General features: G+C 51.6%; 2 protein-coding genes across 2 annotated transcripts; both read left to right on the top strand.

Moving 5' to 3' along the window:
• Window positions 1-12683: 12683 nt before the first annotated feature.
• DEFB1 (defensin beta 1) lies at window positions 12684-25239 on the top strand. The gene is made up of 2 exons (XM_043557597.1): window positions 12684-12819; window positions 24426-25239. The coding sequence occupies exons 1-2, from the start codon at window positions 12762-12764 to the stop codon at window positions 24572-24574; spliced, it is 207 nt and encodes a 68-aa protein (XP_043413532.1). The 5' UTR covers window positions 12684-12761; the 3' UTR covers window positions 24575-25239.
• Window positions 25240-36419: 11180 nt separating this feature from the next.
• Window positions 36420-62998, top strand: XKR5 (XK related 5). The gene is given in 8 exon segments (XM_043555106.1): window positions 36420-36477; window positions 38364-38547; window positions 47167-47351; window positions 48418-48627; window positions 50514-50683; window positions 56667-56778; window positions 59084-59296; window positions 59299-62998. Coding segments are annotated over 8 exon segments (2028 nt in total). The 3' UTR covers window positions 60195-62998.
• Window positions 62999-70962: the final 7964 nt, after the last annotated feature.

Below are 70962 nucleotides of genomic sequence, written 5' to 3'. Positions count from 1 at the left end.
GTTGCCAGGTGGACGCGTGCAAGAGCAAACCCGGAACCAGTTAAGGATGGATGCATTTCCAACCGCCGAGTGGCCACTGCGCTTTTATTACGTGCCAACTGTTGTCACGGGCTTAGTTTCTGTGAAACTCAAAGGCTAACTGTTCTAATACGAAGGGGATAAACAACTTTAATTCAAGGCAGAGAAAGAACAGTACTGTGGGGGAGGCCCCACGTGCAAAAAACAGCTTCAAAAGGAGGAAGGTGTTACAGCTATTGGGAGGTCGAGAAAGGTTCACGAGCCTCGAAGGATGCACAGAATTTTAGCCCATGTCACTAGGAAGGGTCTCCCAGGCCCAAGGGAAGCAGGGCGGGGAGGGGAGCAGTGACAGCGTAGCACGGATGGGAGTTCAGGGGAGAAATGAAAGATACTCCAGGGAAGCCTGCTTCAATCCAAAGAATGGATGTCTCCAAATATCTGCTAAGGATTGTAGACTTTCTCTTAGGACAGGAAAGAGGTTTTTCCAGGCATTGACCTGCTCAACTGGCTCCTTTTGCAGGAGGAGCAGTTAATTATGGCTTAAATTCACAATTCCTTGGGGCCCCTGGGTGGCTCAGTTGGTTAAGTGTCCAGCTCTTTGTTTCGGCTCAGGTCACGATCTCACAGTTCATGGGTTCGAGTCCCATACTGGGCTCTGTGCTGACAGTGCAGAGCCTGGTTGGGATTCTCTCTCTCCCTCTCTCTCAGCCCCTCCCATGCTCATCCTCTCTCTCTCTTCCTGTCTCTCTCTCAAAATAAATAAACTTAAAATAAATTCATGATTCCTTGCCCAAACCTAACTTACTGCTGCCTGTTATAGATGCTCTGTCTTCCACTCAAACAGGTCGTTGGCCTCTGAACCTATGCATCAGCATCTATTTGACGGGATTAACTGGGACCGTACATATGTTTTGGGAATTAACAGTGACAATAGCTATGTGAGTCCTTGGCTTGGAGACGCATCTTTTTTGTCCAAGGGATCACAGCAACCTTCCTTCTCTGGTAGGGACTTCTTTGCAATACAAACACACCTGCAGTGAGGAAATGCATTCCAGAATTATCTAACTGGAGAAGATGCCATCTGACAGACCAGGAACTCCAGAGGTGGGAGGCAGTGGCTTGCCAAGCCACACGGCCAGTCTCCCACAGACCCGAGACCAGAGTCAGGGTCTCCTCCCTCCTGCCACTGGCTCCCAAAAACTGAACACCAGATGGGGACTAAAAGTACTTGAGGTATTTGTCTGCATGCAGCAGAAGAGGCTGGCCCCCCATGTTAATCCTCAGTCTCCCGTCCCCTAAAAGTCCAGAGCACAAGTGTTGAGGATATTGGCCAACTCCTCAAGATTCCTGTTGTTCCTGTTGTTGGCTTGCAGGGAGAGCAGGGAGTCAGGCACAAGGTCAAGGAACTTACCTTGTGCCAACAGGACTTTGCCTCAACTCTGTTGACAGCTATGTCCCTTCAACCTACCACACCTGAATGCACAGCCGGGATGAGTTGTCGCATGGCTTTTGAGCATTGTGCAGATTTGGAAATAAAGACTCAGAGAACTCGAACAATTAGACCAAGGACACGTAGCCGGTCACCGCCCCTTAGCTCAGTTTCCTGTTTCTCCATCAGCCCTTGCCCGACGTATGCACCACACTCCTTGTACGTCGTCTTTACCAGTGTTAACTAGTTACTCCTGGGTTGCTGGAATCAACGGACACTCTTTCAGTCTTACCAAACACCTTCTTCCTGAAGGCGCTTCTTCCCTTGGCCTTCATGATACCACACTCCTCTGGTTTTGTCCTCTCTGAATGTTCTCTCTCATTGTTTTTGGCTGGCTGATCCAACTCTACTAGACCATAAACATGGAAGTCTCTCACGGATTTTTTTTTTTTTTTGACCCCTCTGCTTTCTCTCTGCACCCTTGCTCTGGGGAATTATGTGCACACCTTGGACCTCAATTATCAGTTCAGGGCTGATGACTTCTCCATGGGAGTGGCCAGCTTATACCTGAACTCTGGACTTAGAAATCCCTGCTTGGATGGCACCCATGCCTCTCAAACTCCACTTATTCGGAGCTTAAGTCTTCATCTGCATTTCATCCTTGCACATGGCAGCCCCATCCACCTGGGGTAATATCTGCCTGACTCTCTCTCTCCCTTGGTCCCCACACCCAAACAAACTTTTGATTCCTCCTCTTAAGTAGCTCTTAAGCCTTCCGTTTCTTACCATCCTCACCACCACCTGATCCTCTTATGCTGGATTCATACAACCAGTATGAGTAGGAGACCTCAGACCCAGCCTGAAGCCTCTCCTAGGGAAGATGCTGATTGTTAATATTGGTTAAATATGTAAATCAAATAATCTGTCTAGTCTACTCAAGCCCGCTTTTTCTATGAAAAGGGAACTGTTCATCCCCTCAAGGTCTACTTCATAAGGTTCCCATAAAAATGGAAATGAGATTAGGTGTTCCTCAACTTAAAAAATGCCACTACATGTAAGATTCACATTTCTTTACCTACTTTTCAGTGGAAGGCGGGAGACCACATTCCTTGTTATCATTATTATTTAATACCCTTTATAATTCCATAGAAATTTTATATCAACATAATTATTATTAACTCAAATAACTATATTACCTATAACTTCAAGATGCTAAAATGAAAAGGTATACATCGACAAATCTAAGAAATCCATTAAGATGTGTGACAACACAGAGCAAACAGCATTGCATGATTGGTGGTTATTGCGGGGAGCAGATTAAAAAGACAGATTCTAGACTTACTGTTGGCAATTCTAATTCAGGGGCTGTTTTGTAAATAAAGATGCTCCAGTTATTCAGAAGGGGTGTCCAGTTTGGAACTGGTCACTAAAAAAACCCCATAAAATCCACCCCGTTCTTTTACTAGAGAGGAAACTAAGAATGGTAGGTAGCCTATAATTTGTCCCAGGTCACACGGACAGTCAGTCGGTCGTACCTAAGCTCTGACTCAGGATTGGCCTCCTACCTCTTTATCCCCCGGCGCTTCCTACCAGACCATACTGCCTCCTTCTGGCTCCAGCTCCGGCTTTCCCAGATCCTGATGACTCTGACAGTTCCAGACTCCTGCATCATTATCTATTCTCAAGAAGGAAAGTCTGTGCACAAATCACCCATGGGAAGAGCTGGCTACAGCCGGAGATGGTCTAGGGGATTTCTGTTGGGGACTGACAGTTTGCACACACAAAACTGGTCTTACTTCCTTTAGGGTCTAGTAACTCTTTTGCTTCACATACCAAAATAAACTCCCCTTGAGTTTCCGGTATGCCTCCAATTGCCTCCACTTTCAAACAAGGCTAACGCTAAAAATCAGCCCGGCAGGCATTCAGCGACAGGGGGGTGTGGTTGGCTTTACTGTGAAACAGAGGCAAGTCCCCATAAACCGAGGATCTCTCCGTGTGCTCAGATTCGGAGATTCTGGAAACAAAGACCACCTGCAAAGGCGAACAGAGACTAGCTGGACCCTCTGGGCAGCACCAGCCACCCTAACCAGGCCAGAGGGGCCAGATCCCGGTGTCCAGACACAGACGCACGAGCGAAACCACCAACGGTCCCCATTTCACCAAAGTCTTAGGGTTCTGAACACACGCCTCCACTCGGCACTTAGTTTCTGCATGTGTGAAACATCGGATTGTGTTGAGCTGGATTCATTCGGTCCCTCCTTTCCTCCTTCCCCGAAACCCTTTTTCACACAGAAGCTCATTCCCCAGGCCTGACACAGAGAGTGGATATATCTGGGCTGTTCTGGCTGAAGTGGTCACAAGGCCCCGAGTGCAGGTCTTGGTTTCCGGGAGAGCCCTGAAGTCTCCATGGAACACCTGAACTCTGCGGAGGCGATGCCCTCGTTCCTTCCCCCTCAGCTGTCATGGGGCTACGATTCTCGCTGGCAGTACGTGGCGGTTCTGGGCAGAACTGTGAAAAGCTGGCATCCACGCAGGGCTCTGCCTTCAGTCCCATGCCCGAGCACAGGCTTCCAGCAGCCTGAGGGGAAGCAATTGGCCGTGACCATAAATGTTACCTTCATGAAGTGTGTTTACATTCTAGTGAGGGGCACTGCCCAACCTTCAGTTCTGACAGACGAGGTAACCCGTTCGGGGAGGGTTACTGGCAGCTGGGGGGCAGGTCAAGGACATTCCTTCGGAGGCTTGCCCTACTAAGTATGGGAAGAGAGTGTGAGTGGAGAGAAGAGAGGAAGGTCCTTAGTTAGAGATTTTCCTAGACTGTAGAACTGGTATTGATTTTATTTCTTCAGAGCGCACTGAAACTTCACTCAGCCTTACAAAGGAGACTCTGACACCCGCCATGGCATGGGTGAACCCTGAGGAGTTATAAACACCGTGTGGTTGCCCTCACATGTAGTACAGAGTGGTCTGACTCATAGAGACAGAACGTGGAATGGAGGTTTCCAGAGGCTGGGGTGGGGAGAAGGGGAAGGGAGTGTTTAACGGGCACAGAGTTCCACTTTGGAAAGATGGATAGTTCTGGGTACGGATGGTGGTGGTGGTTGCACAACAGTGCGAATACACTTAACGTGCTGTGCATTCAAAAATGGTTAAATTATTTGTACCTTACCACAACTTTCAGAAGTAAGTATTTTTTCAAAAGTATTCCACTGTAGGGGCGCCTGGCGGGGGTGGGGGGGCTCACTTGGTTGGGCATCCGACTCTTGATCTCAGCGTAGGTCATGATCTCACGGTTGCTGGGTTTGAGCACTGCATCAGGTTCTGTGCTGACAGTGTGGAGCCTGCTTGGGATTCTCTCCCTCCCTCTTTCCCTGTCCTCCCCCTGCTCACGTTCTCTCTCTCTCTCTCTCAAAAATAAATTTTTTTAAAAAAGTATTCCACTATCGATGGAACACAGATATATTATAAATGCATTATAAAAATGAAGTTGATCCAATGATATTGAAAAACGTCCCAGTGAAAATTGGAAATAAAGCAAGCCGCAAAGCAGTATCACAGCATGGTGCCTTTAAAAATACACGTGTGTCTGACGACGTGCGTGAATAGATGGCTGTACAGGTGCAGAGGAAAATGTCACAGACTGAGAGAAACCACACTGATGGCGAGCCATTCCAACATCTGTGGGAAGTAGAATTCAAGGTGACTTTCATTTTCTGCTGATACGTATCAATATTGTTTTAGCTTTTCACAGCACGTATATTGTTTGTGGAAAGGAAGCCAACAGCAGGGAAGACGGCTGTGCGAGCACCCCCCAAGCGGTCCACTCCGCCTGGGTTCAATCCTGGGCCCATCCCTCATGAACTGTCGATTATTCTGTGCCAGTCTGGGTGTCTCATCCAGGGTAATGGGGACAGCCATGTGCTCGTAACACAAAGAGCAGAAGCCAGAGCTGTGCTTAGGGTACTGCAGAATCGGACATCCAGCCAGATTTCCCTCGAAATGCCATTCTGAATTCTAGAGCATCTATCAATGCTCCCCTTCAAATGAGAGAGTGGCTGCTTAAATTGTACGTATTTTAAATAAGATTCTTCATAACAAATTTCAGTTACTACCATAGGTAGGTATATTTATTCTAAAGAACTTAAGTAAAACTGCTAAATGGAAAAAAAAAAAAAGAAAGAAAAAGCAAGAGCTGTCTGAAATATCACTTACCGAACATCGTCAGTTACTGAACACCCCCTCCCTGCCCTAATCTGTCCATTACTTTCTCACCTTGACTGTAGGAGGGTGCAGAGGGACAGCTAAATGCCACATCCACATCCACCTAGAGGCTCAGAATTGACATCCGGTCTGTCTAACTCGGGGGCTGATTCAACCCCCTTCGTGGCCTCTCGTGGCTCTGCAGACTAGACACTTGCTCGGGTGTGAAAGACCCCACCTGTACGTGGCCTGGGGCGGGGAGAGTTGCTCAGTCAGGCTCTCTCCTTCTTCCCCCACCCCGGACTCAGGAGCAGCCCCCACATACTCAGCCGAGACCCGACCTCGGAGGAGCGCTGAGCTGGGCCTGAATCAGTTCAACTCCACGATGAAAGGCCAAGTCTCATCTGATCTTGGCAGGTGAGCCCCAAGGCAGGTGCTACCCAGCACCGCCCCTCCCCACCTGCCTCCCCTCACCTCTGCACCCGGGTCTCAGGCCCCCAAGGTGTGACCAGCACCTGACACAAAGAGTCCTGCCTCTGGACAGTGGCCAGCAAGGCGGCCTAGGAGACACGTCCTAGAGACCAGCGGCCAAGGACGTGACCTCGGCAGACCACGGTCAAGGTCTGGTCCACGTGAGAGGGCCAGGGAAAGGGCTAGAAAGTGTGCCCGCTGCTTCTGGGACGCACACAGCCACAAAGCAGAAGGTAGCATACATTATCTGAATAATCACCGAGAATAAATATGCACAGAATGAATACAGGCAGGGTTGGCTCACGGCCTGGCCCTTCAAGCCTCCTTCTCCTCCCCACAGGTAAATACCATTAATGCTGGAGCTTTTTTTTTTTTTTAGGTCCTGGGCTTTTTGCTTTGCATTTAAATATGTGAGTGTGTGTGTGCAAGCATGCACGTGCACACACACGCGCACACACACACACGCCCACACACACACACACACACACACACACACACACACATAGATTTTTCTTTCTTCCCCACAGAAAGGTCCTTAAATCTGAGGCTCCTCCTTGAAAGTAACCTGACTCATGCTTCTCTGTCCTAAAATGCGTTACGATTACCATTCTCTAGAAAGCAAGAGCAATGGAGAGGGTGCCCTCCAGAAGAGGCCTGAGGCTGTCAACCTGAGGCCTTGAGTTTGTTTTGGGGACAGAGTAGAATGGAAAGGGACTGCCATTAGGATGCAGAGAGGGAACCTGATACAGGTGCCAGGAGGGAGCAAGCTGGGGGTGGGGACGGAAGGAATGGGGCCCTGGAGGAAATGAAGGTTAACCAAACAGCCATGGCTGGACGCTTAAAACAGCAAACATTCACCTGTCCTAGTTCTGGAGGCAGGACGTCCGAGATCAAGGTGCAGGCAGGTTCGGATGATCCCTTTCTTCTGTGCTCACCTGGCACTGAGAGAAGAGAGAGGTCTCCCTCCTCCCCTTCTCATAAGACCACCGGTCCCAGGGGATCGAGCCCCACCCTCATGACTTTATTAACCCTCATCACCTCCTTAAAGGCCCCTCTCCAAATACAGCCACATTGGAGTTAGGGCCTCGGCATAGGAATTTGGCGAGGACACAATTCAGTCCTTAGCAACACTACTATGTTCATTCATTTCTTCCAAACAGTGACTGGGTATCTATGGCAGATAGATAGCGGAGCCCCCCGGGAGGAGAAGCAATGGGGTTTCCACTCAGTCCCTCCCCCAGATTTCACTGAGTTGGGTGGGGGTAGTGACAAGTCTGTAAAGTACATCACGGGGAAGGAGGTGTGAGGGAGCAGCTCAGAGGCCCCCAGCCATGTTTAGAGCCAAGAGCAGAAGTCAGGGAGGGCTTCTAGGAGGAGGTGACGGGGAACATGAACACAGCTCACTGACGGGAGCCCCCAGAGAGCTGGGCACGATCTTCGCCCCTCCAGTGCCCAGCACATAGTTATGTAATAAATACTGTTGAAATGCAACCAAGTGTATCTTTGATGAGGAATGATCCAGACATCCACAGAAAGTGTGTGGATCAGCCCGGTGCCTGTGAGCTGTCAGTAAATGTAGCTGTTCTTACACTGCTTGCACCCTGTATGGGGCATCCCTCTGCCAGTGGAAACACCACAAGCACCAGCGCACCTGACCCCTAGGAGCCCTGTTCCCATCTCTCTAGCTCATGACTGGGGAAACACAAGCCAAGACAGAGTGTCCCGGCTGGCAGGTGCCAGGCCCACCTGGCTCTAAACACAGAGAACAGATGGGAGAGACACACGAAGGGCCGGACCTCACCAGGAAAGGTGGCCTTGCCCCCGGCCTGGAGCTTCCTGACGGCCACAGGAAAAGGGAAACAGGAAGGCAGAGACTCACTGCAAACACAGACACCTGCATCTCACCTGCACACACTCCGACATACCCCCAGCCAAACAGAGCCAGGGAGCCAGGTTCTCTCCCCATTTTGTCCTCTAACCCTAACCCTCATCCTTTCAAACAGATGGACCGCTCCAATTTCCTGCCTCTTCTTTCTTCTTCTTCTTCTTCTTCTTTTTCTTCTGCTGCTGCTGCTGCATTTTTTTAGCGCGGGCCAGGGCTGTGCGGCTGCTCGCCCATTTCCAACGCCCTCTCCCCTGACCTGAGGCTCTCTGGTGGCGGTGCCTTCTCATCGTGGCTACTTGGGACCCTGCCGCTGGGGGCTTCCCGCCGAACGGCAAACACCGTAAACACAAAAAAGGACCGAAAACATTAAAAGCCAGTGTTGACACAGGGCCAAGGGTAAAAGAACAGAGCTTCAACCCTCAGGTGCCAGAAATAAAGTAGAAACTGAGCCAGGGGTGAAGGAACACTGCTTCCGCGGGAAGCAGACAGATAACGGACGCAGATTGGACCCCGGGGGCTGGAGGAATGTCAGTGCCCACATCAGGCAGGACGGACATCGCAGATACCTACCTGGCCGCAGCCCCCTAGAACAAGTCTGGGGCTTGCTCTCACAGCCTCGCCGGATGGCAAACCCAGTGGACGCCCTGTGATGCTTGCTTCTCCTACGAAGTTTGCTGCATTAGGCAGCCCCTCCCTCCTCTGAAAGGATCCCTCCCCTGACCTCCACCCCGTCTCTCATGGTTTTCTTTCATACTCCCTTAAATGTCAGTCTTCTCCGGGATTTGTTAAAAGCCTTCTTTCCCTACAGGTTTCATTCACTACCACGGCCACCTTTACCATTTCCATGCAAATCACCCGCCTTCCAAAACCCCATACCCGCCTCTTTGCCACAAGGCACCACAGCCTACTCACCTCCGTGAATGCCTGGGAAATTGCTCCCTTGAACCCCTGGGTGAGGGAGCCGGGGTATGAACACCCCGGCTCCCACATCCCCTGGCCTGGGAACCCTGGGCCTTGTCCTCCCGAGACCGCCTACACAATCCAGCTCCGAGCATCCCCTGTGGCCTCAATATCACACATTTTAGAGGCTGTCCTGCCTCCTCTACATCATTTCTCCCCCACCTTACTAATATTCTTGACATTTCCCAGTCACTACGTTTGCTCATGCCTCCTGGAAAACCTCACACTCCAACATTTATTCAACCACCCTTTCCCCGAAGCAGCTGCACCTCCTGCACCTCCTGCTTACTCCATCTCGGGATATGACGCCACCTGTTATCTAAGTTTCTGTCCGTTCCTCTTCACGACCTCAGCGAAGACCTCAATTCCGCCACCAGCCTCTCGTCTTCCCAAGTCCAGTCCTGCCCTCCTCCACCCATCTCCCACACTTCCCTCGGGCTGTTTCTAGAATGCCAGCTCCTCCACTCATTTCCAGAGATTCAAATCTTCCAAAGCCTCCCTCTCGCTAAGGAGAAACCCCAAACTGTTCAGTGTGACATTTAAAAACCGAAATACGCGTCCGCACACCTCGAGCGCTGTCCTGGCCCATCCCACGCCTGAAACGCATCCCCAGCGGAGTACCTCTCCGGGGTTGTCACACCATCTGTCTGCTCCCCTGTCTTCCCAGCTGGGCTTATGCAGCAAGCCTCCACAAAACCTGTTCCTCCCTGTGCCCCAACCCCCTGAACATCGCCTGGTGCATCATGGGAACTGGGTTCATGCACCTGACTCAGCCAATGAAAGAATCAATAAACTTGAGTGTAACGAACACTTGCCTATATTTTTATTCACCCAACACCTTGGCCCGTCTGAGTGTTTAGGGAGCTCTAACTTCAGAGCTTAATAGGAGGCAAAAACACCCCTCGGCAGGTGCTGAGTGTGTGACGATCTTGCTTTCCCAGACTCCCTTGCGGCTGGCCCTGTGAGCAAGGCTCTCCCACCCAGACCTGGGGCAGCTGGGACACTGGGACCAAGGGTGGGGCTCAGGATGAGAAGGGCAGGGAAGGGGGCTCCTGCTGCCAAACCCTCATCTGCCCATCCTTCTGTTTCTGTGTGCCTCTCTGTTTCTCTCTTCTCTTTTTGTCTCTGTCTCTTTCTGACCTTTTTATTTACCTCTTTATGTTAACTCTCTATCATGGTTTCTCCCCTCCTTTTCTCTCTCTTAATTTCTCTGTCTCTCTCAGTCTCTGTCTCTGACAGCCGGTGCGTGCATGTATCTCTCTGTCCTTCTCTCTGGCAGGGCTGCCGTGGAAGTATCTGGAAGGTGGTGCTTAGGTACAGACTGTGCTCTGCGGTGGCAGCCACAGTGAAGGCCAGTTCCTGGTGTCTCATGCACAGCAGCCACAGCACAGGGCCCTCATTGACCGGCTGTGCAGCACAGTCTGGACAGTGTTCTGGAAGCTGAGCTGTAGGCTGGTTCTCCAGGACCCCCCATCGACGATCCTGTGACCTACCCAATATCCTCTTAAGAAACTCCTCTCTTATTTAGGGGTGCCTGGGTGGCTCAGTCGGTTGAGCATCCGACTTCGGCTCAGGTCATGATCTCACAGTTTGGGACTTCGAGCCCCGCTTTGGGTTCTGTGCTGACAGCTCAGAGCCTGGAGCCTGCTTGGGATTCTGTCTCCCTCTCTCTCTCTCTGCCCTTCCCCTCTCCCTCAAAAATAAACAAACATTAAAAAAAGAAGAAGAAACTCGTCTCTTGCTTAAACAGCCAAAGCTGATTGTGTTGCCCAGATAAGAACATTGACCAAGAGGAAAAGCTTTGACCATTAGGAAAGCTGCTTATAGAGTTATGAAAACTCCTAATAAATAAAACATGTAAAAAATCTTTACAATTGATGAGAACTCGAGAGAGCCTTCGATATTTGCTGACACAACACCCCCAGTGTGACAGCTGAAAGACTGGGTTTCCAATCCTTGCAGCTCAGGAAGACTCGGCCCAGTCTGGAAACCAGGCCTTCTGACCCCAAGCTGCCACACCACTTCCTCGGAAGCCGTGGTCGAGCACTTCCGGGCAACGTATGTCCAGTTGGAAAAAGGAAAGGCTGGACTTGATAAGACGCTCCACATCGTCTGTCATCAGGGAAATGCCAATCAAAACAAGGACACCCCACTGCACACTTGTGAGAACGGCCAGAATCTGCAAGCACTGAGAACACCAAATGCTGGGGACGACGTGGAGGAACACGAACTCTCGCTCACTGCCGGTGGGGATGCAAACTGCGCAGCCCCTTTGGAAGACAGTTTGGCAATTTCTCACACATTAAACATGCTCTTACCATGTGACCCGGCAACTGCACTCCTTGATATGCGCACAAAGGATTTGAGGACTTATCCCCACACGAAAACCTGACCCAGATGTTTACAGCAGTTTTGTGCCTAACTGCCAAAGCTTGGAAGCCATCAAGGTGTCCTCCAGTAAGTGAACGGATAAGGAAACCGTGGTTCATCCGGACAATGGGATATTATTCAGCGCTGAAAAGACATGCTCTGTGAAGTGACGAGAAGACACGGAGGAACCTTAAATGCCTATCACAAGTGAAAGAGGCCAATCGGAAAAGACTACAGACTGTTTCCACCTCTGTGACATTCTGGAAAAGGCAAAACTATGGAGACAGTAAAGAGACCAGTGGTTGCCAGAGGGGAGAGGGGGGAGGGAGGGATGAATAGATGGGGCACGGAGGACATTTAGGGCAGAGAGACTGCTCTACATGACACTGTAGTGGTGAATACATGTGTCCAAGCCCACAGAATGTATGACACCCACAGTGAACGTTAATGCTACGGGCCTGGGGAGATAATGATATGTAGATTTAAGCTCATCAATTGTAACATATGTTCCCTCTGGTGGAGGATGCTGATGGGGGGAGGTTGTGGGGAGCGGTCAGAGAGTATACGGGAAATCTCTGTGCCTTCTCCTAAATTTGGCTGTATACCTACATCTGCTCTAAAAAAAAATAAAGTCTTGATAAAAATATACTGTTTCAGTGATAGAAGAGGCCCATAGATTACAAAAGATTTGAGAGACACAAGGGGAGGGGAGGGGAGGGGAGGGGAGGGGAGGGGAGGGGAGGGGAGGGGAGGGGAGGGGAGGGGAGGGAAGGGAAGGGAAGGGAAGGGAAGGGAAGGGAAGGGAAGGGAGAAGGAAGGGAGACTGACATTGGTTACTTAAGGAGAACACTCACAGCAGAAGCAGAGAATTGAGAAAGCAGACTTGGCCTGTTGGAAAGTCCACCCCTGTAGGCTAAATGAAAAGCAACCAGCTCAGCTTTGATCAGGAAAGAGGGTGATGTCTGGGGCCGTCTGACAGGGAACACAGCTCAGCTACATACACTCGTCCCGACTGGTGGCTTAGTGTCCCCTGAGGCTGCTTGTTCGGGCCCTGGGAGCCGCTCCAGCGGGGCCGCTAGCCTGAGCTGCCTTCTCCGGGAACCCCATCAGCATTGTCCAGCCTCAAAACCAAACAGAACTGGCCGGAGGAGCCAACCCCAGGTTTCCAGGCTGGAGGCTGAATCCGGTCGCAGCTAGATGGAGAAAAGTGGGTCCACGTGACTCGCAGCCTACTCGGGGCAAATGGCACCAGGGGTTATTTATTAGAATTTCACTCTGTGGGTTGCGACACCACCCTTCAGATCACCCATGTGATTGTGCAACCCTCTGCCCTATAAATACAGACACTCCCGCCTCTGGAAGCCTCTGTCAGCTCGGCCTCCGAGGAGCCTCCTTGGCCAGGCATCCGGGCCCAACCTGCCGGCCGCCATGAAGGCTCTCTGCTTCCTGCTGCTGGCGCTGTGCCTCCTCTCCCGCCTGGCCCCAGGTGAGCTTTGGGACACCCTCGCCCTGGGCCAGGAAGCAGGGGCTGAGTTCGGAGGACAGCTGTCCTTGTGTCCCAGGGGACGGAGGGACGGAAAAGCATCCCCAAGGTTGAGCAGCCGGCTTGGGCAGGTGGCAACGGGCAGGCCTGCTGAGCCTGGGGCTGGGGGCCACCCCCGGGAGTGACAGACTCAGGTCTCCCCCAGTGACTGTGGCTTGGGGGCGGGGGGCTCTTTGCTGTCGGTGCTTGGCAGGGATGTGGGGCCGGTCTCGGGAAGCTGCAGCATCTCCCAGCCCCGTGTTTGCCTTGGACATCTAGGAAGTCTGCCGTGTGGAAGGGGACCACCCACTCCACCAGCAACATGGCTCCCCGCACTGAGGGGCCGGCTCCCTATCCAGCTGAGGGAGGGGCAGGCTGCCACCTCGGCTCACCCCGGTCACTGGGTAGGGCCTCCCAGATGCCATGGCCAGAAGCTGCCAGTTCCTCCGGGTCAAAACAGCAGTGCACCTGCTGTAAGAGGAGGCAGTGCAGCCAACTGGGGGACATGTTTTATCCTGGCCCCGCCACTCCCTCACTGAGTGGCCTTGAGCAACCCATGCATGCTGGGCCTCAGTGTCCCCATCTGCAAAATGAGTGGGCCACTGCAGGTGGCCCTTAGAGCACCAAAGCTCCGGAATTCTCTCAAAGATCAGATTGTGCTTCTCTGCAGGGCATCACATAGACGTGGCTTCTCCAAACGTGACTCAGTCCCCCATCTGAAAACTGGGTCCAAAATATTCTAAGGCAGACTTTGAGTATTTCCAGCCGGGATCTATCGGAGGGGTGGGGATATCAACCGAATGAGTTGCCACCACATTTTTTCAAAAGAACAGAAAATACTAGTGCACGCCACACAGCGCGCATCCGTGCCGTTTCGCTGTCCTCTTACTCCCGCGGGTGTGTGAATGTGTGTGTTTGTTCTCGGTGGCCGTGCAAAATCGCTTACTGTGGTTCAGTGCCAACGCAGAAAAGTTGGAAAGTCACTAGGTTAACCCGAAGAGTTATCAATCACTCCGTCACCTCTAAATACGATTTAAGCATGTCATTCAAAGCACAGAATATAAAAGTGTTTCCAAGGATGTGCAGGAACAACCGGACCTAGCAGTTAGACAAATGGTGGCGACCAGGATTGAACACCTGGCATATGCAGGATTCACTCAGACTCTCCCCGGGGGATCTACCCCGAGCTGCCCTCCCGACAGCACGTAAATCCCGTCTGCACAGCCCTGCCAGGAAATGGATTCTCAGTATGGGGACGGGACTAAGTTTACTGTCTGAAGGTTGCTCAGTGGAGCTCCTGGAACGTGCTGCTCGGGTCCCAGCCTCACACAGTGACTCACCCTGAGCCCTCACGTGGGATCGGTTCACTCCCTTTTCTGGGAAAGCCGGTAGGTTCATCTAGTCACACAGGGGGAAACCGAGGCCCACGTGCCCCGAGGCGAATGACAGTTGTGGAGTCACTGCAGGAAACCATGACTTGACAGTCTCTTTTAGCAGTTGTTTTTTTTTTTTTTAACGTTTATTTATTTTTGAGACAGAGAGACAGAGCATGAATGGGGGAGGGGCAGAGAGAGAGGGAGACACAGGATCTGAAACAGGCTCCAGGCTCTGAGCCATCAGCACAGAGCCCGACGCGGGGTTGGAAATCACGAACCGCGAGATCGTGACCTGAGCCAAAGTCGGACGCTTAACAGACTGCGCCACCCAGGCGCCCCTCTTTAAGCAGTTTTTAATCTCTATCAGAAAAAAAAAAAATCATTTCTTCCTCTTATCTTCTACAAATCTTAAGTCTTATTCCTGGGAGCACAGAATGATGTCAAAATGTCAAGGCAATCGGGTCCCTGATCAGCTGGACGAGAACCCAGCCAAGGGGTACAGAGATCAGGGGAGTCTGAGGCTGTCTGCTCACCAATTCAGTGGCTATTTAGTTAACAGCTACTGTGTGCCAGCATTGTCCCGGAAAACACAACCCTCGATGTCATGGCCTTACATCGTAGAAGCAGAACATGACAAGAAACCCGATTTTATAATTAATTGTCTGATTACCATTGTGTTGTGAAATGCCATTAAGTACAGGGTGGTAACAGAACACGTCACAATGGGAGCTGACTTGGTCTTGAGGGGCCAGGCAGGCTTTCTTGAGGAAGCAGAGATGGGAAGGAAAGACGGAGGTCACTTTGGTGTTCACGGTATTTAAAAAAATAAAATAAAATAAAATAAATAAAACAAAACAAAATAAAATAAAACAAAACAAAATAATATATATATATATATATATATATATATATATATAACTTCCTTCTAGACATTAAAAACGCAGGATGTGTTGCATAAAATTCAGACTTTTATCTTCTCTTAAAAACACACAAAAATGAGGGGCGCCTGAGTGGCTCAGTCAGTTAAGCATCCGACTTCGACTCAGGTCATGATCTCACGGTTTGTGAGTTCAAGCCCCGAGTGGGGTTCTGAGCTGACAGTGCAGAGCCTGCTTGGGATTCTCTCTCTCTCTGCCCTTCCCCACTCATGCTTGCTCTCTCTCTCTCTCTCTACAAATATGTATATAAGTAAACTTTAAACACACACACACAGAATGAGGCCACATTCCCACATAGCACCAGGGAGCTGCAGCCGTGGTGGCTGCTGTCCCAGATGGACACTTGTGTCCACATCACCACAGACCCTACTACTCCCTCTCGCCTCCCCTCAGATCACTGCACCGACATCTAGCAGCTCGCCTGGCTGCCGTGCGTGTCCGGGTCCGCAGTCCCGAGGGAAACACACTGGTAAAAGGTGAAAGGGCAGGTGGGACTAAGGACAAGCTGGACAGAAAGGAGATCAGGTGGGAAGGCCCACAGAGGAAGAGAAACAGAAACCCCAAAGCTGTCTTTTAACCTAGTGCTTCGCCCAGGCCCCTGTGGGGAAGGAAGAATCATTATCCTCGTTTTGTGGATACATGGCTTGGCTAGACTCACGCAGGGCTGGCGACAGGCCGAGGGAGGACTACAACCCAGGCCATCGGCACTGCCCGCCCTCGGGGCCCGGGGTGTCAGCACAGAGAGGAGTCACAGGGACAAGAGGCTCTGGGGCCTCATTGAGTGAGGACTTCCATGGCAGGAAACCACCTGGGTGTGGACGAGCCCCGGAGACGTTTCAGCCGAGACAGTGAAGGAATCAGAAATGGCTTCTTCAGAGGCTGTGTTCACAGCGTGGACGCTGGTCAGAGGACAGCCGCACAGACACAGAGATGCAGACAGAACCTTCTCTCCTAGCTGCGCCTTTGTCCCAGGTGGTCAGCCCGTTACTATAGCAACACTAACCAAGCCCCCTGACAGAGGCACGGGCCACTCCTCGATACCCCTCCTTCCTGTCCCTCTGAGACACGGCTGGCACTCCCGGAGGTCTGGGCCTCGGTTTTCACCATCTTTAAAATGATGGTTTAGGCAAAATGACTCCCAGCTCCCTCACTCCGTGACCCTCGGTCTCTGCCCTGCCTTGCCCACACCTGAGCATCGCACTCTGCGATCCCCACCCCAACCTGCTTGCCCGAATTCCTTCCACCTGTCTGACCTCTGGCGACAGCCACCAGGAATGTGTGTGCTATGGCCTCTGGGTCCTATCCGGAAAAACACGCTCCCCAATGCCTCAGACATAAGGGCCCTGCGGCCTCCAAACCAGGCTTTGCAGAAGCCACCTGGTCAGTGCCGCACGGGAAACTGAGCTGTCCTCACAGAATGTCACACGTGGCTCTTCACAGCTGGAAAAAAGCAGTTCTACGAATATCATCTCACCATATGTCCCAGCCAGAAAATAGCAAGTATTTGACTTCAGTTGTGGCTCTGGATGCATCACCAGGCACAAGGATCGATCTTTTCAAAGTTTTTTTTTTTATTTTAACGTTTTATTTATTTTTGAGACACAGAGAGACAGAGCATGAGCAGGGGAGGGGCAGAGAGAGAGGGAGACACAGAATCTGAAACAGGCTCCAGGCTCTGAGCTGCCAGCACAGAGCCTGACGCGGGGCTCGAACTCACGAGCTGCGAGATCATGACCTGAGCCGAAGTCGGACGCTCAAGTGCCTGAGCCACCCAGGTGCCCCACAAGGATCGATCTTAAGAATAATCTAGACAGAGGGCTCATGGGTGGCTCAGTTGGCTGAGCATCCAACGCTTGATTTCAGCTCAGGTCATGATCCCAGAGTCTTGAGATCGAGCCCCATGCTGGGTTCTGTGCTGAACATGGAACTTGTGTAAGATTCTGTCTCTCTCTCTCCCCCGCACCCTGCCTCTCCCCCTCTCCCTCTCTCTCCCTCTGCCTCTCTCCCCTGCTCACATCCTCTCTGTCTAAAATGAAAAAAATAAAAAATTTTAAAAAAGAATAATCTAGACAGGAATTGAGTTAAAACTTCTCACACACTTATAAGAGGCTTTGCTGATTTCCAAAGTGTGAGTTGGCGAGCAGGGAGGTCATGAGCTACTTGTCTGAAGACGACAGTCTCTGGTCCGCAGTTATGCTCCAGTTCACTCTGGAGTTTTGTTATTTGTTTTGCAGGAGTGGCTTGTGTATTTCATTTTGTCCCCAGATACCTTGTGAGTGAAGTCTGACCCTTTCTAGCCCCTGAACAGCACCAGACTCCTACGCCGACAAGCAGCCTCTCTTTCAGTGCCCCACCTGCTCGTGGGCAGGCCTCCTCCTGACACGACCCCCACCCGACCACCTTGTCCTGACCGGGGAAGGCCCAAAGCTGACTTGTTGAGGCCCAGAGGGCTCCCATCAGCCGATCTCCCAGTCTCGCTCACTCCCCACCACCGCGTCCCTGTACACCTCCCCGTAGGCACGGGGCTCTGCCGTCGGGTGTTGCGAAAATCCAGACTGCATTCTTTAGTTCCATGTATCTGTATGTATGTTTGCTCCTCAATCAGCTCAGGCTGATCAGTCACGTAGGTGGTGTTCTGGCTCCTGACTTTCTGCAAGCCTGGCCTTTTCCTGCACATTCCACAGTGTGGTGCCGGCCTGAGACGGGGCGCGGATCCTGGCGCACGGCGAACATGGGCCTCGTCTTTTCTGAAACGCCTGTCATGTTGGCGATTTGCTCTTGCCTCTGCCTGGTGGTTCTTTAGCCCAAGAATTGTATAGTTATTTATTCAACAGTTTTCCCTTCCAACGGTGTTCCAAAGCCTCACCTGGGGCTCTAATTAACACAAAGGCAACCTTTGTGCCCTTGCTTCAGAGCAGAAGGGCACAGAGCGAGCTCCGTTCTCAGCAGCCTGACAGCCGCACTCCCGTGCTCGGATTCTCTCCCCTCTCTGTCTCCCATTCCCTGAAAGGCTCTTCAGGAAATGTTATTTTCATGGCTCTTCTATGCAAGGTCTAAAGATCCCCTTCTGCGTTTATCTCCTTTATGATCCGTCCCGCCTACTCTCCCTTGAACCATCAGCCTGTCACCTGCACAGGTTATATTGCCTGTCGGCAGCGTGGAAAGTTGGGGTTCCTGCTTGGTGCAGATTTATTTTCTGATGACTCTCAAACTTCAGCCTCTCCGGTGCTCGCTGCCCCGACCGTTCCTTCCTCCCTCTTGTTTTCTTCCGTGCCTGACCCATGCGTGGGCACATATTTCCTAGTTAGTCTCCTGCCTGTTATTACCCCCCGACTAGTTGCCGTTGCGTTTAGGTGGGATTAGGGACACTCCAGCTGTAACTGGCTTAAACGTGTGCACATCTGAACGGGTCCCCATTTCTGCCTCAAGCACAGAAGCCGGCACAAACCCGCTTTCTCTCCTTCTCACCCCTCATTCTTACCTGGAAGGGGGTTGTCTCTCTTCCACATTCCTCTGGTTCCGGGCGCTCCAGCGGGCTGCCACGGGGTGTGCTGGGTTGCATTCCTCAGGCTGCTCCGTGAGGACCCAGGTGGTAATGAGCACCAAGTTCAGGGAAGAGTTGGTGCCCTTGGGGAAGGGGAGAAGAGCAGGCTGAGTTATCTGCGGAGCTCACGGGCAGGGAAGGGGACCGGCGCGGGGACAGGAGAGGGCACTGGCGGCTGCATGTGGAGCAGGACGTGAGCAGCTCTGGGAATATGCAGAGACCTCTTCAGAAGCAGCTCTTCCTTTTTTCCCTGCCAAATAGGACATGCATCCAGAAAAGTGCAAAAGCATGAAGTACAACCTAATGAACTACTATACACAAGCAGCCTGTAACCAGGGTTTTAGTCAAGAAGTGGGGCTTGGCCAGCGCCCAAGAAATACCCCTCCAGCCTTCCGGGCCACCCACCCTTTGCGCCTTCCCCCAACGGTAATCATTGCTTGACTTTTATGGCAATGCCTTCCTTTATTTCTTACGCTTTTACCTTGTCAACACTCGTGCTCAATAATACAGCTTGGGTGCTGCCTGCCTTTCAATTGGCGAGATGCCAAGAGATAGGGGACATTGTGTGTCATAGGATATGCACAGAGGCGCCCGGGGGGCTCAGTTGGTTAAGCATCTGCCTCTTGATTTCGGCTCAGGTTATAATCTCATGGTTCGTGGGATCGAACCCCACGTTGGGCTCTGTGCTGAGAGCAAGGAGCCTGCTTGGAATTCTCCCTCTCCCTCTCTCTTTGCCTCTCCCCTGCTTGCACCCATGCTCGCTCTCTCTCTCTCTCTCTCTCTCTCTCTCTCTCTCTCAAAATAAATTAAAAAAGAAAAAGCATCTTCCAAAAAAAACAGGATGTGCACATATTCGATGTTGCACTGCTCTCCAGGGAATGACAGTTCCCACTGCTCCGTATCCACGCCAACAATCATTTTTAAATTATAACAGTCTGCTGACTGTAGTGGTAGCTCGGAGTTTTAATTTGCATTTTCCCAATAAATAACAAGTTGAGCACTTTTGTATACAGTTATAGCCATGTGGATATCTTTTGTGATATGTGAAATTACGTGTCTATGTTTCCTATAGATTACCTGTCCTTTCTTAGTGACTTGTAGCAGTTCTTTGTATATTCTGCATGGGAGCCCTTTGTCAGCTGTAAGCATTACAAATCTCTACTGCTCTCTTGTGCTTTGATTTGTCTCCTAATGGAAACTTTCCTTACGTAGAAGTTTATATCATTATCACAATGTGGCTAAATGTGTCATATCTTTTCCTTTATGGTTAATGCTTTCCTATCTTTTTTTTTTTTAATTTTTACTTATTTTTGACAGAGAGAGACACAGCATGAGCAGGGGAGGGGCAGAGAGAGAGGGAGACAGAATCTAAAGCAGGCTCCAGGCTCTTAGCTGTCAGCACAGAGCTGGACGCGGGGCTCAAACCCACAGACTGCGAGATCATGACCTGAGCTGAAGTCGGACACTCAACCGACTGAGCCACCCAGACGCCTCAATGCTTTTCGTATCTTAAGAAATCTTTCTTGGGGCTCCTGGGTGGCTCAGTCAGTTTAGCACCTGACTCTTGATTTCGGCTCAGGTCACGAACCCAGGGTCGTGGGATTGAGCCCTGCGTTGGCTCAGTGCTGAGTGTGGAGCCTCCTTGTGATTCTCTCTCTCTCCCTTTCTCTCTGCCCCTCCCCTGCTCATGCTCACTCTCTCTCAAAATAAAAAATTTAAAAAGGAAAAAAGTAAGTCTTTCTTTACCCCCAAAACATGAAGAAAGTCTACAACATTGTTTTCTGAAGGCTCGTTATTTTTCCTTTTTCATTTAGACTTCTAATCCATCTGTCAGTGGTTTTTATCTTTTTAATATTCTGATTTTTTGAGAGAGAGAGAGAGAGAGAGAGAGAGAGAGAGAGAGAGAGAGAAAGCATGCATGTGCATGCGTGCACAAGTTGGGAGGGGCAGAAGGAGGGAGAGAGAATCCCAAGCAGGCTCCACACCCGGCTCAGAGCCCACGGGGCTCCCTGTCTCACTACTGTGAGATCAGGACCTGAGCTGAAATCAAGAGTCAGATACTTAACCAAGTGAGCCACCCAAGTGCTCCCATCTGGCAATTGTTTTAATGTGTGAGTTAAGGGCAAAGTTGTGTTTTTTGGGTTTTTTTTTTTTTCAGTATGAATATCCAATTGTCCTGGAACCACCTCTAAGGAGACCATGTCCCCCGCACTGTTCTCCTGAGCCACTGTTGGTCTACGTCAATCCTCCGTATATGCATGGGTCCCTCTCTATGCCCTGCATTCTGTTCCATTTGTGTTTGTCCTTGTGTTACCACCACACAGTCTAATTACAGTGGGTCTATAATTAGTCTTGAAATCCAGTAAAGCAAGTCCTCCTACCTTCTCCAGGAGTGATTTGGCTATTCTTGGTCCCTCTGAATTTCCACATGAATTTTAGAGTAAGTTTGTCAGGGTTCACTGAAAGAATCTCTTGGGATTTTCATGATATTGAGTTAAATCTGCTGATTAGGGGCACTTGGGTGGTTCAGTCGGTTAAACATCTGACTTCGGCTCAGTCATGATCTCACAGCTTGCGAGTTTCAGCCCCGCGTCGGGCTCTGTGCTGACAGCTCGGAGCCTGGAGCCTGTTTCAGATTCTGTGTCTCCCTCTCTCTCTGCCCCTCCCCTGCTAGCGCTCTGTCTCTCAAAATAGTAAATAAACATTTTTAAAAATCTGCAGATTAATTTGGGGGAATTAACCTGTGAAAAATAATTAATCTTCCAGTGCTTAAACATAGAATTTCCACTTCTTCTGTTCTTCTTTAACTTATCAAAAAATATTGCATTCTTTTTTTTAATATTATATTTTTTATATACAGAAGTACTGCATTTTCTTAGATTTACAACTACGCACCTGGTATTTCAATATAGTGATTTATTTTAATTTCATTTAATTTGTTGGTCGCTAATACACAGAAGTAAAGTTGGGTTTTTTTTGTATGTATTGATATCATATAAAGCAAACTAGCTACACTTGTTAATTCCTTTTGGACTATCTACCTATAATCAGAATGCCTGCAAATGGTGACAATTTTATTTTTTTCCCAACCTTTATACCATTTGTTTTTGTTTTCTCTTCTGTTAGTCCCCTGGCGAGTACCTCAAGTACAACAACATTCAATGCAACTGACGACAGTGACTATGCTGGCCTTGTTGGCCATCTCACATGAAAAGTTTTCAATGTTTGACCGTTAAGAGTACTGCTTGTTGTAGACTTCTGCAGATACTCTTAATGAGATTCGGGAAGTTCCCTCCAGGGTTATGTGTTAAAAATTTTTATCATAAATCAATGTTGAATTTTTCCAATGCTTTCTGCATCTGTTGGGGTGATTAGATGATTTTCTCCTTTAATTGTTAATAGGCATTGACTGATCTTCAAATGTTAAATGAAAGCTTGAATTTGTGAAATAAACTGAGCCTGGTTTTATCCTGTTTGCTGATACTTTATAGAGGATCTTTGCCTCTCTACTGATCAGGGAGATTGAACCATAGTTTTCCTTTCCTTTCCCTGAATTCTTGACCTTTATAGACAGTGGCATTAAGATCACGTTGACATCCCATCAGGAATGGCAAATGTTCTCTTTTGTGATTCTGAAAAACAGTGCGTCGTGTAGATGTTATTCTTATTATTTGGTAGAATTTGCTAATGAAGCCATTTTGGCCTAGAGTCTCATTCATGGACCCAACAGCTTTGATAGCTATGAAACTATTCATATTTTCTAATTCCCATTTATTTCAGTAAGTTATATTTTTCTAAGAACCTTTCTATCTCAAGAAAAAAAGACTTTTCTATTTCAACTCAATTTTCAAGTTTGTTCAAACTAGTATTCCATTTTTCTATATGAACAGAAAAATATTTCTAATTTTTCTATTTCAACTAAATATTCAAGTTGTAAAGATCATACTACTTTTAATTTTTTATGTTAATAGAATATGTTGCCCTGGCTTTCCTTCCTGTCTGCTCCCAATCTTGACAAGGTAATTCTTTCCTGTTAGCTCTAAAATTTGAAAACCAATGGTCCAGTAATGCTCATTCTTTACTGAACATTAAATTCACCTAAGGAATTATTTCTTCTTTTAATGCCAGTACATAAACTCCATCCCGGGACAATTAAGTCAATAGTTTTAAGTAGATCTCAGCTGATTTCATGGGTATGCAGCATGGAGAACCACTGGTTTATGCTACAATTTCTCAACCGTAGTGCTACTGACATTTTGGGCCTGAGAATTCTCTGTTACGACGGCTGCTCTGTGCATCGCACGTATCTGGCAGCACTTCTGGCCTCCACCCACTAGATACCTAAACATCCGCCCTGCATCCCCCACAGGTGTGACAACCAGCAATGTCCCCAAACATTGCCATATATCCAGTCACCAGACAACCATGATTCCAGATCAGATGAGGCAGCTGTAACAGGGATATGGATTAAATAAGAGGACAATTTCAACCGGTATGAAAACTATCTTTCCAATAAGCAGAGACACATGACATCAGAATGGACCGTTCCCCAGAGTCATGATGGCCTGTTGTGTTAGCTTGAGTGGTGGCCATAATAAAATAGCACAGTGTGGGCTCCTTTAAGAGAGGTAATGAATTCCCTCACAGCTCTGGAGGCTAGAAGTTCAAGTTCAAGGTGTCAGCAGGTTTGGTGAAACCTCTCTCCTTGGCTCACAGATGGCCGCCTACTCTTGTGTCCTCATAAGGCCTTTTCTCTTTGAGTATATATCCCTTTATATATCCAAACGTCCTCTTCCTACAAGGACACCTGCCATGTTGGATTAGAACTACTTTTATGACCTCATCTAACATTAATTACCTGTCAAAAGGCCCTACCTCCAAATACAGTCACATTCTGAGGCACTGGGTGGTTAGGACATCAACATACTCATTCTGGTGGTGGGGACACAATTCGATTCACAACACCTATCAACGAAGGCATGCAAAACAATGGCCTGATAGTCACTTATCCGGGATATCATAGGGCGGCATTGTTCTCTATTAGACAGAATATGAGACTAGTCTAGAGACCTTGTGATTACGAGATTCTGGGATACTGGGAAGAAGGCAGAATAGATTCCAACTGGGCAAAACAGGGAAAGCATTATAGCACAGCTGTACTTCCGATGCTAAGGTGAGCCAACTTGCTGCCCCAGGCCCAGGGAGGAGAGAAGGCAGCCATCCGGGCTCTGCATATGGGCACCTGCCATGGAAGGACCACAGACTTGGTGACAGGAAAGACGGTGGAGCAGGGAATCGGTTCGGAGAGGATGGTATAACTAGGCAGCATGGGAATGGGGGCACAGACAGGAATGCTCATGGGGTTAGAAGTGAGTTGCAGCGTTCCTGAAACATGAGGCGTGTATTTGGGCAACAGTATGACGTGGTAGAATACTTTATGTGGGGACTAACTTGAATCCCTTGCACACCTCAAAGCTCTCAAGGAAACCCTACTCAGAACCTTACTGCTCATCACTGGCTAGCACAGACCTCAGATGGAGGACGCTCTGCAGGTGTCTTATTTCCTGGGCAGCCCCGGAGACACACGGAGTGCAAAGTTCTTGGAAGAGAGAACCCGTGGAACTGCTTTGCAAAGAGCTGCTTTACCTAATGTTCTGAAGTCACTGTGGCCACAAGCCATGAGTCTCAAGTGTTTTCTCTCCCTTCTTACAGGTGCTGCCTTTCTCACGGGTCTCGGCCAGCGGTCTGACCACTACATATGTGCCAGGAAAGGAGGAACCTGTAACTTTTCTCCATGCCCACTTTTTACCAGGATCGATGGCACCTGCTATGGTGGAAAGGCCAAGTGCTGCATGCGCTGACTCTGGCCTGGGAGCGATGGACAAAGCATGCGGAAGTCAAGTGAAGTCTTTGTAACCGCTGTTTTAATAAAAGAAGGCTTTTTTTTTTTTTTTAAAGCATCCCTCCTTCAGACCAAAATGAATCTTGTGTCTCCTTCTGGAAGAGGCTGAGAAAGTAAGGGGGTTAGGAGAGTGGAGCTGGGCTGGGCCACGGAGCCTGCCCAGTACAAGGATGGGAGATGCTGACCACAGCATTTTATCACCAAACCAACAGGCGGGCAATGAGACCCAGGACACATGAGGAGGAAATGCTGCAGAGGAAAGCTTCCCTGATCCTAGAAGCAACTCAACGTCATCCCAAACTCAACGTCTTAGCAGCCTGGCCAGGGAAACGGCCCCTGTGCAGAGCCCGGATGGCTGCCTTCTCTCCTCCCTGGGCCTGGGGCAACGGGTTGGTTCACCTTAGCACTGGAGACCCTCTGTCATGAGGACAAAGCTCCTCCCGTAACTTCCACTCTCGTGCCCAGACTCCCGCTCCACAACCACACCACCTGGCCGCACACTGCCACCAAGAGCATCTCTCACGGCCACAACGTCTCATCTCACTCCCTCGGCCTGTAGACACTTGTTGGTGAGGGAGACGGGTCGCTCTCCCTTTTTTCCAATAAATTTTTTACCACTCTTGACGATGCACGTAGTACTGTGGTCTCCTTATCTGACGACAATCTCATTCTCCACGTCAATACGTTATAAGCACAAATGAAAATCAAACATTGTAAAAACAATATGAAACGAGCGGCAGGTTTCGGCAGAACAGCCCTTGTTTGTGAGGGAAAGGCGGAGGGAGGGGAGGCTCACCGGTGTTGTGGACATTAGCCTCCTCTGGGCCTTCTCTGTGACACACAAGCAATACATGGTCAAGGACCCCAGGACATCTGGGCCTCTCCCTTTCACGAAAAGCTAATAATCCAGAGGCGTTCCATTTTGAAAAGAAACCTCAGGCCTCCCGTCAGCTTCCCTCTTCCAGATACGGAAGCCCCCCCGCCCCCCAGCAGCATTTCTCTGGGTGTTAAATCAAAGACAGATTCCCGGAGGAGCCTTCCCACTTAGGGCGGCCGATGTTTGGGTTTCCCAAGACCCAGGTCCTCAGGCGGAAACAAAAGCCCACATGCTGGGTTAACCTTACATTCTTTGGTTTACAAGGTTGTGGTAATTTTGCCTGCCCTGCCAGGAGCTCTTCAAGTGACCAAAAGCACATGCTTGGGGATCCCCAGCCACAGAGAGGGAGGGGACCGTCCTGGGCAAGAGGATGCCACTGTCCCCAGAAACCAGAAAAACTAACAGGATTCCTGCAGCCCATCCACCCCTAAGACATGTGGTCCCAGGGCTTCCATAACTATGTGGGTAGCAGTCCTGACTGCACATTTAAAAAATATATTCATTTATTTATTTTGAGAGCACAAGTAGGGGAGGGCAGAGACAGAAGAAGAGACAATCCCAAGCAGGCTCCATTCAGTCAGCACAGAGCCTACTGCGGGGCTCAAACTCACGAACCATGAGATTATGACCTGAGCCGAAAGCAGGAGTCAGATGCTTAACCCACTGAGCCACCCGGGCGCCCCATGACTGCACATTTTAAGAGACTGACGCTGACGACATTCTCATCTGCTCTCTGCACCCCTCCACTCCGCGCTTCCCCCCTCCACCCAAAGGTCCTCTGAGCACATGCACTCACCTGCCCCCGTGTGCCCAGGACATTTGCAGGCTTGGAGCTTACAGAGCGGCCAGAACCCTCTAGACCCGGCACTCCTGCGATGAGGCCCTTGCTGCTTCTAGCTCCCCGACCTTAGCGGGACCACAGAAGCTTCCCGCCTCTCCCTCCGTCTCCCCCCACGAATGATGCACACTCCTCGCCCTTCTCACCACTACACCCACCGGTGCAGCACCCCCCTCTGATAAGACTCAAATGCAAACAATATCGGCTGAGCCATCCTTGAAGGAAGATGGTTCTAGAGTTAAGGGGCTGTGTGCGGTTGTCTACAACCCATTTTACTTCTGAACGGTTGCAAGGACCAATTTCTGGCCCCTACGATGGCATTTGCGTCGATGAAAAGGAAGCATTGATTTGAATGAGCTCAACAACAGTCCCAGGCCCAGCTTTATTACCGTGGCTGTCCTTAAGGGATTACTGAGTCATGGTCCTTGATAGCCGGTCAACATGCTGACTCCAAGTGGGGCATGTCCACTGAACTAGATTGGTTTTGCACAGTCACCCTTCTAAGGAATCTCTCCCACCTCCTAATTACTTTTGCCCTTCAGGGTGCCGTGGTAGATAGAAACCTAGCTTATGCTCAGTGCGTCTGCTCACGAGACCATGGTGACAACGCAGAGGGCACTGTGACTGGCATGTCAACGTGAAATAGTTGGGGGGGGGGGCCTTTACCATCTCTGCAGTGTGTCGGCAAAGCTGGACACCGCAACCCATATCCTGGGAAAAGGGTGCAACGTATCACTAGGGCATCTTGTCAACCAGCCCGGACACACACGGGAGCTGCCAGCATCTACCTTGGTCACAGAGGTATTTCAGAGAAAGGGGGGGATGTCACCTACCATCTAAAACACACCCTAGCTTTGCTTCAGCTTTTTGAAAAAATGTTTATTTGCTTATTTTCAAGACACAGAGAGAGAGGGAGACAGAGAATCGCAAGCAGGCTCTGCACTGTCAGGGCAGAGCCCACACGGGGCTCGATCCCATGAACCGTGAGATCATGACCTGAGGCGAAATCAAGAGTCGGACGCTTCACCGACTGAGCCACCCAGGCGCCCCTGCTTCGGCGTTTGATAGTAAAATCATATGGTCTCATACAGAAAGCAATGTGGCATTGTGATTTCTGTGGCTCATGGGCCCATAAGGCATGTCACCGAATGCAACAGAGACATGTGTCATGGAATTGGAATGAACCAAAGAAGCATTCTTGCTTCGACGGGCACTAATACATGTTAGCCATTCATGATTTCGTCATAGGTTTCCCCGAAAGGGGTCTCCTGCAATAGTCCAGTACTCCAAGCTTTTCTCTGATAAAAATGAACGAACAGGAAACAACGGGAACTCTTCAGGCACATGGGGGTCTTCAGAGTAAAGGCGTCTGTATCAGTCAGGGTTCTTCAGAGAAACAGAACCAACAGGATGTGTGTATAAACATGGAGTGAGATTTACTTCAAGGAAATGGCTCGCACAATTGTGGACACTTGGTAAGCCCCAAATCTAACAGGGCCAGCCAACAGGCTGGAGATGTAGAAAAGAGTTTCAGTTCAAGGCCAAAGGCTGTCTGCTGACAGAGGTCCTTCTTTCTTGGGGTAGGTCAGTCTGGTTTAGGAAGGCCTTCACCTGATTGGATGAGCCCACCCACATTAAGAAAGGCAATCTGCTATACTCAAAGTCCACTGATTTAAATGTGTTATATATACGTTATTTTCTGCCTATTATGTTTTGATATCTATAAAAAATGAAAAACAAAACAAACAAACAAACAGAAAAACCTTCCTGGTGGGGAAGACTGCCCCTCCCAGGGCTAGCTGACTCTTAGAGAGAGCAAAGCCCCAGCCAGGAGCATCCTGCCATGTGTAAAATAACCCATCCACAGCCACACTCCTCTGTCCGGCCCATGCACCCAAGGAGGCAACATTCTTCTGCCTCTGTCATCCCAGGGCAAGGTCCCAGGCTACCAGAGTCTACCCCTCCAGCCTGAAGCCTTCCGAAATCATTCAAACAAGCCAGTCCCAAACGGTGAATCCTGCCCTGCTTTGCCTTACCCTCTGAAACTCCAGTGAAAGCAGGGGCCTAACCCCTCCCCGCCCTTCTGTATTCTGCCTCCTGGCCATGCAGGCGTCTCCAAGGGCCCCTGCATGGTGCGCTGTGCCTCTATCTCTAGGACCCGCGAGTGTCTTAAACCTTGTGTCCTGGAGCCTCTTCTCAGTCTCCCTGTGACTGCACCTGACTGATCATCTCGGGGAAGACGACCAAACACTCAGGGTCAAGAACGGCACGTCCAGTCACAGCCCGGAGGGGACTCAGGAGGTGCCCCACGATGGCCTGGCTGGCTGACTGGCCGCCCCCACTGGGCTCTGCCCTCTGCGAAGGCTCAGTGGCTGCTCTGCTCTGCGCTGCCTCTTTGGGGCACTGTCAAGGCTTCTGGCCTGAAATCGGGGATCTCCTCCTGGAATTCGGGCCCCGCTTCCAGCCAGTCCTGGCTCAGCGGGAGGGGGAGAGGTCCGCCTGCCCTCCCCCACGAGGCTCGCACCACAGGCTACCACTATCACAGAGGCTCCCCCGGAGGGAGGGGCTCCCCTGCCGGCTCCCTGGGGGTCAGGTGCTGTGGGCTGATCTGTAGGCGGATGAGGGCCGGGTGCCCGTGACATTGTTCAAGTGGACGAGCACCGCGTTCACGTTCATCCTCCTTGTGTTCTTCCCAGCCAGTGAGGGGTGTTCCTTCAAGGGAAGCCCCCCCACCCGCAGGGACCCAGGAGGGTCGACGCTGCTGCAGCCCCTTCTCCTCTGCGTGTCCTGTCGCTGCTGCACTTTGTATCCCGATCCCACGGGCTGTCATGGGTCCCTTGGGGCTGTGGCTCGGCATTCAACAAAAAAGGGAAAGGAGAAGGAATATTTCGTTCCACGCCCCCTAGAATACCTGCAGAGTCTTCCTGGCTGAGGAAATTTGCCCCCAGGGTTGATACAAGGACTCAATGAGAGAGCTGTGCATAACGCGGACTCAGCACGACAGAAATCTGGTTTCCTCTTGTCTTGCTCTTGGAGGTGCAGCTTCGAGGAGGGAGACACGTCATCTCGTCCAGGGGTCAGTGGTGAGGAGCCTGGCTGGCCATCTGCACGTGGCCCTCCGTCACCTCGTCCGCCTGGGTCACTATTGAGCTGGTTTTTCTGCTTGTGTGGGTTCAAGCGCCTCCATCCGTGACAAGGAGTCTGACTCAGGGCTGAATCAGAATATCTGAGCAGGAAGAGAGAAGGTTCCCGCAGGGGGAGACTCAGAAGATCACAGCTAGAGCCATCGGAGTCGAAAGTGAAAAAGACCTCGCAAGCCATTCGTGGTGGGGAATGGGAAGGAGACGATGGTCTGGGCCCCTCTCCACCCCCTCCCGGACCCTTATTCTTCTTCCTTTAAGATCATGCCCAACATGCTAATTAAAGCATGAAATGCTTATGAAAATTCACCCAGCAAACTATCACTGGTTTGACTGGAACATCTCAACGTATCAAGTCACAAACCAAAAGCCGCTAATGGTGTCTCAGTCCCATTCCATCACGTTTGGGAAACTTCCAGTTATTAAAGAATGTCCTCTGGTTATTAAGGCGTAGGCTCACCTATTTTCAAACTTCAGTCTCACATCCTGTTGGACGTTCCTTCCCCGGAACAGGCTACACCTGAGGAGTGGGGTGTGTGAGGGCTGGGAAGGGGGTCCTACCTGGGCCCCTTTCTTCCTCATACTTGGTCCCCTGGATGGGGGTGGGGTGCGTTACGTTTGCTCTTCCAGAAGAACACACTTGATTATCAGCCGGGTTTCTGGTCCACTTCCCGACACCGGCTGCTCACCTGTGCTACAGCTGTCTGGCTTCCCCCTTCTGCTGGGCTGCACTTGCTGGTTCTCCAGCGGACCCCAAGGAGCTTCCCCTACCCTGCCCCCCCCCGCCTCCCCCCCCCCCCCCCCGGCATGGGGCTCAGGCTCCAACTCTCCCCACCAGCCCCCATCTTTGCTATCTTGTCACCCAGTAAGTAGCCTGCTAGAGAAAGGCAACCGGGTGACCTAAGTCCAGCCATTTCCAGTGTCCCTGCCAGAAACGCCCGGATCCTTGAATGTAAACGGCAGGTATGAGGAGCGCCCCGCCAGCACAGCACCACGCGCTCCCTCCCTCGTCTGTCCCCCGTGTCCTCTCCACGCCCCCGTGGCAGGGGCACCCTCTTCAGGCATAACTCCGTGACGCCGCAGCTGCGGACGCTGCACCTGCGGACGCCGCTGCCTCACCTGCCGAAAGGGAGCAGCACACGGTGGAGGTCTGCGCCCCCCTCCCCCCCCCCCCCGGGGATGGGGGAGGGTGAGACAGCGCAGCTCCGCAAAGGCTCACCCCGGGGACGTCCCAAAGAGAGCAAGAAACGTTTTAAGCATTTCCTTAAAACACGGTGGCCGGTGGCGATGCAGGGAAAGGAGAAACCGAGGGCAAGAGTGATTGCGTAAGACGCAGTTGGGACTCACCTTCCCTTTTCTCTCCGCTCGCCAGTGAACAGCCCTGCCGCCACCTGACCAAGAAAGAAGCAGAAGCCAAACACTCAGCGAGGCTGGACATCCCCGCGCCTCCGGGACGGCCTCCAGCGGCTGCTCTTTAGCGGCTTCCCCAAAGCCCCATCGGAACCCTCCCGCGTGGGTTCCAGAGGAAACCGCCTCATTCGCAATTCTTTCTTCCACCACATTTTTAAGGCAGGAAGCTGCAGGTCTCCAGCTCTGCCCATGAACTCACCGTGCAATTCTGAGGGCGGACCTGCATCTCACCAGAGGAAGCGGAAACCTGCAGGCTCTCCTTCTGCAAGGGACCCAGGGGCCCGGATGAGGCCTTTGCCCTCTTGGGCGCCATCTAGCGGCACTCAGTGTAACGGGGCCTACCCCTCCAACAGCATCGTCCGGGCGCTGGGATTTTCTCAATGCCTCAAAGCCAAAGCTCTGAATAACCGACTCTCCATGATCTAATTTCCAAAACCAATCCGCTGAATACGATTTCCCCTAATTACACGTTTTGGCATAAGTTTAAATTGTCTCGAACAATTCATCAGAGTCCTTTTGCCACAAGGCAAAGGAGGATAAGAGTGGAACTAAGGGCAGCCAGAGAAAGACAAAAATCATATGACTTCGCTCATATGAGGACTTTAAGAGACAAAACAGATGAACATAAGGGAAGGGAAATAAAAATAATATAAACACAGGGAGGGAGACAAAACAGAAGAGACTTAGAAATATGGAGAACAAACTGATGGTTAATGGGAGGGGTTGTGGGAGGGGGGATGGGCTAAATGGGTAAGGGGCACTAAGGAATCTGCTCCTGAAATCATTGTTACACTATATGCTGACTGATTTGGATGTAAATTTAAAAAAAATAAAAAATTAAATTAAAAAAAAAAAGAGTGGGACTAAGGGGTCAAGGACTAGGATGGGGGTGGGGTGACAGGTCAGGGATCAGGACTGGGGACACAGGATGGTAGGTTAGACACTAGCAGGAACACAAGAACAGAAGCGGGAGCACATGCAGAGCAGAGGCAGACGAGACACACAGCACTGGAGTCTGGAACTCCATTAAGGGGAGGATCACATACTGACCTAGGAAACAGACATGTGAGTATCTGAATGAACCATGAAGCAGAGACTGGGGGGAAACTATAGCAACAAAACTACTACGGTGAAGACATATGGTACACCTAAAAGTTTCACAGGCGAGACTGAACGACTGGGAAGAAGAACATTCAAGGTGACAGGTGAATTCAGGCACGATGTCTTCCATACAGATCTAAACACCTCTTGAGGAACGGGGACTCAACCAGCTCCTGGAGATCCCTGTGCATCAAAAATCCCAGGTGACTGTACTGATCACCGTGGGCTGCAACAGCAAACGTCTGCACATCTCAGTGTCTTAGCGGAGCCAGAGGTCTGTGTGCACCTGGCTATGCGGCCTCTTCCCCGGGCGGTAGGCTGGCTCCACGCATCGCTCATCCAAGACGCACGCGTCCCGGCCGGTGGCCGCCGCTGGCACGCTCTCCTCATGGAAGCTGAATGCCGAGGGGCTGAGATGAGACATGACGCGGTCACTTCATCCCCGTTGGCCTCCGCTGGCATCTGGTCAGGCCCTGAGTCAGCAGACAGGATTGTAAACTGCATCGATTGAGAGGCATTGCAGAGCATGGCTAAGAGAAGGCATGTTAGAGCATGTATTAGCCATGATTTTCATCTTCTCTACCCAGATGCTTTGATGCTGGGGCCTTGCTCACCCTGTAGGGACCCCCCTCCCAAAGCTGGCCATTTCCTAGGGACGGCAAACAATTGCCCGTGGACTTTTCTAGTGCAAACCACCCAGTCCAGATCCCACACCCCAACCACCTCCTCCATCAGGCTCTCACACCCCAGGCCACTCTCCACCTGCCCTACGACCCCAGGGCAGGGGCCAGACAAGGAGGGACGGCCCCAAGCCCAGGAGGCCGCCGGTTGTTCAGAGTCCCCAGTCCTAAACCTGCATCCCTTGCCTCATCCGCTCCTTCCCGTGGAAACCCCAATAAAGACCCATGCCCACAGTCCCCTGTGCCTTCTGACCGCTGACTGGCCCTGCTCCCCACCCCAGATGTCCCCGAGTGGTACACCCTTCCTCTTGGGATCGGTGAACAACAAACTATCTTTTCAATGGCAACAGTCTCCTGATCTGTTGGCCTCATTGCATCTCAAATTTTCTATCAATTTACTGTATTTTGAGGCAAGGAACAACCTCATCTACCAGATCATCTGTTGAATCAGGCTGTCCTCAGGCCCATGTCTGGGAGTACAGACAGCATTAAACTCCCCTCAATGATTCAGGGTGAGGCACGCGCCTCAAAAACGGATCCGTGGCCAACACGACACCCGGAGAAGCCAAGCGAAACCCTGGCTTTTTTTTCCTCCCAGATGTTAGTTAATGTTAGTTTGTTATTAACACGTCCAGTGGAAACTGCACCCACGAATTCCACCACCTTGTTTGCTGGCTCTTACAAAGTAGGAGACCGCGGCAATTTGTTTAGACCCTAGAAACAGACACCAGTGATGGAATCGCCTGTTTACGGGTTCCTCGAGGGCAGCGGCCAAGCCATGCACTCTTCCCTCACTTTCCCAAGGTCCCGCGAACCTCACTGCACGGTATAAGAGACTGCACCTGCTTCCCCTGGGGGACACGGCCTGGTGTGTGAGAACAGAGAGGCACGGCCATTGCTCCCAACACACGCCATGCCCTGCAGACCTGCAGATCCCAGAGGGGCTGTTTCCAAATTCACCCACAGCAAAGCACACCCGCGAGCTTGGGCCCGGCCTCTGTGACCTCTCACACCTTTCTCTGCTCATAGTGGCAATTTGTGACCTAAAATTCGAGAAGACAGGATCAAAGAAGAGAAAGCACACCCCCGCCCCCTCGGTCCTTCATTTAGGACACAGGTGGCTTTTCTCCATGCTCATGCTCTGTTCTAAGTGTCACACACTTACCAAGAGCTGTGGGTTCCTCTACTTACAGGGAGACCGTGTGTAAGCACAACTCTGTGATGTGGAGAAAGGTGGAAACCATGCACATTTCTCAGCATTTCCTCTCTCCCACTGGGTTTGAGGTGTTTCATGTCCTCTCCTGCTGTGACCATATAATCAGATTTTCTACAAATCTGCAATCCAGACTGTCCCATCTGTGGATCCTAGGAAGAGATCCCTTAAGAGCAAGGCAGATGGGGTTAGTTTCTTATGAATAGTTAGCTCAATGCAGCAACCAACCTAGGAGATGTCTTAATGCCAATAGAGTTTGAACACAGTGTCTATAGAATCCACACTGGGTATTTTAACAAAGAGAATTTAATGTGGGGAACTGGTTAAATGAACTGGGAGAAATGGAAAAGCCAAAAAGGCACAGCAGCTCTCACCCCAAGGACTGGGAGAAGAGAGAGAGCTCGGGGCTCTCAGAAACTATAAGGAGCCCCACACAGCCAACACTGCCACTCTGGTGCCTCATATGGTGCCACGTGCTGGTGCTGGGGATGCTGCACCTTCCACTTCTTCATGGAGAAAATAGCAAAGTCATATGGCAGAAAGGTGGGCACCTGAACATGGAAGGAATCTGTGGTTGTCTTTTCCAGTCTAACACAAAAGGGTCAGATGCAGGGTAGGGCATTTACACATTAGCAATACACAATCCTCCAGTTTCTGAGATCTCTGCCCGACCCCATGCCCACTCACCATCTGTCATCTGGGGTGGGAACTGCTATTTTCTGACTGAAGGCTAGCCTCCAGGGACAATAAACCTTTTCTCCATGATGTTTTCCACTTTTCCTTTCAACACCCCCCCCCCAACCAAGCTTCAAGGAAGGACACATTAACTGTGGCTCTTATTCAAACTGCTGCTGTCCCAGGAGACATATCCTCCTTCAAACTTCTAAGTCATTGAATTCTTTTTGTAACGTACAAAATATAGGATACATGTATATCCCTCCAATAATACCTGGGAATTAAGGGAAAAAATTTTTTTCTAAACACAAAATGAAGAAAGTATGGAATACCAGAATGATCTCTCCCCAACCATAAACACTCTCTACTCCCAACACTAATTTCTATACCTGATTTCAATTTTATATTCCTCTTCTAGTAGAGGACAGTCCTGCTTCCAACGTGTACAAATAGCAACATACTGCCTTTTCAGGAAAACCAGAAAAAGGAGGATCTGGGAACTGGAGGTGAATAAAAGGAGAGGCTGTAGTAGACAAAAGGGACTTTTGTCAGTGAAGTTTTGGGGAAAATGAAGCTGAAGGAATGAAAACCCAGGCTTTAGAATTGGCCCCTTGTATCGGCTTCGAGGGAAGACAGTTCAAGAGGTTTACAGGAGGTTGTGATCTCCGGTACTGCAGCTGAGTCTCTGAAGCGGGGAGACACCTAGAGGGCAGAATTTGCAGTTGTGATGAGAAAACCAGTCGCGCACTGACAAGTGAATGGAAGCGGCTGAGGTAGGACCGGGAGCCTCTTAGGACAAACAAGCATGATCTTCACTGAAACAAAGCATTTCATGACAATCAGTGGAGTCGTAGGGAAGAACCCAAGATGTCTTTGTGGCTTCAGTGGCTTTAGTCTGGCAAATAAGTATCACAGTAGGTAATCACTGTAGGTCTCCTTGCTTTGTAGATTCACTGGGTGGTCCAACTCCATGCTTCCCCTTCAAGATGGTAAGTTCTTCCACTGTGACTTTTCCTACTACAGGGCTTTTGTAGGGAAGGGGGCAGTAGTCCATCTAATTAAACCGGTGTGATCAGTACAGCAAGATCCTACGGAAGTGGCAAACGTGTCCTTGACTCAAGAATGGTGGCTGGAAAACTCCCCCCAGAATAAAAAGGAGGAATGGTTTGGCTAATTGCCTGCTTTAGGCGTTAAAGACCCCAAATTCATCATCACCACCAGCATGCCTGAATACCACTTCTTCCATAAATTATACTGTAAACAGCACACGGATATAGGTGGACTGACGTAGCCGTAGCCGGAGACAAGGTTTTCGGATACGCAGCTTTCCCTCCTGCGCATTGCAATCTTGGTTAAACCTCAAGCCCATCTGGAAAAAGTGTGAGGACAGAGATGAATTTGAGGGCGAGACGCAGAGGAAGATGCCAGTTCACATCCCCTGTGAAATTTCAAAAAGACCAATTAACGCCTCCAATCCAACGCCATCCACACAAACGCACTCTGACTAGTGGTTAACAGGGCTGTCCTTCAGCGGCCCCCCGGAGGCCGTGACCAGTTTAACCGTCTCGTGACCAGCCTACCTGCAGTCACATCGACCACGAAGTACCCTCCAGGGCCCCTTACCAAGTCTGGACAACGGCAGAGAAACGCTGCTGCCCCTATGGAGAGGCCTGATCTGATTTGTGCTTGCCCACCCAGGCACCAGAAAACTCAGTGCCGCCGCGCCTGGCTAGCAGCCAGGGAGGAACCGGCACGGACCCCGAGCCCCTCCCGCCCCCCGCGGTCGGTTCTGGGGCCGGAAGCTTCCCCGGCTCGGGGGGCGGGCAGGGGAAGGGGCGGGGGCCAGGAGGCGGCCCGGGCGACACGGAGGATGCACGCGGGGGCCTTGGGGCTCTCGGCCCTGCTGCAGGCGGCCGAGGAGAGCGCGCGTGAGTGCCCCACCCCGCGCACCCCTCCTGCCCCCCGACCCTTCCGGACTCCCGCGCCACCCCTGCCGCGGCGGGCAGCCTGCCCCGGGCCCGCGCTCAGCTCTGCGAGCAGGTGGCACCCCGCCCCCGCCCCGTCACCGTCCTACCCCCCCGGAGCCTGGGCACGTGCATTCCGCCCTTCCCTCCGCAAAAGCCCTTCTGAACTCAGCGGGGGCTGCGGCGCGAGCTGTGCCGTGCGCGGGCCTGATCGCGCCCCACTCTCCCGGGCCCGGGCCGGCCTGGGGGTCTCGGCGGCGGGGGAGGCGTCCGCGTGGCCCCGGGGGACAGGGGATCCGCCGCGGGGTGCAGGACCGGGCCAGACGCGGCCTGCTGGGGGCAGACGGTCCCGCCACGCAAGATGGCAACACCGTTTAGCGCCTTTGCAGTTTGAACTTGTAACTCTTTCGGCGCCGCGGAGGAGGCCCCGCCCACTTCCGCCAGGCTCCGGGCAGAGGCTTCAGCGGGGGAAGCGTGGGGTTTAATGGGGCCCCGGCCTCCAGACCCCTGGAGCTCCGCGCCCTTCGCAGCACGCACGCATTTGGTGACCCCGGCCCGCTCCGGCTCTCGGCCTTCCCCTTGGGAGCGAGTTTTTGCCTCCGGGTCGGCGGGGTCTCAGCTTGAACCGCTGTCCCTGTGGGTCCCTCTGTGGCGTCCCCGCTGCGCTGTTTCAAAGGCGCTTTGGCCACGCACCCGGGAGGAGCCCGAGTGAGGGCTGCTGCAAATGTCCCGGGTCCAGCGCCGCGACGAGCAGGCCTCAGACACAGGACCCCCATGTCAGTACCCACCCTCGGTGGTCCCGCAGACCTTGGTCCCTCCTTCCCGCCCAGCCAGGAACAAACTAGGGCCACAGCGTTGCTGGCCCTAGGCAGGGCGGTGACTCCTCCTGAGACCCAGAGACTTTGTACCGGAGACCCTGTTTGCCTCGGTGAGACGAGGGGGTGGGGAGCAGGAAGCCCAGTGTGGTCGCAACTCCCAGACAGAGCCTGGGGCGGGGGGGGGGGGGGGGGGGGGGGGTTGCGGGGCAGGGAATAGCCGCTCTGCCCCCTCGGTCCAGACCTGCAGGGTCCTGTCTGGACCTGGGGCAATTCCACTACAGTTCACAGCATTATGTGCCCATAAATACATCTTAAACTTTAATACTGGAAAACGCAAGCAATGATCATATAAAATAATTATAGTGAATTAGTGCATCTACTCGCCCTGGAAGCTTCAAGCACCACCACCGCCCCCCAACTTCGTTGACTGAGACTGCAGATCCCAACCTAGATTTGTCTAACTCTCCTCTGTTACTCTACCCTAGCATCCTCAAATATTAAAAAAAATAAATCCCCAAAGAGGAGGATTCGCATTTAAAAAAAATTTTTTTTAATGTTTATTTATTTTTGAAGGAGAAAGAGAGAGCATGAACAGAAGAGGGGCAGAGAGCAAGGAAGACACAGAATCCCAAGCAGACTCCAGGCTCTGAGCTGTCAAGAGCCCCAGGTGTGGCTTGAACTCATGAGCAGTGAGATCATGACTGAGTCAAAGATGCTTAACGACTGAGCCACCCAGGTGCCCTGAGGATTAGCACTTTTTAATGCACATAGTAGGGGCCAAGTATTTGGTGTGTTCTGTCCTATGCAACCCAACAGCCCCTCTGTATGACCATGTGTCTGATCTCTTGGGTCCGCTGGAACTTCCTGGTGCCCTCACTCCACCTCACGCCTGTCCGGAACTCTGGCGGGCTCTGCCGGCTCCTGGGCTGGGCCGAGTGGAGAGCCCTTGGAGTTTTGGGGATGCAGGGTTGGCGGTCATTCGTTCTTCCTCCAGCCGTCCATTCACCCTCGTCTTTCCTCTTTCGTCTGCAGGCCTCTGCTCCGTGGTTTACTACTTCATCACGGGACAGCCCCTCTGGGGGTGGCTGGCCCTTTCTGTGCTGCTGCCTGGCTTCTTGGTCCAGGGCCTGAGCTATCTGTGGTTCCGAGCAGATGGACATCAAGGTCATTGCTTGTTGGTCATGCTACACCTCCTTCAGCTCGGCGTGTGGAAGCGGTAAGAACAGGCAGCCTCCTTTCACCTCTGGAGCCTGATTTCATACATGCAGTAGGAGCGGACATTTTCTGTCCTTAGGGTCGTAAAAGTTCAGGGCTGGGAAAATGCTCAAGGCCACCGCTTTGAACCCTTGCTCTGATACGGGCATCCCCTCTTCCAGCTGGCCCTTCCTTGAGCATCTCTATCATCAGAGGGCTCCTTCCAGAAGCAGCTGTGACTCTTTGAAAGCTTTTTCTTTGCTTTGGCTGAATTCTGTCTTGCTCTTGTTTCATTTGTTGGTCAAGGCTTTGGAGCCGTAGAAAGTGACTGGCTTCAGGAAGTTGCATTTAAGCCCCTACTACCTTAGGTGAGGAAGGTGATGTAGATTTAACCACAGACTAGGCAGTAGGACTGGCTTCGTTACGTTTGCATCAAGGCTTCATTTCAGGATGAAGCCATTTGGGAGCTAGTTTTTTGTTTTTGTTTTTTCCCACACAAAAAAGCAGCCTCAATGGACCTAGTTAGTGCCCAATAGCCTTACCTGTGGTTCACCTCTGCAGGTAAGATACTGTTTTCCCTGGGAGTACCTCGATACCTGGAGGGTCAGGAGAGATCTGGCAGGGAGTTTAGGTAAATGGCAAATTTCAGCTCTTAGCCACCTCATAATCCCATAGCTGCCAGGAATTTTTTTAAAAATGGGAGATGGGGGGCGCCTGGGTGGCTCAGTCGGTTAAGCATCCGACTTCAGCTCAGGTCACGATCTCGCGGTCTGTGAATTCGAGCCCCGCGTCGGGCTCTGGGCTGATGGCTCAGAGCCTGGAGCCTGCTTCCGATTCTGTATCTCCCTCTCTCTCTGCACCTCCCCGTTCATGCTCTGTCTCTCTCTGTCTCAAAAAAATAAATAAACGTTAAAAAAAAAAAACGGGAGATGGGGCTCCTGGGTGGCTCAGAAGGTTAAGCATCTGACTCTTGATCTCAGCTCAGGTTATGATCTCATGGTTCGTGGGTTCAAGCCCAGCATCAGGCTCTATGCTGACAGCACGGATTCTGTCTTTCCCTCTCTGCCCCTTCCTCTCTCTCCTTCTCTCTCCCAAAATAAATAAACTTTTTTAAAAAGAGAGAAAAGTTCGGGGATCATACCAGTGAAGCCATGCAGCTCAAGTGTTCATTAAGTTATAGACACCAAGGATTGGAAGGGTATTCAGGAAGTCAGTGCGAGTTTGAGATCTTGGGCTGTGCTTCTGGAGGCTGTGGGTGGTTTATGCCTTCAGCCTTCCCCCAAGGCTTTCTCTGGAGGAGCTGAAATAAGTTTTCTGATTTCTCTGCTGAGTCTGAAGAGGGAATGATTCCTCATATGGAAATCAGTCTCAGAAAGGAATGACTCCTTTCCACCCAGGGCAGAATCTCGAATAGGACGTAGCGGGTGCTTCTAGTAAGGACATTAAGCAACTGCCCCAAATTTCACTGGGCCGCTCACAGCTGGAGCCCTCCGTCTCTGAAGGCACCAGAAGCACATTTGCGGCCATAGCAGTTTTGCCCAAAGCTGGGCCTTTGTGTTCAAGGCCTTTGTGCTGGGCACCATCCACCATAGTGGGTATTTTCAGCGCCTTCCCTCAGCCCAGCCTGGTAGGAAACCCGTTAAGGGCTGCGGTGCCCTGTAGGTCCTCACGTATGTGACCTTGAGGTTAGATAACCGAACATTTGATAATTCAAAAGGAGAGTTCAGTGAATGCCAGTCACTTGAGAGAAGCTTCCAGAATAATTGCCCGATAAATCTGCCTTCTGGGGCTGTGTGGGGACCCTTGGGCCCATCCGATCCAGTGCTTTCTTCAGGGATGGGGCTGGGTCAGGCCCACGACACTCTGCTGGAGTCGCCTGCGATTCCGGATTCTTTTCTCCCCCATGCTCCCTCAACATTTCGTAAGTGGTGCTAAGAGTTTCTGGTACACACTAGTGTTTTTAAACACTAAAATGGATAAGGGAAGAGAGTCATGAAAGTGAGACCTCAGGAGAGACAACTTGTCATCTGTATCTCTTTTTAAAAGTAAGTTTAAAGGGAATTTTTAAAAACCCACATAATTTACAAGGACAAAATAAAAAGACATGAGAAAAGCCAGGAAGAGGAACGATAATGCTAGAAAACATGACAGAGTGAAAACGGACAGTTGTTCACGGTGAGCCACAAATTTGACTCCCTGTCTTATAAACAGCCCGTGCAAGCAGAAGCTATGAGGTTTGCCGTGTTTCCGAGATCCAAACACAAACAGAAATCCACCTCCATAGAAGAAAGCTTCGAAAGTAGAAGTAGAAAGCAGCCATTCTGCATCTCAGCCTGGATGGGCCAGTTGGGTTTCCAGAGAGAAAGCTGGGTGAGGTGGGGTCCTTATTCTAAGTCTACCCTAAATTTTGCAAGACTGTCTTAAAGCCTGCGAAGAAGCCTTTCAAGAAAAAGTGCAGTTTTCCGAAGCACCTGTAGGGGGAGCCAAAACAATTGCATTTGGCACAATCCTGACTGGCCTTTAAGAATGGATCACACTTTAAGTGACTTTATAACCTAATGCAGAAGAATCCGCTAAGAACAGGAAAACTAAGAAAACACAAACCTCTTGAAGCAAAGTAGCTTATGAAAAATATAAGAGCTTAAAACATATATGTATTTTTTTATTCCAAATGATATATACTATATTGATGGGAAGTCTGATTCTATTCAAGTGACCTGACATTCGTGACCCTTTGTTTAAACAAAATCAGCCACTTTTCTCCATTTAGCTTTTACATTTCCACTATAATGATACATGTTGCGGGCATCTTTTTTAAAAAATGTTTAAGCCTGTGAATCCATCTGGAACCTCAGCATGAAACAATGGAGGACTGTATAACTCATCCCAACCTTAGGACCTGTCCTGGCTTAGAAATCTTTCTTTAGCGGAAGCTACAAGTTCTTAAAAGGAAAGTTGAGGTGAATTTTAAGGTTACGTCTATTTAAAAGTATGTAAAATACAGCCATGCTCAACCTCCCTCGTCATCAGGGAAATGGGAATCAAAACCGCCATGAGGTACCGCATCACACCTGTCATGATGGCTAAAATTAACACAAGAAACAACACGTGTCGGTGAGGATGTGGAGAAAGGAGAACCCTCTTGCGCTGCTGGTGGGAACGCAGACCAGAGCGGCCACTCTGGAGAACAGGATGGATTTTCCTCAACAAGTTCAACAGGATTACCGTGTGGTCCAGCAATTGTACTTCTGGGTATTTCCCTAGGAAATTGAACTCCAAGGAGTTGAAAGCAAGGTCTGGAAAAGATATTCGCATGCCCGTGTTCATGGCAACATTATTCGCAATTGCTAAAACAGGAAGGACCACCAAGCAAAGCAAGTCAGCAGATGAATGGCTGAGTGGAATGTGGTTTACACACCTGATGGAGTATTATTTAGTCCCTAAAAAGAAGGAAATTCTTCAGTGCTACAACATGGATGGGTCTTGAGGACTTTATGCTAAGTAAAATCAGGCAGTCCCCAAAGGGTAAATAGTGTGTAATCTACTTATATGAGGCATGTAGAGTAGTCAATCTCATAGAGACGGAAAGTCGAATCGTGTTGCCAGGGGCCGGGGGAGAGGAGGGCATAGGGAGGTTAGTGTTTAATGGGTGCAGAGTGTCCGTTTTACAAGATAAAAAGGTTCTGGGGGTGGATGGTGGTGATGGTTGCTCAGCATTATGAATTACTACAAATTATTAATGATCTATCAAATTATAGTGTTAAATTCTATTACTTTAATCATTTAAAAAAAACTTTTTAATGTTTATTTATTTTTGAGAGAGAGAGAATGAAAGCAGGGGAGGGGCAGAGAGAGTGGGGGAGACAGCGGATCCAAAGTGGTCTCTGTGCTGACAGGAGAGAGCCAGATGCGGGGCTTGAACTCACGAACCCTGAGATCATGACCCGAGCCAAAGTCAGACACTTAACCGACTGAGCCACCAGGCGCCTCATATATTAATTATTAATACCACTGAACTGTACAGTTAAAATGGTTAAGATGGCAAGTTTTATGTGTATTTTACCCCAATTTTAAAAAAGATTTAAAAGAAATATAGCCATAGCCATGACCTCAAGCTGCTCGCTATCTCAGGTTTAACATCGCCAAAAAGTGTGAAAGTGGAGAGAAGTGTGCGTACTCTTCGAGCTTGTAGGCCTGTGACAGACTATTCTGGATGAGGTGGATATGTATGACTTTCTACTTAAGCTGTTACTGAGGACAGAGCACAGCTTGCTGGGAAACTTCATTCCCAAGGCCTGCGTTAGCTGAACTACTACTGTCTTTCCAAAGGTCAGTTTAAAGCGTTTGTTCCTGGGGCGCCTGGGTGGCGCAGTCGGTTAAGCGACCAACTTCAGCCAGGTCACGATCTCGCGGTCTGTGAGTTCGAGCCCCGCGTCAGGCTCTGGGCTGATGGCTCAGAGCCTGGAGCCTGTTTCCGATTCTGTGTCTCCCTCTCTCTCTGCCCCTCCCCCGTTCATGCTCTGTCTCTCTCTGTCCCCAAAATAAATAAATGTTGAAAAAAAAAAAATTTTAAAGCGTTTGTTCCTAACGCAACTAGAAATCTCACACCATCACCAACACAGCTCGACCCGCCCAGTATGCATTTGTTCACACTCGGTGACGTGTGTGACGAAAGGGTCTAGATACCCATGATTGAGATGGGGTCTCTGAGGCCTGGCTGGGGACATAACCGAAAGCCGGGAACTCAGAAGAACAGAGAGAAGGTGTTCGCAGCCCTGGGGGACAGCCTGGGGGAGGCTCCTGCGGTAGCAGTGGCTGTCGGCCGGTTGGGCACCAGCCACGGATCATCACCGGGAACTCCTTAAAAACCCAGTCGTCCATCTGTGCCCGGACCCACATCACAGCACAGCAGACTGTCTGTGATTCTCCAGACGCACCTGTTTAACCAGAAAGTCAGAGCCTGGAGCCCAGCAACTGTACTGAAACAGGCCTCCAGGTGACTAGAGCTCAAGTTTGAGAACTGGGTGCTGGTGAGGGAGCCCTAGTGTCAGGGCCGAGGAGGTGGCCGACCCAATCCTCCTGGACGCGGAGGCCCGGCCCACCCAGCAGCAGACAGCTTCCAAGGCACATGGAGAGGCAGAAGGGCTCGCTCAGATGCTGTGCTTGGTCAACTAGCACTTTGCCATAATGTGAGCACAGGCAAGAATTTTCTAGATGGGAGACCGATTGCGCTGGGTCCCGCAGGGACTTGTCACTAGGGAAGGAATTTGGGTTCTACCCTCCAGGCGTCTGAGACCCATTGGAAAGGTGTAAGCAAAGGACACACACGGTCAAATGAGGCACTTAGGGAGATGGCAAAGGGACATGCTGGGGAGAGACCAAAGGCCGGCAGGCTGCGGGAAATCCGGGCAAGAGCGAGGGGGACCCAGATGGAGGCATCAACCCCAGGGACGGAATGTGACGGGAGCTACTGACCAGTCCTCTTCCTGCCCACGGCCGCCCCCACCTGGCCTCAGCTCTGACCCTGGGCATCCCCGACGGCTTTCCAGTGATCTCAGTCTGACTTCCAGACTCTGTGATGGCATCCAGATCCCCGTTCAGAACACCAGGTGGACTGCATTCCCCCTGGCTGCTCTTTATTTCTTAGAAACGAAACCCAAACCCTCAGCTAGACCCGAAGAGGCTCCTGCTGGCCGGCCCCTGCCTCACTGCTCCCCTCATGCAGCCGCCCTTTCAGGGGCCCTCTTCGGCCCACCAGCCCCACAAACGCTCTCTTAGACCCCGCTGCCCGGCTGCTTGTCCAAGGTGCGTGCACCGCTCCTTTCCTGAGAGCCCTCTCTGACCACGTCCCCGGTCCCCGGACTGGTTCCAACACGATCCACCATTCACACTGCTCATTTCCACATGATTTTCTTCCGGCTTAAACGTTCCAGGTGCACGTGGTTTCTTTCCCCGGCTGAGCCTTGGGCTTCCAGAGAAGGTCTTTCCTTTCCTTTTGTGCCTCCTGCTAGCTCCAGCAGGTGGTGAAAGCCCAATGAAAATGCGCCTTGAACTAGTGAAGGCTTCGGGGACAGATGATTCAGGACTGAAAGGGAAGCTATAATCCCCTGATGTTTACAGTTGTGGCTTTCTTTGTTGTTGTTTTTCTTACCATTGTGTTCCTGTCAGAGGTCACAGCTTCAAAGGCACAGTGAGAAATCAGTCCGATCCAGGATTCCCAATCGTGAAAAAGGAAAACTTTTCCTTAAGCATCTCTCCTGGGCCCTCAGGACCGTGAATAAGCCTGTTTCAAAGAGGACCCCCATCGGCCCTGACCGTGGACATGTTGGCCAGAGATGACAGGGAGGCTTGTGGCCTGCGGCCAGCGCCCCAGGGAGCTCCTTGGAGAGGAGCTTTTCAGGCGATGTGAAGGTGTGTCGTGCTCTGAGCTAGGAGCAGGTAAATTGAAATGACTTCCGGTTTTTCTTAACTCGGACAAGACAGGCTCGCGTCCCTCTAGAGTTGGTGGACACCTGCTACAGTCAGGTGTAGTGATCTCCCTTGTTCCTGCTCATGAGGGAGGGACACTCGTGCACGGGGGAGACTCTTGTGTGGAAGCCCAAAGTCCACGGCGCCCGGTGGTAAAGGATGGTGATCCATATCAGCTTGCAGACAGCTTTCATAACAGGGCAGTATCGGCAGAGGTTTCTGGGACGGGTTTATGGAAGGCAGGAACGGGAGCGTTTCCTAATTTCTTTTCTTTTGTGTTGGTTGCTTTTCGTGCACCGTAGGAAGGTCGCCCAGCCTGGGGGAGCCAGTGTGTCCCCAGGGCCTGTGACCGCGGAGTCTTGCGGACCGCTGGGGACTGGTCTCCCCTTCCTGCTGTCCTCTGGGCCAGGCCTGACTCCTGGGACCAGGCAGTTGGCAGTCGGAGGTCTCCAGACCCGCAGCGTCCTGTTAGCTTTGTGCACTTGATGTTGGCCGCTGTGCGGTCCTTTCGAAAGCTTGCCCTCCTCGCTTCCTGCTTCTATCCTCCCAGCCTGGCCTGCCTTCTTCTTCTCGTGCAGGCCTCTCAGTGGGAACGGTCCCCAGGGTTCTGTCCTTGGGCCACTGCTGTCTGTGTGCCTCTGTGTGCCGTGTCCCCGTCCTCAGATGCCTCCCGTCTGAGGACGGCATATCCTCCCGGCCCGTCAGGCGTCCCCCTGGAAACTCTGGCTTGTTTCTGTCCGGAGCACGCCATGCGGCAGCTCCCTTGTCCGTCACCAGGTCCCCGGTCACCCCCCAGATCTCCTCCATCTGCTCCCTGCTTCCCACCCCCGTTCTCTGTTCTCACTCAAGCCTGCAGCTGTTATTGCTGGGACTAGTAGACGAGCGGTCTTCCTGATCTTTCTTTCTGCAGCTCACACGACACCTACACACGTACGTGTAAGGGCCTGGGAGGGTGGCTTACAACAGACACCTGTTTCCTCAGTCCCGGAGGCTGCAAATCCAAGATCAAGTTGTCCGCACATTCGGCTCGTGGTGAGGGCCGGCTTCCTGGCTCGCGGTCGTCTTGCTGTGTGTGCTCACGTGGCCTGGCCCCGGTGCACGTGAGCAGAGGCTCAGAGAGTGGTCGCTGTTCCTCGTTTCGTGAGGGCACTCCTCCCATCATGGAGGCCACCTCAGCACCTCACTGAAAACTAATTACCTCCCGGAGGCCCCGCCTCCTAAAACCATCACACTGGGGGCTAGAACTTCAGCCTAGGGATTCTGGAAGGACACAGACATTCAGTCCATCACATACACACAGGAACACGGTCAGCCATACCCCAAACACCACACACACAGGTCTGCCAAGTCCTTTTTCCAGGGCAAAATCCAAACCCCATGACCAGAAATTCAGGGCCTGAGTTACCTCGCAGGGCCACCAGAGCCCCACCTTCCCGTCACCTTCCAGGCGTCTCTCTTGCCCGGTCCCCAGCGAAGCACCCACACACACACACCGTCCTTCCTTATTTAGCTCTGTGCCTGTCTCAGTTTCAGAGGCGCACAAAGTTCCACGTTCTGTGAGGACGAGGACGAGAGTTCTCTTATTTCTTTACGCTCTAAAGCAAGGACAGCATGGTGTCTTGCAATATGCATTTGTTGGGTGAATTAATTCCCATCCCAGCAGGTCCTGGGGTGGAAGACGCAGGCCGGGGTTAGCTCCACGCCTCGCAGGGCTCTGAGCAGTCCCCAGCCAGCCTGTCGGGTCCAGGCTCCCGTCATGCCACCCCCGCCCTCCCGGCCACCCGTGAAGAGCAATCACCCACTGTGGCACCTGAGTGAGACCTGCCCGCTTCAGCGTGGTGTTCTCTAGAATGCTGCATGGGAGGGGCGCCTCCATGGCTCAGTCGGTCAAGCGTCCGACTCAGGATTTTGGCTGAGGTCATCATGTCATGGTTTGTGAGTTCAAGCCCCGAGTCGGGCTCTGTTCTGACGGTGCGGAACCTGCTTGGATTCTGTCTCCCTCTCTCCCTGCCCCTTCCCTGCTCATGCTCACTCGCTGTCTCTCAAAAAAATATACACATGTATTAAAACAAAATTTAGGATGCTGTATATGATAGGCCAGAAAAGGGGGTGAGGCATCCTGTTAAAGCTGTCACAGTCTGACTCTGCACCCCGAGCCCTCGCTCATCCTTAGGCACTGGGACGCTGCGTCCACTGCTCTACAGAAGGAGCAGGAAGCCTCCAGCCGAGGCCAGCTGCTGCTGCAGGAGGCCGACCTGTCCGCCCTCCGCCTCCTGGAAGCCCTCCTGCAGACCGGGCCCCACCTGCTCCTCCAGACGCATGTTTTCCTCGCCTCGGACTTCACCGATGTTGTGCCAGGTGAGACACGTCCAACCCTGAGCGCAGACCCCCCGAGACTTCCCCAGGGGAGTTACAACGGATGCCTTACTTAGAAAAAACTTGCAACCCAAGATCGGCCCCTGCTTGGGAGGATTAGGGCCGCCCATGCTCCCTGGCATGAGATGGCAGCTAAAACAGGTGTCTGTTTGAGGTTGGCTTCCTTCGTGGGGTCAGTCCACAAGGCAGAAATTGCGCGAAGTCACATGACCCAGACGTGCCTTGGGAAGGAACCACACGCTGCTCCTCGGGGCATCAGTGCCTCAGCGTCTCCCGTGTCCTCAGGCCCTGGCCTAGCTTGACACAGCCAGAGGCCTAACCGTCCAAGAACAAGTCTGGCCCACAAAACGTCACCAGTGTCACCAGTCAACGTTTTCTGTGGCGTCGGCTCTCTCTCTCTCTCTCTCTCTCTTTTTCTCCTGGTCACTTCTTGATTCTCTGCCAGCCTCCTCCTCCTCCTCCCTCTTTGCCGAGCGCCCACATTTGTATGTGCTTACACGAAGTACCTAAAACTCAAAGACTGTGCCGTCCTTCCGTCCGTCTTTATCATGGGGCCTGGCACGATTTGTGTTCTGGCTTTATTTCTCTGACTAACCCCCCACATGAAGGAACACTGGCTACAAGAAAACACTCCCCACACGTGTCGCGCATGCCTGTCACGCTGCCAAAAGCTGGGACCAGAGAGAGTTTGCCCAGCAAAGTACGTTTGGGATGGAGCTCCCTGCTCAGGAATTCTCCCACAGCTGCTTCGTTACCAACAGAGCTCGGACGGAGCGCTGCAAGGGTCAGTGGCCCGGGCTCTTTTCTTAAAGGGCTCAGAAAGGAAGGGCCCGAGGAAAGAGCACGCACTGGGCTGTGCAGAGGAACCAGAGGAACCGCCTCCCGCGCGTCCTCATTTCTTCCTGGGCGTGTGTGCTCGTGTCTGTGCACAGAGTTGCCGCGCTCCCCGCCCATCCGGGTGCTGGGTTCGGGATGCCCCGTGAGCAGCCGGGCTGTATGGGGACGTGAGACGGCCCACAAATACTGTTGTTGTCCGCTTGCCTTCCAGGCGTGAGCGCCCTGTGCTCCTGGTCCGCGCTGTCCTGGGCCCTGGTGTGCTATGCCTGCTTCATGGGCTTCGTGAAGCCGGGCCACGTCTTCACACCGTGGGCCGCCCTGCTCTGCCAGCAGCTCTGGAGGATGGGCATGGTGGGAGCCCGCGTCCTGAGTCTGGTTCTCTTCTTCGGAGCTCACCGCGTCTGGGTTTTAGTGTTTGGAGGTAAGCAGGGCGAATGCTGTGGCTGGCTGTTGCTGTGTGTAACACACCACCCCGGAACATAATGCCTTTTGGTTTTTTAAATTTTTTTTGGATGCATTTTATTTTATCCCCCACCATTTATTTATTTATTTTTATTTATTTATTTTTTAATTTAAATCCAAGTTAGTTAACATGTAGTGTAATAATGATTTCAGGAATAGAATTTCGTGATTCATCACTTACATATAAAGAACTTAATGCCTTAAAGTAACCATTCACGACCATCATCCCCGGTTCTGGGGGGCCCCGCTGGGCACCTGGGGGGTTCTTGCTCAGGGGGGGGCCTCAGGTGGTGCTGTAGGATTCATAAGGAGGCTCCACTGGGCTGGCCGCACAGACGGTGGTGTCGCTCCCACGGTGGGTGCCCGCGTGCCCTTTCTCTCCAGCAGAGCGGCCTGGGCTGTGGACAGGGTGGCGGTTCCAAGAGAAAGCAGAGGGAAGCTGCCAGTCCCCTTAAGACCGGCCGAGCGCTGGATCAGCACGGCTTCTGCTGTATTCTGCCCGTCAAAGTAGTCATGGCCAGCCTAGAGTCAAGAGCACGGAGGAGTAGACTCCACCCCCCGTGAGGGTACAGGGAGGGGGCCGCATATGGCGCTTCTCTCTGGAGACACACTCCCATAGCTTAGATAGCCCAGTCTTCAGCCCGGCCAGCTCCAGACCACAGCTGCAGCCGCTGTGAGAGCTCCTCGAAAGACCATGTCCTGTATCACGCCTGAGATCTTTTCTGTAGAAAAACCGGAGGGAGGCGTAGGGTCCCGCTTGTCCTGACCTAACACAAAAATGTACAGTGCCCAGCTTCTGACAGCCCTCCGTTTCTTCTGAATGCTGATTTTGGACATCTTCTCTGTTTCAAATAGGGCATCTCCACTGAGCCCACCTGTCACCCCCTGCCCTCAGTCTAGGTACGTGGATGTGAGAGTGACAATGGGGTCTGCCTGACCCTGCGGGAGCCCTGCGGGGGTCTCGGTGTCCCCACCAAGCAGAGGTATCTATTCTGGCCATCAGGCAATGCACTCTGTAAGAAGGAACAGTGTACTCATGTTTTAAGAGAACAGGAGACACTGACAGATATTTACACTGAAGCCTGGAACAAACATTAATACACCTGTTGGCAGGAAGGAGAAATTTTTGAAAGAAATTGTGCTCCTAAAGAGAGATGAGCTTTTTTATTCATTTTTTTTTAAACAAAGTCAGCTCAAACTTCAGTAAGATATTATTCATCTTAAAATAGGGGAATAAAAATTATAGCTGGACCACATACAGATCTTTCCTTTGGATGCAGATGTTTTCAGCTCTTGAACTAGTAAACAATAGTGAGCCAGGGGTGCCTGGGTGGTTCATCAGTTGGTTAAGCAGCCAACTATGGCTCAGGCCCTGATCTCACAGTTCCTGAGTTCAAGCCCCCATCAGGTGAGCACGAGACCCACTTCTGTCTCTCTCTCCCTCTCTCTCTCTGCCTCTCGCTTACTTGCACCCTCTCTCAAAAAAAAAAAAATAGTGAGCCATGAGGTTCATAACAGCCTCCTTAGGCACCTCCTGGAACTGGAAGAGAGTCAGTACATAGTGTTTGGGAAGTGTCCTTGAAGCTAGCCTTTGTGTGCTTGTCCCCAAATTAGTCCAACTACCTTTTATGAGGATCAGATGAGATACTACGGGCAAAGAGAAAAGCTGCTGGTTTTCTGTGCCCTGTGAATCTCTCCTGGGTTTTGATCTCTCCCCTGGGATGCTGAGTCAGGTGTGGTCAGGACAGAGAGGACGGCTCCGAGCCCCGGGTCTCCGTGTCCGTGCCCCTCCCCCTCCCCAGGTCCCCTCCGGGACCCTGACTTCCACGGCCTGCCTCCCTCCAGGTGCCCACTGGCTGGTGATGACCTTCTGGCTTGTGGCACAGCAGAGTGACATCATCGACAGCACCTGCCATTGGAGACTGTTCAACCTGCTCGTGGGGGCCGCGTACATCCTCTGCTACCTCAACTTCTGGGACAGCCCTTCCAGAAACCGGATGGCCGTGTTCTATACGGCAAGTGGGGCAATGATGGCTTTCTTTACCGCTAATGTTACAAATTTCATACGTATAGAGTGCACGCGGGTGTAAGTGTGTGCATGCAGGCGTGTGTGTACTTGTGCACGCACATCTATTGAAGGAGGAATAGCTTGGTCTTAGGAAAAATTCTAAAAGGAATCACTGTCGTGACAGTGACAGGCTCTATAAATCGCAATCTGACCTCCGGTTTTTCCTACGTGGTTAATGTAGTAAGAACTGTGTTTTTTGGACACTGTCTACATCTGATAACTATAATCACAGCTCACCTATGTCAATGTCATATACACAGCGTCCTAGTAGCTCTGTCATTACTGAGTTCCAGGCGTGTTCCTAGGACGGTGGGAAAACCACGACGGTGACAGAATGCGTGTCATTGGGCTGCTTCTAGCCCAGTGGGGGGAATGGGCTCCATTCCCAAATAACTGAACGACGAGGCAGAATGTGGGTAAATCCCGGAAGACCAGCGGTCTGAACTCACGAGTATGGTGGGGATCACTTCCTGTCGGATGAGCAGAGGCGCCCTTTCTAGAAGGTGGAAGTTTAGCTGCATTGCAAAGAGCAACGGAGAACAAATGCGGCCAGCGCCTCAGAGCACCGGTTTTGGAATCAGGCACTTTCTGTGGGACCGTGGTTCACCATTTACTGTCACCAACCCACTTGGCCAAGGATTGAAACACCCTGAGTCTGTTTTTCCATCGCACATTAGGAGCAAGGTCTCTCAGCGTGGCTGTGATAATTTTATAAGATCCACCCACTTCTCAGGGCCCCCAGTGAAGATTAAATACATAACCTGGCACCGAATAACCAACACGTCGTGGCCATTATTGATGATAGAAAGGGAAAGAGACTTTCAGGGGAGCAGACCCTCTAGGACGGAGCTGTGAGCAGACGGAAGGTGTCCAGGAGACAGCGGTGGTGTGGTCACCTCCTGCTATTACGGGAGCCCCGAACGGCTTATCAGCCCTGCAGGCTATGGGGTCCACAGACGGTGAGGATGCGTGGTGCTGGACAAGTTATAGAGCCGCTCCAGGCCTCGACCTCCCTGTCTGAGAACACAGGAATAACGGTACCCATGTCGCTGTGCGGGAAGAGGGCCGGTGTGCAGAGCAGTCCATGCCCCTGCGGGTGTGGCCGATAAGCTGGAAGTATCCAGAGAGAGGTCGCTTTCGTGGCTGTGTCACAGTCACACCTTCGCCAGCCTAGCCCCTAGAGTCTGAGAGACTGCTACGTAAGGAAGGGAAAGGAAAACTCGGTCCTTCCCAGCCCACTTACTTACTCTGTCACTGGGCCCGCGGACAAGGGCAATTAAGCGGGAAAGACAGAAGGTGGACAGTCCTGAGGTGCACATGTATTTATCGTCCAGGCCTCTTGCTCTGCCTCACAGACCTCTGCAGGCTTATCACAGCTAGAGACTCCACCCACGGAGGTGACCAGGCACGTCCAGGGCCACAGGCTGGCCAGCGAGGTTGCCCAGGCCGCGCCCTGATCCCTGGGCGTCTGGTCCCAGCCTCCTGCCAACACCCCTCAAATGTCAGGCCTGCCATCTGTCCTTTCTTGGACCGCCTTCCCCAACAGGCGCCTTCCTGGGAAAGAGACACGGGTCCTGGCCCCCACAGAATGTCACTCCTTTGGGGTAAAGTGCAGTGTCGGCAAAGAGAATGTTAATGCTACCTCCTCGTCTGTTGTTGTTATTCCAAAAGCCAAAAGAGTACAGAGTACTTGGAAGTCCACTTGCTAAGGGGGGGTGGGCCTAGGGGCTTGGGGTAGCTCTGGTTTTCAATGGCTAATAGCTTTGCTTAAATCATGGAAAGCTGTCTCCAAGGTCAAAGCAGGAACTTCTACAATTCTTCTCTCATTGATTCGCTCAACAAGAGTACGAAGCATTTGTAATCTTGTAGGTTCTGTGCCACGATGTGTTCCTATCCCCCTGTGACCTCCTGTTCTCATCTTCCAACCTGTGAATCGTAACGGAATCCTTAGGAATAGCTAACGGTTCGGGCAGGATCATCCTGCACCAGCCGCTGTTCTAAGCTCATTAACTGTCTTTATTTCTCACAACGCCGGATGAACCGAAACCCATTTTACAGATGCAGAAACTGAGGCATAGAATGGCCAGGCATCTAGTCAGACAGAGGCAGGATTCAAATCCAGCTGGTCTGCTGCTACAAGGCCAGCTGTGGCCGGGCAGGGCAGCCAGGAGCGTTTGAGCTGGAAAGGCCTCGGGCCTCTGTGCGACCCCTTCTCAGCCTGGGCGATTGTCACAGGCGCTCAGGGAGCCTCTTCGAGGTAGATTCCCAGGTGCCTTGTCAGCGATTCCAGCCAACAGGTGTGAGTGGGGCCCTGGAATCAGCGTTTGAGAAGCCGCATCACGTGGTGCTGATGTTCGGTGTCATCGAGAACCATTCACCTTAACTTCTCCCTCACAAGGTGGAAGCCGGCCCCTGGGTGACATGTGACGGGGAAGCCAGGTTTGCCCTGGTTCACGTGTCATCCATTCGCTCACCTGAGCCTGCACACGCGGCTTCCTCCGTGCGCCAGAAATGGACTCAGGTGCCGGGGTGTGCAAAAGTCGACTCTCAGCGGCCAGAGACACAGACCTGTGAACGCAACCACGGGGGCCAGAGAAATGACGTTACCAGACCCCCTCAGGAGTACAGAGGCTGAGAGAGGAATGCCAGAGAAGGCTGTACAAGAGGTGACCTTCGAGCCGGGTCTCGGGAGATGAACGTGGCCTGACGAAAAGGTGGTGAGGGCTCAGGAGCATTTGAGGCAAATGCGACAGAAGCAAAATAGTGTCAGGGACATACGTGTGGTGGTGTGGAAGAAACTAGTTAACGCAGCGAAGGGAGCCTGGGGGGCTCCGTCGGTTAAGCATCCGACTCTGGCTCAGGTCATGATCTCACTGTTTGTGAGTTCGAGCCCCGCGTCGGGCTCTGTGGGGACAGCTCGGAGCCTGGAGCCTGCTTCGGATTCGGTGTCTCCCTCTCTCTCTGCCCCTCCCCTGCTCGTGCTCTCTCTCTCTCTCCAAAATAAATCAATATTTTTAAAAATTAAAAAGTAAATAACGGCAACGAAAATAGAGCTGATGACGTCCACCGCAACAGGGAAGAGGGTCCGGCATGAACCCACGTCAGTCCGTTTGTGCGGACGTGACTGCGCATTTTAAAGGGAAGATGGGGACACGGAGGGGCCGTTTGAGCAGGGTCAGGGGAAAGGAAACTTATCAAAGGTGGGAGAGAGGTGGTTAATGGGACTGTGACATCTGGTTTTCTGGTTGGCGTTTATCTGGCGAGGCGCCCACTTCTCGTATCTGGATGACAGAAAGCTGTAGTTCATGCAAGTTAGAGCGAGCCCCGCCCCACCCCCACGCCCCCGGGGGGCCTGGAGGGTGATCTTGAATGTTCAAGGCTCAAAGAAACCGTCCTTCTGGATTGCAATTTACACCTCAGAGACGCAAAGGATTTGTATGCTGAAGCTTGCTTGCTTGCTTGCTTTTTTTTTAATTTGAGAGAGACAGAGCCAGCCTGAGCAGGGGAGGGGCAGAGAAAGAGAGAGAGAGAGAGAGAGAGAGAATCCCAAGCAGGCTCCACACTGTCAGCTCAGAGCCTGAGACGGGGCTTGAACTCACAAAACAGTGGGATCACGACCGGAGCCGAAAACAAGAACCAGATGCTCAACCGACTAAGCCACCCAGGCGCCCCTGCACTTACAAGCTTTATAAAGCAACAGGTCCAAGAGGGGGTTCAGGGGCTACCGGCCTTTCACCAGATTTCAGCTGGAACGAAGAGGAAGTCTTAGCACCATTGCTTCCTTGGGCAGAAACGGGACTAGGGCCAAGGTCCTTACCCTTGGGACACAGCCTTGAGGGGCTAGGAACTGTGTTCGTGTTCGTTCAGATCTCTCAACGTGTGTGTTGGGGGGGGGGGCGGGGGGAGGGGAGCAGTGATGGACAGAAGCCTTTGTTCTACGTGTCTGCAACTTTCATCGGCCCAGCTTGAGGCCTGGTCAAGGAGAGGGCTTAGAGATGCAGATCTGTGTCAGGTTTGGTCAAGGAGAGAGTCTATGTCAGCGGAATGGCATCGTATCAGTGAGGGTTCTCCAGAGAAACAGAACCCGGAGGACATGCAGAGACACATAAGAGGAGATTTATTATGGGGATTGGCATACGCAATTTTGGAGGCTGAGATAGGACACGGTATGCTTTCTAGAAGCCGGAGAACCAGGAAAATGTTGTGTAATTCAGTCTGAGTCCAGAGGACCGAGCACTGGGAGCTCCCACGTCCCAGGACAGGAGGTCAGCTCAAGAAGATGGAGGATTTACTCTTCCTCCACTTTGTCTTCTATTGGGACCCCCCCCCCCCACACACACACACAGATTGCATAGGGCCCACCTGCACTGCTGAGGGTCCTGGTCTTTACTCAGTGTACTGATTCAAACGCTAACCTCTTCTGGAAACGCCCTCACGGACACACTCCAGAATACTGTTTTACCGTCCGGGCATCCAGACAGCATCCAGGCAGGCTGGCCCATCACATCTGCCATTACGGTCTCCCGTAATGGCCATCACATCTCCCACCATGCGGTGGGAACCGCATGTTGGAGGGTTACTCTGGAAAGGAAACTTCGGGATGCGCTATAAACAGAATCGCCCACACTGTCAGGGGATGGGGTCTCGATGGCCCTGGGTTGAGATGGGGCTGTCTCGAGGTGTGTTGGGGGAGATGACAAGGTCTGCTCTGTAGGTGAAACAGATTGCCCGGCAGCGGTGTGGAGGAGTGATTGTGGACAGGGAACAAAGGACCCGGACAGGAAACCATAGGACCCGGATAGGTGGTGACAGGATCACAACTATGAAGGTGGCAGTGAGGATAGGCAAAACGGCAATGAATTTGAGACAGACATAAGAATTTGGCTCCACAGACCAGATAGCTGATGAGACGTGGTTAATGTAAGGAGCAGAGAGAGACAGACCCCACGGTCTGTGGACTGGGCTGGTGGGTAATGTCATTCAATGCTGCAATATGCCTGCTGGACCTTTGAAACACTGCTGCCCAGAGCCTAAAGGCCTGGGGAGAGTGGGCATTCTTAGGATTGTTAAGTAGCTCTTAATAACATTTTTAGTTCTTTCCATATTTGACTTTCCTGGAGTTAAAATGGGGCCCATGAATGAGCATGGCAAAGATTCCTAAGACTTTTGGCCTACCAGTATTAGAATTTCTTAATTTCTTAATGCCTCCTGTATAGTATGGGAATGTATCATCTTCTAATTATGTCCAGTTTGTTTACTTATTTTAAGAAATATATTTTAATATATAAAAACTGGCAACCAAAGTTAAGAAGCCAGCCTGGATGGGGGGGTACAAAGAGCCTTCTGCAAGAGCGGCCGCCATTTTGGACCGTGGAGGAAGGCTTTCCTTGCTGTTCCCTTGGGCCACAGGCCAAATTTACCTCTAAAGAGGCAAATAATTGAACAAACAATACTAACAGTCTTATCAAAGTTTGTGACCTAGCGTACTGGAATTCGATGGCACTATGAGCTCTGTGCATACTTTTATTTATTGCGCGATAAAACTCAGACACACATGCGCTCAGCGTGAGAACATGAAATGTATAAAACCGGAAATAAAAGTCTCCTCCCTCAGCCCACCTGACTCAGTGGAGGGAGCCACCGGGCCACGTGGGCTATGCCCTTACCTTGCACGTGCACTTATGATTCTGCAGACATTTTAATGAGCTGCATTGAAAACAGGGAGAATTCCCCCTTTGCCAGAGAAGCTCTCTCAGACCTTGACCCTGCTTCTGTTGGGAGGGGGTGGCCCGGTCAGCCGTGGGGACCCCAGTGGACATTGAGGACAGAGGCTCCAACACTGAAGGACACTGCTGCAGAGTTTAGGGTGAGCGTCCCCGAGGCCACGTGCACCTGACTTTCGGTGCTGACTCTACCTTTCGGTCCCACAGATTATGCTGCTGGAGAACATCGTCCTTTTGCTGTTGGCCACTGACTTTCTCCAGGGGGCCTCCCGGACCAGCCTGTGGACCATAGCTGGAGTCTTGTCTGGATTTCTGATTGGTAAGGCCCCACGTTGCCCTCTCGTTCCCTCCCTCCCCGCCCCCAACTTTTTTCTTTACCATAAACTGACTCCAAGGGCAGGAAGTGATGCTCAGGAGGGTGAGGTGGAGACCAAGGAGTGGAGCTCACTGTGCCTCCGGTTGTGCCCCCACCAGGGCCCCAGACACTGAACGCGGCCTTCATCCGGAACCCGAGAAATCCGGACCCACACTGTAGACTTCTATCAAAAATGACTCATGGGCGGGGCCTCCTCCCCAGGCTTCTGGCTGGGGTCCAGCACGTGACTTCCCTCTCCTTTCCACCTCAGCATCCCAGCATCGGGGAGCAGAGCAGGGATCCCCAACATGACGCCCCGTGCTGTATGCCAACAGGAACCCTAGGACGTGGGTGCAGAGTTACCCCCAATTCAGAGCTGAGCAGCGTGGCACAGAGGAAGTTAAATAATGTGCCGTAAGATCAGACACGGTGTAGGTGGTGGAGCTGGGACTCACACCCTACTCCCATCTGGCATCTACACGGTGCCTGGCAGTTTCAGATCATCAGCTTGGTTTTGTGAATGAGTGTATGACTCAGAGCACGCCGTGCCTGCCGCGTTAACCTGGCTTCACAGATGGCCGTGAGCTGGAAAGGGAGTTCCTGTCTGCTCTTGGGAAGTGAAAATAAAGGAGGGAGGGAGGAAAGGTGTTTTCATTCTCAGCGTGGTGACCCAGGGCACAGTGACTGGGGAGCTGGGGACAAGGGTCAGCCCCGGGGCTCAGACAGAGACACCTGCCGATCCTTCTCCCCCTCTTTCCGGAGCTGCCCGAACCCCTGACTCCCAAGTGGCCCCGGAGGGCATCCTCAGTGGGAAGATGGTGAGTGAGCTCTAGTCAAAGGCACACAGGCTTTATAAACCGTTTTTTTTTTTAAATGTTTGTTTATTTATTTATTTATTTATTTTTGAGAGAGAGAGTGTGAGCAGGGGAGGGACAGAAAGCAAGGGAGACACAGATCAAGCAGGGTCCAGGCTCTGAGCTCTCAGCACAGAGCCCAACGTGGGGCTCGAACTCACGAACTGTGAGATCATGACCTGAGGCGAAGTCAGACGCTCAACCGACTGAGCCAGCCAAAGGCACACAGGCTTTGAAGCTGGCAGCGCTGGGTCACATCTTGAGCGCCCTTGACCAACATTTATTGAGCTCCTACTGTATGCCAGCCTGGGGCCGCAACCCAGAACCCTGTGCATGACGTGGCCTGGCCGAAAGGCTACCCATGAAACGTGTACTTTGGACTTGGCTGATGAGGGGAGTTACTTCCCCTTTCTGACCTTGGGTGGCTCATCATAAAAGAAGGGTGGCCTCTCCCCCACCAGCATCGTGAGAACTCAGAATAGCGGGTAGAAATGGGTTGAGGGGTGCCCACGGCAGAGCCAACACTCACCCCACGGGAATGCTGTCTCCGTTCCCCCGCAGGAGGCCCGCTTTGTTACCCCCCCACGCCTCATCCCCCAGAAGTCCTCAGGGAGAATCCACAGGACCACGTGTCAGCCCCAGCTCCATCACCCTGCCGTCTGCCAGCCCCTCCGGGGCTTTGACCCCCCGCTCCGGCTTCAGACTTTTGGCTGTTTATAATGAGTGCCCTGAAACCGGGCGCTTGATCTAGTACAACAGGAAACTGGAAATAACGTGGGAGGCTACTGGAATGCTCTGCTAAAGAAATTATTGCCGTCGTCAACACTTCTGATCAAAATAAATCGCACTGACAACAGTGTGATTAAGATGTTTATGCACAGAGGAAGTGTTGCTGCTGCTCATGGAAATTCCTTGATACGGGCTCCTTGATGGCTGTGGTCAGCCTTTCCTTGGGGCTTGTTTTTGAGGTTATCCTGATCACCCCCTCCTCGAGCGTTGGAGTCTGTCAGCCGGCGTGTGGATGGTTTTGCCTTCTGAGTATTTGTTCCAGTCACTTGAAAGTGAAATAAGCATTTCTACGAGACACCTCACACGCAGCACAAACACACATAACACACTCGCGTGTCCCCCCCCCCCCCCATCTAGGGTGCCTCCAGAAAGAAGTCATAGAATCAACAGGTTATTGACCTGGCTATTAGGATTTTCAGTTTAGGAATATTTGCAGCTTGCGGAAGCCGGAGCCTATTTAAATGCCCCCAAAATATCCAGATCTGATTCTCCAGCAAGAGATCACGTTTGAGATCCCAATTATATTCCTCTGTTCAGAATTCCAGACTCTGGAATTCTCAAGCCGTGGGGAGGATACAGGACTTCAAAGAACACGACCTTACGTTCCTCTTTTTCTTCTTTTCTAGGCAGTATCTCGCTGGTAGTTTATTACAGCCTGCTACACCCTAAGTCCACAGACATCTGGCAGGGCTTTGTGACAGAGGTCCGTGGCACTGCAGTGGGTGATAGAGCGGAGAGAGAATCTTCTCCCCGGGCCTCGGCCGCAGCTGGAGAGAGGCCAGGGAGCCGGGGGGACAGTTGTGAGTTAACACATCTGGGTAGGGCCCCTAGCCCACAGTGGGGACCCCAGAGGCTGGGCTGGAAAGCCAGATCGTTCAGGAAGATTCCTTCCTCGGTCACCATCACTGGCTGTTGGTGAAACTTGCCCTCAAAACAGGAGATGTGTCTAAGATCAACGCAGCCTTCAGAAAAGACGGTCCTGGCTTCTTCGGTCCCCCTGAGTGGGGACTGAGCCAACACCGCAACCATCAGATGACGCCCAGGTTTTCCCAGAAGGAGCTCGCATCGTCACCCCACGACCCCCACTCCTCAGACAAGGGCTGTGAGTCTCAAGTTGTCCGGAAAGCAGAGGCCGACCTGCTGGACACCTCAAGCTACGTCTCTTTGGCCGGCGACAATCCAGACGAAGCTCCTGGCTGGCGGTGGTCAGCTGCACCTAGGGAGGGCAGCCCCAGGGAAGGAGCCGAGGCGGTTTCTCCGCTGCAGGGCAGGGGTGCAGGTGACCGGAGAGGAGGGGCAGGACAGGAGAGCGCCACCCTGTACTTTAGTGCCACGGCCGAGGGGGCCACGTCCCCACAGCGGGAAGCCGGGCAGGCGACTTCGCAGACACCCCTGTCTGGGAGGAGTTCGGAGCCCTCCCCTCGGCCGGCCACTCGGCCCTTCCCTGCCACCATGGCCAGCATTAGCCCGATCCTGGGCCCGGGCCGCACCGGCAGCTTCCGGCCCAGCACAGGCTTGCCCGGCAGAGCCCTGGGCGGCTCAGAGCGTGGGGGACAGCAGGAGCCCATGGGGGACCCGAATCTTCCCACCATTGCGGGGACACGGATGGCATTACCAGAGGTGAGTCTGAGGCCCGCAGACGAGCCTTGCCTCACATCCACCCCCAAGTGTGAGCCTGCCCACGGGGACTGCGGCGGGAGGGCCCGGCCGAGGACCATGCCAAGTTTCTCCATGTGACCGCAGTCCCGGCGGGCAGGGCGACAGGTGGCCGAGTCACGCTGGTCCCTGGGCTTTGAGATTTGAGACCGGAGAATCCCAGTTCTACCTCTGCCCTCCGTGTATCCCCCGGACCTGTTTGCACAACTGAAGCATGAACGAGCTGGACCAGATTATTGGCGAGCTCCCTGTACACACGTGTGCACAGAACGCACTCTCCTGTCACGCTGTGGGAGCGGGGCAAGGGGCTTCCCGTCAAAATTGCCCGCTTCCTTTTACCAACGATATGATCCTGATTTTTAAATTTAATTTAACCTTAGTTTTGTTGCTGTGGCTTCCACGAAAGTCAAAGGTAAAGAAAGCCCAGGGTTCTGTTTCATTGCGAGTTCTCGTTACAGTTTGCCTCTGCTGACACGAGGGGATGATCAGTCCCTTAAAAATGTATTCTCCCTGTATCACTTCACGGACCTCCATGATTAGATAATGCAAGCCCTTTCTGGAAGCAGATGAGAAAGCTGTGCTTCTCATCATCAACATAGCGGAAGAATGCAAATGTCATCCTGAGATTCCTTTGGCAGAAAAAAAAAAATGCCACGTTTGTTGCTGACCCTGCAGACCCCCACGCCGCAGGCCGGCCAGCCGGCAGCCCGGACCTCACACTCCATTTCCTCTACCCCCACACTTTGCTCCCTCCTCCGTTCCACGGGGGACACTACCTGTGGTCTGGACTCGCCGGGCGAGAAGTGCAGCCGCTGTCCATTTCCTTCTCTATTTCTTTCTCTTCTTCCCCTAAACTGGGCTCTTTGTAGGCAGGCATTCACATCATTTCTGCAAACCTTCCTTCAGAGCTGGTGTAAAAAGTGCAGGCATAGGAGCTCCTGGGGGACTCAGTCGGTTAAGCGTCTGACTCTTGCTTTCAGCTCAGGTCGTGATCTCACGGTCTGTGGGACAGAGCCCCGAGTCGGGCTCTGCACTGACGGCACAGAGCCTGCTTGGGATTCTCTCTCTCCCTCTCTCTCTCTGCCCCTCCCCCGCTTTCTCTCTCTCTCTCTCTCTCTCTCTCTCTCTCTCTCAAAATAAAATAAACATTAAAAAAACAAGTTTAAAAATTAAAAATAAATTTTTAAGTGCATTCATAAGCCACCGAAGCAGAAGGCAGTCCCCACATGTTTGCATGTGGTCTTTTCTACCTTCACAAACACCTCTGGGTTCAGGGACAGTATTCAAGCCCCAAAGAGGAAGTGTGGTGAGCTGTAGGACCGTCAGTGACCCTGTTGCTGGCTGCGTATTCCAGCGGGACGTAGCAGACGGTGGCTCAGAACTCCTGGTACAACAGGTAACGACGAGGGTCCTCAGGCCACCGCCCGGCGGGAGAGTGTCCAAGAAACACCACAGCTGGACAGTAGCTCCAGCCACGCAGACAGGTGGTGCTGAGGACCATTGCTATGGGGGAAAGAGAGAAGTCTACAACTGGGCTCAGCTCCAGATGCAGCACGGGTGAGTGGGAACCGAGAGTCCAGGAGCAGGGGAGAGGTCAGTGGACGGAAATGTACTGAGGAAGCCCGAGAGGTAAGGGAAGGTTCTGACTCACGCAGCCGAACAGGCCTCCTACTGGAGGCAGGCCGGGCCGCCAGACTCCGCCTGGGGGTGGCAGGGTCTGCGGAATCTGACCATCTACATACAGAAGGTGGTCAGACATGGAGCATTTGGAGGATTCTTGCTAAAACCGGACACAGCAGAGAGAAACGCGCAGGCAGGCCTAAGTGAAAGGCTGACGGGAGGCTGAGTAGGGTTTGGTCAAGGACGGTGTGCGTTGCAGCATCGGCGACTCTGCTCAGGACGATAAAAGGCACTTTCCGAGCCGGGACTCTGGCCTCCCCCTCCCGTGCCAAGGTCTCGCCGAGGACCGGGTGCCCACACTACCTCGCAGACGCGGTTACGAGGCACAGGGGTCTGCTTCACTGCGCTTCTCGTCTTTGTGTTCGGCACAAGTGTGACACTTTCAGAGGGAAGGGCCCAAGCCCTTCAGGTCAAGAGCGTCAGGGGCCACCTGGAATTGAACCAGCTGGGCTCACGACCCCTCACATCGAGGGGGAGTGCACCCTATGGGGGCGGCTCAGTAAGAGGTGGGAGAAGGGGCCCAGGGGACGGGGGCTTTTGTCTCCCGCCACCGTCCGCACATGGCCTCGTCTGAGGCTAATCTTGTACGAGATCGTTGGTTTCCAGCAGAACACGTGGCCTGACTGTGGGCGCCAGACGGGCTCCCGGATGCCAGAGGCTGACCTTTTCTCACTGGAATATTAGTAGTAGCTTTACAGCTGCTTGCTAAGCATTATATACTGGATCTGTTCTATCCACACCACTGCCTCCGTAAACGGCCATCATCCAGAACATCAAAACTCGTGTGTGTCCCTCCCACAATGTTTGCTCCAAGAGCATTTTGTCTGTAGTTGCACCCGCCCGGCTGGTTTTCTGGATTTCTTCCTTCTTCTCGCGTGAAACCACACCGGATGCGACAAACCACACAGGATCCGTAAACACCACGGACCGGACAAACACTACCTTCACTGCTGTTTCCAAAAAGCAGGGAAAGCCCGAGCCATCCAGGACCTGCTAGAAACTGGGGTGGATTCCCACGTTTCTACAGTGATTGTCAGCTGCTTGCAGTAGCCTCTCTAATTCACCTGTCGGCCCTGGTGAGGCCCGGCGGGATGAGTGGTTCCCAGCAAGCACTCGTAAACACCTGTGAAGGGGAATTGAATTTCTAGGTTTTTCCGGGATGACTAAGGGTTTTACTTCTCATGAACATAGCCTCTGAGTAGCCATTTTGGTTTTGCTTTTCTATTACTTTACTTTTAAAGTAGTCTTTATACCCAGCGTGGTCCTCGAACTCACGACCCCGAGCTCAAGGCCTACATGCTCTACCGACTGAGCCAGCCAGGTGCCCACTGAATAGCCACTTTGGACGTGGGTGTTTGTAAAACCGTTGCCCACCCCCTGCCTCGTTAGCAGAAGACCCAGACCTTCTCAGAAACCGACGGCCTCTCTTATGCTCGCGTGGGGTAATGGGGAGTCCAGCAACGGGACTGTTTGCAGCGATGTGGGCTAGAGTTCCAGAAGCCGAGGAGGAATGGGGGAGCAGCCCGGCTTGCTGCTTCTGCCCCCGAGGGGACACCCAGGCGAGCACTCCAGCTTCAGCCAGTCTGTCCGGTCCGCACCGTGGGCTCTGTGCCGTGGTGACTGGGAGGAAGGGAGTGCCTGGGCCTGGCTCTCTTACCCCCACTGCCTTGGTCAGACCTGTGCTGAGGACGGGGACCCAATGCCGTCTACAGAAGTTGAATTTTTGTCGCTCCCCTAGTTACAAGCTACGGCCGTTGTAAATACGTCTCCTCTCCGTGTCTTCCTCACCCTCATACGAGAGGAGAAGAAAACAGTTATTTCTATCTACCTAGTTGTTTAGATGCTGGGCTGACGGTTACTATCTCTCTGTGATCTTTGCTGGCATAAAGTTAATTCTCTGAAGGTACTTCTATTACAAAGGAGAAAAAAATTGGGGCACCTGGGTGGCTGAGTCGGGTAAGCGGTGAACATTTGGTTTCAGCTCCAGTCATGATCTCACGGTTCATGGGTTCAAGCCCCCCCGTGGGGCTTTGCTCTGTCGACGCAGAGCCTGCTTGGGATTCTCTTTCTCTCTCTCAGAATAAATAAACTTAAAAAAAAAAAAAGAAAGAAAAAAGTTGTAACAGATGTTAACTAGACTCACAGTGATCATTTTGTAATATATGCAAACATCAAATCATTATGATGTACACCTGAAACTAATGTACGTCAGCTATACCTCAACTTAAAAGAAAAAGGCGTAAAATTCAGAGTGAAAGTCTTACGTCTCCTGCGCTCCTATGAGATCAGAAGGGAGCCTAGAACCAAGAAAATTCAAGGATAGGTCACAGCTGCTTTGTGACTTGCACGGAACTGCACCACTGGAGTAGAATCAGATGTGATGAGATTAGGTGAAGTTCCTTCTTTCAAAGCAGGACCAAAGGAACAGCTCGGGGGCCAGAGACCGCAAACACTTTTCACTCGGGGGTCTGCGGTCACCCACGGGGTTCTGCTTCAGGCTGCCGGTCAAAGTGACACGTGCTCCGCATCCCAGGGGACAGGAGCGGCGGACGTGCAAAATTTCCAGAGGAGCTGGTGGACACGTGCCATGGGCCAGTCCGCCCACGCTCTGTGGCCTCAACAAGTCACATGGCCATGACCTACTTCCGTGGGGCAGGGGTACCATGAAAGTCCATCGCCGCCGCAGGCCACTGCCCTCCCCTCACTGGCACCCTGTCCCTCCGTCCCATGGCCCCTGACGTCAGGGCTGCAGGCTTTACCACAGCAGGAAGGGTTAGTGCGCATCTAACAAGGCTCTGAATTTACAAATCCAGAAACATTATCACGTCCCGAAGCCTCAGCATTTATGACTGCAGACAGAGGGCTGATGTCATGTCTTGACGTACCTTTCTCTAAGTCAAGAGAGAGGGTTGATGCTTCCTTTCAACTACAGACTTGTCAGTGGGGTTCCTTGACCGATGGTTCTGGCTCTTGCGTTGGCCACTTTTGCCTTAGTTTTGATTCTGTATTCCTTCCTTTTGACCCCAGACAGCTGACCAGCTCCTTTTTGTTGTTGTTGTTTTAAATGCTTATTTATTTCTGAGACAGAGACCATGAGCAAGGGAGGGGCAGAGAGAGAGAAAATCCCATCCCAAGCAGCCTCCATACTGTCAGCACAGAGCCCAATGCGAGGCTAGAACTCACGAACTGTGAGATCATGACCTGAGCGGAAATCAACAGACACTTAACTGATTGAGCCCCCCAGGAGCCCCGCTTACCAGTTCCTAATAGCGGTTTTCACGGCCCTTGGAAAGGCAACCAGAGCCACCTGAGAGAAGATCCAGAAAGGGAGGCCCTTGGGTAGGGGCTCAGATAGGGAACCCCAGCTCCCCAGATGGGCCTCCCAGTTCCTTCTCTCCTGTGTCCTTTTCCTCTTCCAACAGAGAGAAGAAGTGTTTGCAGGCCCATCTAGAGCCTGTGGACAGGCTTGCGGCAGGGGGACCCTGGGCAGCAGCCTCCTGGGGGGCCTAAACACCCGTGAAATCCCTCGCTCTGTTTATGCCTCCAGAAGACCAGAGGATAGGTTCACCTCTGAAACTGTGAGCCAGAACAGCAGTTTGCTTGGTTTTTCATGTGACATTCTGCCACGCCAGCCATGACATTTCTACATTCCTTTTGAGCTGTTTCCTGAACACATTCTCAAGCTAAATGCTGATTATCCTGAGGCATTTTAAGCATCAAGAAAGGATTTTCCTTGAAACCTCAGTCTGGCTGCTCTCTTTAAAATAGGCTATTACTTTTCTTTCCTCCTGAATTTAATTAAAGTTTTCATACCATTTAGGATGACCAAGTATCCTGGTTCCCCTAGGGCCGGAGGGATTTTATTTAGGGCTAACACCAAATTGTCCCAGGCCGGTGGGGATGGCTGGTCACCCTAATACCTGTCAGCCCTGTTCACTTTTTGTACTTTATTGTAACCACAAATTCAGAGAGGAGAGAAAATACTCCCTGGTTAAAAATCTAGGAAATTGTCTAGGTTTCCTGATGTAAGTTTCTATACCCACTAAAACTCTATCCCCTGCCCTCGTCAGTCTTGCAAAAATCAATCTAATGCCCCCCCCCTTGCCAATCATGACTGCCACAGTCAATATAATCACTAGCTTCAAGCTATAGCGATGTCAGCTATATCAATGTTAGAGATCCTGCTTAAAGTCAAAGCTATAATCCAGATTTTAAGTTAACATCCCTCAGGGAGGAAATCTCCCATGGAAAAATACCATGGAAAAATCCGTGACTTTGACCACACAGATACATTCATTACGGCAAGACTATAATCACAACTTTGCCCGTCAGGGTTTCCATTATCAACAGGGTCTGAATCTTGGTGGAGCACAATTCTTTCCAGCTGGAGTAAACCATGGACAGGTTTTCAGCCCATTGGGGATTTTTTTGATTTGTTTACAAATTGGCAAGGCTGGGGGCGGTGGTGCAGGGAAAGAGCAGGAGGATGAGGCTGGGAACGGAATACACACTATGGACTTTCGTTCTTAGTGTATTCTTTAAACTGAAACTAAGAAAACACAAAAACCAACCAACCGAGGTCAGTTAAGGATGTCATTTAGACCTGATACTTTTGGCTTTAAAGGCAACACTTTGTCTTTAACTTTAAAAGATGGAGTGTTTGATAAAAGAACAGAGATTTTTTTTTTTTCTTGTACCTGAAGCTTAGTCAACCACAGATATGAGCTTTGGCTCTCTCTGCCTTGAGGGAAGCCACGTGATGGGGAGACCCTATGGGAGATTCCATCCGGGTTCTCTCTGGATTCTTTTTCTAGCCCATTCTCTGTTTGTAAACCACTCGATCTCCCTGAGCCTCAGGTTCCTGTCCTGTGAGGGTGCTGTAAGTTGGCCTGGCTCGGTTATAGGATTCTTACTCACACCCACCAAGGCAAGGGTGAAGCGTCTTGCCCAAGTGACCGTAGCCTTCTGTTCTTTTCCATTCCTCATGCTGATGGCTTCTGGAGAGCCGCAGTCCGAGAGGCATCCTGTGCAGCCAGGGGTCCACTGTTTCCTGAGACCACGGCCGATGGAGGCACCTTAACCCCCTGTTCTGAATATTGACTCATCCCAAAGCAAATGTGTCCTGGATCGTGAAGAAGAGTGAAGCTTGTTTTCTCTAAAAAGTTTCACAGTAATCACTCCAAAGCCATAAAATTGTTTGGGGTCAACTTCCTATGGTCTTCTGACCTTGTTTGACGTGAGAGGCAAAAATCTCATCTGTGGTTGAAGAGTGGAGCAGAGAGACCCTTCTCAGGCCCTGTGGGTTCACAGGGTGACAACATGGCCCTCGTGAAATGACCAGAGCACAAAATGGGAATCCCCCGAAGTGTCAGATCGCTGCGTTCCCTCTCATCACCAGAACTTCTGGGAATTGTGAAGGGAACCAATTCTAGTCGTTGATCGTGCATCTGTTTGCTTTAATCACAGCCACCGTGAAGGGGCACCTGGGTGGCTCCGTCGGTTAAGCGTCCGACTCCGGCCCATGATCTCATGGTTCTTGAGTTTTGTGCTGACAGCTCGGAGCCAGGAGCCTGCTTCAGGTCTGTGTCTCCCTCTCTCTGTGCCCCTCCTCGGCTCATGCTCTGTCTCTCTCTCAAAAATAAATAAGCATTAAAAAAAATTTAAATCACAGCCATTTTGAAGTGGATGATAAAAAGAAAGTTTTACTTGTATTAGGACCCCACTCACCATTCTCAAATGTCTGAAGAATTTGGAGGTCAATATATATTTTTCCCCAGCGGACAAGAAGTAATGTGATTAATTTGAGTAATGGAGTTAGGTGGGCAAGGGTCCAGGTTGAATTTTGTCAGGCTACGAAAACTTTCAGCGTTTTGAGTCATTCATTTTAAACACCTGTCAGCTAAAAGCTCGATGTGGCTTACTTTTGACCTGGATTTGAAATAAATGGCCAAATGCCTTCGTCTCTCACTTATGACAACACTCACCCACACCCAGGAGTTCCAAGGAGCCGGTCCTGGGTAGGAATGAACAGCTCGCTGACAGGTTAAGGCCCTGAGCGGCTGGGGACCTGGCTGGCGTCCCGATGGAGACATTCCCCGGGGGCAATTTGAATAGGCCGATATTATGAGCAGAGCACACTTCACACTTATGTTTTAATTGAGCACCTGATGCCATTGTAATGTCGCCTAATTCCCAGCTGTGGGCAGAGCGTAGAGAGAGTACTTGAAGCTGGGATTTCAAGCGGCCCCCTGAGCCCCCAGCTGCAGGCGCGCTCGCCGTGTGGCGCAGGGCCGCGTGGGCCCGGCAGGTGGCGCTGTTGCCCCTCCATCCCGACGGGGTCTCGGCGTCCCGGTCGTCCAGCCCGGGGGGCCCTGGTGTCGTATCCAGTTCTCCACCTCCTGTCCTATTTCAGGTGTAAGCTTGGGTGGTTGATTTATCAGTTCGTTACTCTCGGTCACACACACAAACACCCCACGGGGACTGTACCCCGAGCTTGTGAACGCTTGGCACAGACAGCGCCTTCTGTATTTTCTCAGCAAGCTGGGGACCTGTCCTGGTTCAAGTCGTGTGCTTAAGGGTTTATTGAGATAGGGACGTGTTCAAATGCAGTTATACATTCCCCTTAAAGGAATATGACGACTCTCCAATTTCTTTTTTTTTTTTTTTTAATTTTTTTTTTCAACGTTTATTTATTTTTTTTGGGACAGAGAGAGACAGAGCATGAACGGGGGAGGGGCAGAGAGAGAGGGAGACCCAGAATCGGAAACAGGCTCCAGGCTCTGAGCCATCAGCCCAGAGCCTGACGCGGGGCTCGAACTCACGGACCGCGAGATCGTGACCTGGCTGAAGTCGGACGCTTAACCGACTGCGCCACCCAGGCGCCCCGACGACTCTCCAATTTCAATAGCAAGTGCCCTTAACTTGGAAGTCAGCATTCTTGAGATATCCAGCAAGTGTCTTTCTTTTTATTTATTTAAATCCAAGTTATTTAACAGTGTAATAATGATTTCAGGAGTAGAATCCAGTGACTCCTTGCTCACATATAACACCCAGTGCTCATCCCAACAAGTGCCCTTCTCAGTGTCCATTACCCATTCAGACCTTCCCCACCCCCCACCTCCCCTCCAGCAACCCTGTTTGTTCTCTATATTTGAGTCTCTTATGCTTTGCCTTCCTCTCCGTTATCTTATTTTTCCTTCCCCTGTGTTCATCTGTTTTCCTTAAATTCCACATATGAGTGAGTCCTATGTTACTTCTCTTTCTCTGACTTCTTTCGCTTAACATATAATACACTCTAGTTCCATCCACGTTATTGCAAATGGCAGGACTTCATCCTTTTTGATCGTCGAGTAGTATCCCATCGTGTGTATGCACCACATCTTCTTTATCCATTCGTCTGTCGATGGATATTTGGGCTCTTTCCATACTTTGGTTATTGTCAATAGCGCTGCTATAAACATTGGGGTGCATGTGCCCCTTGAATCAGCACACCTGCATCCTTTGGATAAATACCTAGAAGTGCAATTTCCAGCAAGCGCTTTATTCATGAAGCTAAGCATGCCGGTCCTTGAGACTGGACCGTATACATAATAGCTGTTCGCACTTCAGATGACAGGGCCACATGGGCTGCTTTTTATCATGGGGACCTACGGGTCAGGATCCAATCGCTATTGCCATTCAGGGGGAAAAAAATATTTTCTGTGTCTCTTTAGGGACAGTGGATCCTGGATGTGCCAGCAGTTCTGTGCTGGTTCTGGCTCCGACGTTCAGTACAAACTCCATGGATCTAGGGAGTGCTTTTCATTTCTATGAGATGAAAATTATGTTCTCCTTAGACAATGGACTAATACTCAGCACTGAAGGGAAATGACCTATCAAGCCGTGACCAGACAAGGAGGAACCTTAAGCACAAATCACTAAGTGAAAGAAGCCAATCTGAAAAGGCTATGTACTGAATGATTCCAACTATATGACCTTCTAGAAAAGGCGAAAGAACGGAGACAGTAAGAGCAGTGGTTGCCAGGGGCTGGGTGGGGAAGCGTTAGAAGGCAGAGCACAGAGAACTGGCAGGGCAGTGGGACTATTCTGAATGATACCATCTGGTGCATGGATGTTCTTCTATAGTTGTTGAACCCCACGGAATGCACAACACCAAGAGTGAGCCCTGGCGTGAACTATGGACTCTGGGTGATGATGGTGGATCCGTGCAGGTTCATCAACCATAACCGGTGCAGGGGTGAGGGAGCCCTCTGTACTGCCCCCTCAATGTTACTGTGAATCTAAAACTGCTCTAACAAGCAGCCTATTTTTTTTTAAAGCCTGTTAATTATGCTCTCTTCTCAGTGATGGACCAAAACTTAATTCTTATCAAAAGATTTAATCAAGCACCTCTACGCACCAGGGGCTGGAAACATAAGGTCTGACTCTTGGATATTGGAACCCGGTGGGAGGAAGGGGCAGAGGCTTGCTCTGAAGATCAGATGTGGCCCCTCCATGGGTAGGTAGTTCAGCACACTTTGTAACTCGTTCCTGGTGCTTTGCCAGTGGGAGCTTGGAACCTGTGGATTGTTTGAGGAGAATCCTGGATGAGTAGGGTGCAATCCTGAAAGGTCCTCAAGACCCACACCACCCTCCCTGGGGGGAAGGGGGCAAATCCCTCAAAGTCTAGTCTGGTCGTTAGTATATCGGCATTCAGTCGATCTCCCTGGGTTTGAATCCCTGCTCCCTTCCTCGTGAGGTCCGTGACGTCAGCAGCTTCCCCTTTCTGTGGAAAGCGTCCCTCTCTCTAAAACAAGGGTGCCAGTAACAGCCTACATATTAGGACTGTGTGTAGAATCAAGTAGGATAAGACCCAGAGAGCTTTCAGCCAAGTATTTGGCCCAGATTAAAAACACAGCACTTAGCGTACGTTATTTTTCCGGGTGAAGAGAAGTGAGTAAGCCATGAACTCATTATCTTCGTGACTATGTGTAGTTACACATCGTTTCTCTGAGATATTTGAAGTCCCTCAAAACTTGCAATACCCACTTGGCAACTTTTGTGTGCCCCGTGCAGGGACCGGGACCACACAAGCCTCCATTCTGTGTCTTGTGGGGGCTCACTGTCAACCATCTGGCAGGCGTGTTCAGACTTTCCTAAGATAAATGTGAAAATCCTACGGGGTCTTTGT

Source organism: Prionailurus bengalensis, chromosome B1, assembly GCF_016509475.1.
Source record: "Prionailurus bengalensis isolate Pbe53 chromosome B1, Fcat_Pben_1.1_paternal_pri, whole genome shotgun sequence".
NCBI classification, from domain to species: Eukaryota; Metazoa; Chordata; class Mammalia; order Carnivora; family Felidae; genus Prionailurus; species Prionailurus bengalensis.
This window is presented reverse-complemented; position numbering and strand designations above follow the sequence as displayed.

Bases quoted from the DNA above. Each gene is read 5' to 3' on its own strand.
- DEFB1 (XM_043557597.1), top strand. From the start codon at position 12,762: ATGAAGGCTCTCTGCTTCCTGCTGCTGGCGCTGTGCCTCCTCTCCCGC. The intron at 12,820-24,425 runs GTGAGCTTTGGG...CCCTTCTTACAG, and splicing joins CCTCTCCCGCCTGGCCCCAG to GTGCTGCCTTTCTCACGGGT.